We start from the raw sequence: 72,089 nt of genomic DNA on the forward strand, positions 1-72,089 counted from the left end.
AACGGGGATCGATTCAAGACCGGCTAGAATGGAAGCCTGTTTTACACAACCACGCTATCCACATAGCTACTGGTGCTGTTGCGTAATTGCGTGATAATATTACACTTCATTATAAAATGAAGTTGGAAAGTGTTTTCTAAGAGTAAAAAGTAGAGCATAAAGGACATCTACGGTCTGGGCTGTGTATTTAGCAAACTATGCGAAAACCATATGCTTCCATTTCAATGAGTCTTCTGTTTCGCGCGCTTTTTGTCTCATATTGGCTCTACCACATATATTACACAAATGATATACGTAAAACCATATGCTTCCATTTCAATGAGTCTTCTGTTTCGCGCGCTTTTTGTCTCATATTGGCTCTACCACATATATTACACAAATGATATACACGTATTGGGGAGTAGCGCATTTTCTGTTATTTTCAGTCTCATTTAATGTAATAAATAATGTGTTAAATAAGTTTGGGTGTTGCATAACTATTCGTGCAGTTGACCACAGATACACTAAACAAGACGAGTAAGTTCTAAATGATGACATGTTTACTCCTCACTGAATTATAAAGGGTGTGTCACATCAAATTGCATCACGGAAAAAACGCTGTAGAAATTTAATTTTTAGGAATTATATCTTCAGCTTTCGCTTATAATCAGATAAGAGTGCATAGATCACGTTGGCCATGCTTCACTGTAAATTTTTCGTAAATTTGGAAAAATGTCGTCGAACGAAAAAGAGCGTCGTGAATTAATCCTGCGCACTCATTTCGAGAATCCGGAGTTGTCACATCGGGACATCGGTAAGATGCTGGGAATCGTCCAATCCACGGTCAGCAGAGTACTAAAACGATACTTCGAGAACCTAACCCTCGACCGGAAGGTGAAGAACGGCAAAAATGGATGCTCCGTCAGTGAAAAAGATCACAAGCGCGTAGTTAAGCAGTTTAGACGTGATCCGAGAAGTTCGGTCCGGGATGTCGCCAATAAGCTGAATTTGTCAAGTTCATTCGTCCAGCGGACCAAGCAGCGGGTGGGCCTGCGTACATACAAGGTTCAGAAGGCTCCTAACCGCGACGAAAGGCAAAACATGGTGGGGAAGACGCGAGCCCGGAAGCTGTACACCGAAATGCTGACGAAGCCACATTGCCTGGTAATGGACGACGAAACCTACGTCAAAGCGGACTTTCGTCAGCTGCCGGGCCTGTTGTTCTTCTCCGCAGAGGACAAATTCAGCGTTCCGGAGGAGATTCGCAAGCAGAAACTATCCAAGTTTGCCAAAAAGTACATGGTGTGGCAAGCGATCTGCTCATGCGGAAAGCGGAGCGCCCCCTTCGTGATGACCGGCACGGTAAACGGGCAGGTTTACCTTAAGGAGTGCCTACAGAAGCGCTTACTACCACTATTGAAGCAGCACGAGGGCCCGACCATCTTCTGGCCGGATCTCGCTTCGTGCTACTATTTAAAGGACGTGTTGGAGTGGTACGAAGCCAACGGGGTCACCTTCGTGCCAAAGGAAATGACCCAACGCGCCGGAGTTTCGCCCAATAGAGAAATATTGGGCGATTATGAAGCAAGCCCTCCGGAAGAACCCAAAAGTTGTCAAATCGGAGGCGGACTTTTCTTTCTTTCTTTGTTTTTAAGAGGCTTTAAACTTTGCAGTTCATTCGCCTCTATGGCGGACTTCAAGAGAAAATGGATTTCTGTTCAAGAAAAAACTACAACCTGACGTTGTACAGAACCTTATGGACGGGGTAAAGAGGAAGGTGTGAGCATACGAGCTTGGGCTCGACGTATGAATAAAAAGAAAATGCCAAAAGTTGTTTAATAGTATTTATTTTACTGTCTAAAATTTTCAAAAGGATCGGTCTACTGGGCGAATTTCTACAGCGTTTTTTCCATAATGCAATTTGATGTGACACACCCTTTAGTCTCGCTTTGACACGGTGAACCCCATGTCGGTCCCTAGGGACCAGGGCTCTGCATAGTCATAGTCAACTGAAGATAGTCAGCTGACTATCTGACTGACTATATCCATATTCAGTTAGTAATGACTTTTGGCTTCTTCACGCAGTTTATCCACCAAAACGACTAAACAGTAGAGATGTGCCATCCGCTCATGAGCTGTTCATTCGAATCGCTTCATCATAGTGAGCGGATTCGGATCGGCTCGCAATCAAAAAAACGCAGCTCATCAGCTCATTACGGAGCTGGAGCTGATGAGCTATTGAGCTGTTGAGCTGATGAGCTGCTGAGCTGATGAGCTGTTGAGCTGTTGAGCTGATGAACTATTGAGCTGTTGAGCTGATGAGCTGCTGAGCTGATGAGCTGTTGAGCTGTTGAGCTGATGAGCTGTTGAGCTGTTGAGCTGAAGAGCTGTTGAGCTGTTGAGCTGTTGAGCTGTTGAGCTGTTGAGCTGCTGAGCTGTTGAGCTGTTGAGCTGCATAGCTGTGGAGCGCAAAAGCTGCAGAGAGTGTGAATTGCGAGACGCGAAAGGATTTTTCGTCTCCCGCGCTTCATGGTATGACGTCAGTTTGTTTTCGTGTATCCCTCTTCGTACTTTAGCTTTAGCAGAGATGCCAGATAGGAAAAAAAGTTTTTGTTTTGAAGATATTCAATCGTTCGTTACTTCATTGATTTTTTCTAATATGGCCAAACAAAATAATACACATTATTATATGCTTGTAAATAAATTTAATATATTACATTGTTATTTAAACATTACTGTGGAAACACATACATTTATTTCAACGTGCTGAATCAAAACAATTCAGAAAACCACCCGGCATAAATGTTGATGATTGATACTGGTCCTTTTGTTACCTTTGTGATCGCGAATAATTATTTCTCGTTGCACCTATTAGTGGATTTATTTTTATATCCTCGGATGCAAAAAAAAATCTCGATGGTTTTTTTTTCAAAAAACGTTGTCTCGGCCAATATTCCTGGAGGCATTCTATTTGGCTACTGCTGGTTTTTCTGTTGTTTAAGTTCAGCATATCCTAAGCATCTTCTATGTTGGATTTAAGCATTCAGTATTTGTTGTATATTATATTATTAGAATTCATATCAGTTTTAGTTTTTGTACAATTACGAATTAAATTCGTTTATATTTTGCTTTCCGTCTATTAAAAAAATGCACACTATGCAATGTCCCATGGTGATTACGTTTCATATGCAATTGTGTGTACAACTGCAAAATTCAACTGAGCTGAAGAGCTGTTCCAAATGAGCAGCTCACTTGTATGAGCTGAACGGCTCTGAGCCGCTCACCATGATGAGCTGATTTGCCCATCTCTACTAAACAGTCAGTCGCTATCTCCCTCTACTGACTCGACTATATCATTTCATTTTTCCCAGTCAAATTGTCCTCATTGCATTTTGAAGTGACTTCCCCCGAAACGAATTCGTTCCTCTCTTTCTCTATCCCACGACGTGTGCATGCATCGATGTTCGAGTTCAACGTAATACGCTACAGGTGAGCTAGATTCTTTTGTGTCGTACACGAAAATTACTCACGTATAAAATAGCGTGCAGTGTGTGTGCTCTATTTTGCACGCTATTTACTAATACTAACGCGAGGACCTTTATAGCATACTTAATAAATGTCTAAGTTCGTTGGTTTGAATTCACGATGGGTAGGCAATGAACCGTCCATTGATGGGGTAACTTCTTTTTTGCATCAGAAATCATATTTTCTTAAAAATAAGATTACGCACGCGGGTATAAAATTAGTGTCAGGGGAAAATAGAAGTGTGGATTGAAGTCTGTTGAATGAAGAAGCAGATTTGTATTCATTAGTCGAGTCAGTTAAAATAACCACTGACTGGACTAGTTCACCAGTCATCCTCGCTAGTCAACGCTAGTCAATTCATTTTCTAGTCAAGTCACTTTTTGTTGGCGGAGACTGCCGAAGCAGTTCCAGTCGAAGCGAAGCTAAGGAGAGTAGAGTCGGTCTTCATTTTTCACCTTCGAAGATTTCGGACCCTGCTAGGGACTAACGTTAAGCTTTTCGTTACAAACACGTTGATCACAGAGACTGACAGTTATAAAATAAACAATGAAAAAAACCTGGTTTGTTTTCGGATGCATTAGGATATGTGAATACTTTCTAGTCGAATTTCTGATTAATCTGACCGGGAAAAAACCGGGGCTCAAAGTGTTGCACGATATACGATAAAATACAATTACAAACATGAAACCCCATTATCAAATCGAAAATTTACGAGAAGAACAAGCATTGTTTCAAGAGTATTAGTTAGTAATCGAATCAGAATCACGCGGGTGAGATGCGTGAGTTTTTTCGCCCTCGGCTATTTTGGATGTGTTTAATTATCGTGTAAATAAAAACGAGAGTCAATCAAACAATGGTTCTTTTGCAACAATATATTAGATGTGATCAAGTAAATTGGTATAAATACCGTGAGCAGCGCTGTTTTTGCTTAAAACCAACAACAGTGAAATATATCGCCTCCAAAGCTGGGTGAGATATAAATTTTACGAACTCCTTCAAAATGCATAAAATTGATGCTCGATGGATGTACATATAACTTGGGTGTGGGTTGGAGCATCTCAAAGAAGGATGCAAATAAGACATATCAGAGCCAGACTTGAGCTATTCAGAGTAAATTTTACGACGCGATAAGCGAAATTTCATGCCTCAGTTCAAGTTATCCTGATGTTTACAGAAAAAAATTCCAATTTACAGTTGTTTTTTTTTTCATCCATCCATTGAGTATGAATTGAAAAATCAATAAATCCATTTTCGAAAAAATCTTTGCAATGGAGCTCTCGCTTTCCGAGCAACACAAATGAAAAAGAGTAAACTTCAATGCAAACCTACAAATAAATGCTGAAGCCGACTTACTACTATTATAACCCATGTTCACTTTAAATACACTTGCCGTAGACTTACAACCAAACTAGAAACACCAGCTTCAGCTCTTTTTCGTGTTATTTTCGGACTAAGTTCTGCCTAAAGTGACCCAACTTTTCTCCCCTTCGCATTCAAGATGTGCCATGTTTGAATAATGGGTATATTCCGATTTTGCCCTAGAAAATATTAAAGGTCTCGTTCCATCCTATTATGGGCAGATAGGGGACTCATGTGAGCACTCTCATATCGTTTCTCATCGCCTAAATAATTCCAGTTTCTATTTGCATAGAATGTTCGTAACTTATCGTATCTGTTAACCAAATAGATGATTTCGAATTTTATTAACAGTTTTCTGCTGGATGCTCTCTCCCATCAAATAACTGTCCATGCGTGAACATGTTATTAGCTAAGTAATGAAACTGTTGCTGACCCTCCGGGTCTTCTGTTACAGATGTAATCCCATTTATAGCCCACATCGCTGATATGATTCGTTTTCTCCGAATGCAATCAGTGGAATTATAACTTTGAACAAATTTTTCCCTTCTTGAACCTGTCAAACTCTTTCGGCGGTGAATTGCTTTTGTCTGAACCAACGTCGCGGAGGATTTCTTTTCTTTTTCTTTTTTCGTATCATTTATCCGCGAAGTAAGCAAAAATCGGAAAAGTTTATTTTAAAAATCTACACCAAATTCGATTTGTTCGCTCGTTATTCATAAGCGGAATCTAATAATGTTGATTTATGATAGGCGAATGCCATCTTTCTTCTCGAGTGCTCTCCTCCTTTTCGGTTGCTTTCACGGGTGCTCCTCAATGATGCCACTTTTGTAGTGACGTCCTGTGCTGCGGAAATGCTCGGAAAATGCGATAGGGTAAAGCTGACTTCATGCTCATATGGGGAAAAGTTTCTCACACGACCATACTGAAAATTAAAATTGGTAATTTTGTTCGCAAAACATTAGACCCACATTTTTTTATTTTTTCATTAAGGTGTCCAATTCCATTTTTGGGTGGTCCGAAAAAACATTTTTTCCCTATTTTTTTCAAAAATTACTCTTTTCAAAAATTAATAACTTTTGAACTAGTGCATCGAATCAGATAATCGACATACCAAATTGAAGCTAATGAGCTAGTCTTAGTCTGTGAGAGGTTCTCAATAGGGTTGAAGTCCAGGCTACGAGCTGGCCAGTCCAAAAGCTGATTTTTATCTCTCGGAAAACCATGACATCTTGCTGGCGTGAATGGCCACATCATCTTGCGGGAAGATGAAGAGTTGTCCATGACGTCTTCGGTATACGGTATCAGTACACTGTCCAGCAGCTCCAGATAGGTTTTCCAATTCATTCTTGTCGAAATTGTTGCTATAGGCGTCTTTCCTCTACTTGAAAAAAGTCCTGCTTTATTCCCGAGACTTCCAGTCTCCCCAAGCTGTATAATGCGATTTCGGTTCCGCTTTGAATTCTTGGAGCTGCCTTTGTTTCTGTTTCGTATGCCAAATTCGGGACCTTTCTCAAGAAAATTTATTACCACTGTTTCTCGTTTGTTGATCGCTATCGCCCGAGTGCTTAAGCCGATATCCTTCAATTCACGGATTAACCCTTTGCGGGCGGAATTAATTTCACTTGGAAGAGATTCTCTTATCTTTCCACGCTAATAATATTTTGATTATACTGATTGCCATTACCTTATATTCATAGAAACTTCGCATACATCCGTGAAAAAGTTCACTAGACGTTAAAATTCGTTCAGGAAATAGTAAACTATTACATCGTTAACTAAAGTATTTAGTATGATTCCTTGCTGTGGTGGCTGAGAGCAGACAAACGACCGCAAAGGGTTAATCTCTGCTCAGTTCCGTCCAAGAACATTACTTTCGACATCGTGGTTGAAAATTGTATTCCAGTCGGATATGTCGAATAATGTTTTGAATTGGGCTGCTAATCCATTTTGTATTCCATATTCAAATGCGTTTATTCAATATTTGCTATCAACGATTTCAACAGTGTATTAACCGTTTTATCCGTAGAATTTTTGCAATTTCATTAATTTTGACATTAACTTTCTGATACTAAATGATATTGATCCTACTGCCATTCAAGCTACAAAGATTTAATGAAAAAACCTCTGTTGAATTTGTTTTTTTTTAAATACGTTTGGCCCAGATCAATAGATTGAATCGTTTGTCGGATGAAAAACCTGAATTCACGATGCTACATGCAGAACTGACTGATTTCTATTTGATCATTCCCACTTATATCCAACGCTAATAAATTTGAAGATCATTTAAAAAGCGGCATGAATTTGGTTGAAATGGCAGCAGAACAACTGACGGCGAAAGGAAGACTGTTGTTGTGTGGATAGTGTATGTAATTTTACCCTTACATCCAACGTATTTCGCCTGCAATGTGCAGTCTTTCCCTTTAAACACACTGAGAGAAATAATTAGTAAATATAACGAATTTTTTGGTAAATACTACCAATCAATAGTCATTTTCGACCGTACTAATAAACACATATGTCAAGCAGAACCATGATTCGGAAGCCCAATATCGGCTACATTTTCTCGCCGAAAATGCACGTATCAGAATTATATCCTTATTAAACCTCCGTATTGCCTTATGGGAACAATGAAAATGGTTAATACGCGCTTTTCTCACCAATGTTCAGATATGACAATATCCAAGCTTACTAATGTTATCGAGTAAAATATACTAATCTCTGGTAGGGATGCGGGTTTGTTGACAATATGTACAAAAAATTTGTACATTCTACTAATTTTGCATTACCAAATGTATTTAGTAGTTTTCGACCGAGGATTTTTCTAAGGGCACACCGTGTCAATGCGACACAGCCCTGCGCTTATATTTCGCCCTCTTTTAGGTTTAGTACAACCCTGCATTATCCAACCCAATCACGCAGCACGAACACTCGTCCTCTTTCGTGTCTGGGCATCGGTGAAGGTAAGACGTGTGCTCTGTATTTGAAGTGTAAAGCATTTCCGAAATGGCTGGTCTCATGGTGGCTACACATTGGCGATCCTGCCAGGAGGCTGATTTTTCCAGCCAAAAGAACAATTTGGAAATATTATTTCTGCAGCTTAGAGACCGGTCATTCCAGAGATCCAGTGCGTGTTAGAAATAAGTAAGTGATATCAGCTAAAATGAAGGAATAAAGACGGAAAGGAGATGGAAAACACGGTTTTTTTCTCATTCAGTGAAAAGTAATCGAGAAGATTTATTTCAATTGTAGTAAAGTTAGTTCGGTTTTTTTATTCGTACGTTATGATTTAAAAGCCCGGCAGTAAAAAACTAGTGGGAAAACGACAACTTGGTAGCGGATCGAGACGACCGCACATTGAATGTTGGCAGCGGATCGAGACGACCGCGATGGTTTTTTTTTTTATCCCATTTATTTATTCAAGGCTCATTAGCATTTTACATGTAACAGAGCCGAATTTTAATCGTGTACATGTCACATTGTTATCATATCTATAATTAGCACATTACACAGTTGTAATTCGCCAGTATTCCTTCTATACCATTACATATGGTACATTCACACAGTAGCCATTTAGGCGTAAGAATATTCTTTCTGTTCTTCCATTATCAAGTTGGACCACCGGACAGCGGAGACAGTTGATTGATCATTGTTGAGTTATTTATAGAACAGCAGCCCGATGTGTCTTGCAGAGCAGAGCAGTTGTATGGATGAATCGATCTTAATTTCGACCGTGGATCGATCTCCATCGCTGATGATTGTTGCGTGGACGTAGCTATTCTGTAACAACACAAAGATGGTCAATGAGGGCCCTGAGTTTTGAACTCACGATCGATCGCTTACTAAGCGAACGCGCAACCAATGTGGCTACGGAGAACCCCAGACCGCGATGGTTAAAACGGAGGAAACGGAAGCGGATCAAGACGACCGCGTTGCTTGGAACGGAGGAAACGGAAGCGGATCGAGACGACCGCGAAGGTTAGAACAAATTAACTGATAGCGGATCGGGACGACCGCGTTTGGTAGATGTAGTAGTTAAACACAATAGATGGAGTAAAAAAATGAACGAGTGCTAACGATTCACCGTTAAATGCATTTTACCTGAACTGATTATATGTGCCGTCGGTTTTCTGAGTGATTCGGGAGAGTTTGATGATATGCCATCGGCTAACGAGTCTGGTAGCAATAATCTGGAGGAAATGCAAAACAATATAAATCGATGTGAGAGCAACGGCGTAAATCTGGTCACGGATAAGAGTTCACGGGGGGCGAGAATTCAACAACCGATGAACCATGAGACAACCGAATCTGTCGATAATGATGGTTAGTATTCAAGCGCAGTACATCCGTCGATGCCAAGTCAGAATCAGTATCTCTACTAACGTATGAAGCGATTGGGAGAAACACTAAAGCAGCAATAGAGAGGCATGAATGTCGGTCACGTGGATTCGCATGAGGATTACCGGAGCTGGAATACCGCCAACTTCAGCGCGAGTGCATTGATGTGTACAGAAAATATTCGGCCATTCCCTGGCAACGTCTTTTTGACGCAAGACTGCGTCTTTTATTTATGTACTGTCTAAGTTCAAAGTTTCGAATACGAAAGCGTTACGTTGGAGGTGCAAGGGTTTAAACGGTCTGTCGGCTAAACGAAGTGCTATGATAATCACTTTATTCGAACGATAAAAGTATCGATGATGCATACAAAAGGTGTCTCCGGCTATGTTTTCGATAGAGGAAATTACGAAATGTTTTATTTGGGGTAGATGGAATATTTCATTATTTCAAAGAAGCCACTTTGTTTGATAAGAGCAACACTGCCAATCTTGAATATTCACGAAAGCTTTGAGAAGATTCGTGCGGAGGCTCATGTGAGTTCCGTACATCGTTGGTTTTCATACCATAGGGTGCAGAGAGTTTGTGTACAATCGATTTGAATGTAAATGGTTGTTGATTTTATACGTTGCCAAAAATATATAATTGTGATGGCATGGAACAAATGATTGTACAAATATAAAATCGTATTTGGTGTCAGTCATTTAAACCTGCTCGACTCGGTGAATCAGAAATAAAAAAAACAGACGCAAAGGCTCGAGAAGACGCAAGGTGGGCAACTCACCATTTCCCAAGACGCTATCTCTACAGAACATTTGAAAAACTACAGAACCGACCAGGACATTGCTCTACAGCCACCCCAGGTAGATATTCCAAATCCTAACGTTGTTGAACGTCCAATACGAGCCAAGAGAACATCTTAATAAAATTACATAACAATTGTTGAAGATGAAGCAATTTGAAATCTAATAAGAAACAATTGGATATTTAATTATGTATTTGACAGCAACTCAACTATTTATCCCTGAGTTTTCGATTTTTTTTCGGAAGAGGGGTGATGTGTGGATAGTGTATGTAATTTTCCCTTTACATCCAACGTATTTCGCCTGCAATGTGCAGTCTTTCCCTTTAAACACACCGTGTCAATGCGACACAGCCCTGCGCTCATATTTCGCCCTCTTTTAGATTTAGTACAACCCTGCATTATCCAACCCAATCACGCAGCACTAATACTCGTCCTCTTTCGTGTCTGGGCATTTACCGATTGATCTGAAATTTCGAATGCAAACCCAAAATGGCCGCTGTGACAAAATAGCAAATTACCTTTTAAACGGTTTCATTCAACTTGACCTATTTGTATGTATGTTTGTATGTCTGTAGGGTTGTCTGACATTAATAAAATGTTTACCCCGTTTCTTTTGGCTAATTGATCTGAAGTTTGAAACACACCTTTATCTCTGCTGTCATTATAATACTGCGTATTGCATATAGTACTGAGTTATTGCATTATCCCTCGGCCATCGGAACTCTGTGGCTCAAAGATCGAAGCTAGAAGCTACGAAGCAGAAAATACGAGCAAAAATGGAAGGCAAGAACCTTCGACAGATAACTCTTTGTCGAAGAACTTGTAGACAAGTAGGCGAAAGAACCGAAGAACAAACTGTGCCCTACTTACTGGTGAAACTGAACACTCAACGGCCTCCATTCTAGCGATTTTACCGCCAGAAGGCGTGTACAGAGATCTAGAACTGCTGGAGTCAGAAAAGAGCATATGGTGACCATTCATGCGGCAAAAGTCGCTTTTTTTAAGAGCTGTGACGTGAAAGACGTGAACAAAAGAACCCGAAACGCTACATCTTAAGTGCAGTAACGTGATGGCTGAAAAGAACAAAAAAGCGCCAGGTCCCGATGATATCAATCAACATAGTTTTGAAAGCAGCGATCCAAGCGTTCCCAGATATGGTTGGAACGGTGTGGCAGAAATGTTTGGACCAAGGCTACTTCTCTGATAAATGGAAGATCCAAAAGTTAGTGTAACTGTCGAAATCAGGAAAGCCGTCGGGAGATCCGTACATACCTATATATTTGCTTAATACACTCGGAAATTAATATCCATGGTGAGATCGGAGAAGATCAATGTAAAGCTGCTAAAATGGGCCATCCGTTTGACGACATGTCAACACTAAAGAAACCCATGACGAGATGACGGGTCATCGAATGCAGAGGGCGAAACTAAAAATAGCCCATCACAAAACGATAGAGCTGATAGTGAATAAGGAGTGTATCGAAAAGTAGTCTTAAACATTTAACACGTTATTACACACAAACGGGTGAACTTTTTTTGTCGTGTAATCAGAGCACGCTTTGTTCACATGTCAAAAATCGAAATACAAGTCATTTAGTCGCGGTCATAAAGTTGTTTCCGAAATGTCGCGGATTGATTTGAAAACTAAAAAGAAAATGCCACAAAATAGCAAAAAAAAATCAAAGTTGGTCCAGAAGGTGTTAAACGAATCGTCGCAAAGTTCGGTAATGAGTGTTCTTTCGATGATTTCAGCGGAAGTGGACGAAAACCCGGACCAAGTAATCCCGAATTGGACCGAAAAGTTGTAAATTATATTCAGAAGATCCGCATCTATTCGTGAAGTTCAAAAGCAGTGTTAGGATGATTCAGCGGATTAAACAGAGACATGGTCTAAAGACCTATAAAAAGCAAAAAGTGGCCAGACAAACACCGGAGCAGCACGATCGCGCTAACACTCGAGTTCGAATGCTATATGAGCGTATTTTGAACAATCCCAACCAGTGCATTCTCACGGATGACGAAACATACGTCAAAGAAGATTCCAGAATGCTGCCGGGACCTCAATTTTATACCAAATCGACTGTTGCGATGGAAAAATTCGGCCAAAACGCTCGTTTGGCTCGTTTGGAAAGAACTTTATTTCGATGTTTGAAAGTTTAAGACTACTTTTCGATACACTCCTTATCGGCAAAGTGTTGCAACGGGCAAAAATCTCTGTCGGAAGAAATCGTACATGGACGTTAAAATTGACAATTGACTTAACGTTTTTGGCATAGGATGGCGCCAGTATCGTTAGCAGGTTGCAGAAGACGTCTTTTGGCTAGTGTATCGTCGTCGATGATAATGTGTGAAGGCCCAGTCTGGGTCACTGCTCTGGAAACTCATCGCAATCGAAAGAATTTGGATAGTCCATTCCGACTCATGGTACTGCGAAACATGTGTGCCTATAGAACTATATCATCAGAAGCAGTACGTTCGTTATCGCAAGCATCTTCATCGGCAGAATCCTCACGATAGATAGCGAGTGCTACAAACCGAAAACAGAAAATTGTCGAAGTAATACGAAGCACACTGAGAGCCGTTGACCGTTTAAGAGTTGAACGATGTAATTTTTCAATCATACCCAAAATCACCATACAACAGATAGCCTAACGGAATCCTACGTTAACGGTTAACGGTCGTGTCTCGGACACAACCATCCTGTGACTTTTTCTATTATAGAGCCTTGAAATTCGCCTTAAATTCTAGCTTCGTTCGGTCCTAGCCTTGAAAAAGACCAATCAATCAATGGACCCTCCATTGGGATTGAATCCAAGATCGTTCGCCTGGTGAGCGGACGCGTATCTTCAGTGACGTTCCAGTCGCGGCGCCTGGTTTGTAATCCGTTTTCCGGAATCACATCGCGGTTTGCACAAATGTATGTGATATTAGTTGATCCCATTTTAACGCTATTTTAAGGGATTAACTATTGATCCTAAGTCAAACAATCTTATTTGCTGAAGAAGATTTTGAGACGGTTTACAGAAAGAATAAACTATGGTCGAAATCATATCACCAAATACGACATAAGCAAATTACGGAAAGTTTGTCTGAAGGCCAGATCGAGTCGTGTCAGATTGTGTTCGATTTACCCCAGCAAAATCTTCAACATGTTTGTCCCGCTCGCCCCAAAAGTGTTAAAGGCCACACAGATTTACATGGCATCCCAGACGCAGCAAGAAGGAATTTCAGCTATGAGCAGAACACACACGTAAACAAATAATCATAAAAATGCCTTTTTCCACTCTATTTATATAATTTTCCACATGTGTGCAATTTTTCTTCTGCCAGCCATATCTGGCCTTCCCGTGCCGTGTTCAAATCGACAATCTAGAGCAGCGTTTCGCGACGACGACGACTGAATGGGATGGGGAGCAGCATGGTGGGTTGCGATTTCGGCTCTCTAAAAGTGAGTCAAATTGGCTCTTAAGTAATGGCCCTGAGAATGGATCGTTTAACGTCAGGTTGGCAGTTTAGATTTGAAGAACGGTTCGCAGCTCGTTGTGCGAGGGCGAAAGCGCGCGTTGTTCCTAACACGATTAGCAGCTGACTGAGGGTGGAAAACGCCACACCTAACGAATGACAATGTCCTAGCTATGTCGGCCCTACGGGTCCTTCTTTGGCTTGCAACATTCACGTTTTTATTGAACACTCACCGAACCTGTTGGAAATGTCAGCTGCCGCTTTAAAATGGGGTTTTCGCAGCGCTGTTAGCTGGTGAATCGATGCTCTGATTGGCAGAGGAGTGGAAAAAGAGACTCTGAACGGAGAACAGCGAAAACAAATATGAAGTGGAGAAAGTGTTTATTTTTCCTGTAAAAATCAACGATTATTGCAATATACTCGGCTGATGGAGTTTTCCTTTCGTTAAGAGCTTTATGGAAGTCAATCAAATTTCATGCTCCAAAGCAGATTGACACTTGATTTGATTGCAGGTGTTTATCCGGTACAACGAAAAAATTATGGCATTTGAGGATGCCCGATGGCATACAAGTGTTATTCGTTTTGGAGGAACTAGTTTCAACGAATATGAAGTGCTATCATCTCTTATTGTATGAGGTTAATGAATCGTTATTACCAGTAAAACAACTTGACTTGACTAGGTAACTAGCGTTATAAAAAAAATATTCCAAATGGTACACATTTTCACAGACTCTTTATTTCCAAATCCTCACAACGGGCGCTTACTGCTTTCGCATAATGCTTTCAATGCTGAAATTACTCGACTTTAAGCCACTTGCTCTCAACCGAAGGCAATCTGGCGACATCATGCTGGCACCGGGAGGGTTCCCTAGCTCTTCCGCTAACTGGCTGTGTTGTGGTTCCCCTTGCGGTGAGCTGTTTACATTTCCACACTCACCATTCTCTTCCGGGGGATAGCACTGGGACAATCTACCGTAAGCTTCATCTTCCAAACAGTCGCCTGTAGCGCTTGCAAAGTTTTTAAATTTCACCGCATTCAGTTCGCCTAGGACTGCATCCAGCGAAGGGAAATTCGATTGAAATTTATCTAAATAATTATCGGCAGCGCTCGCAAACTGAGAGCCATCGACCGCGGGTGTCTTCCTTGTCGTGAATCCTGCGGTGTCGATGGCGAGGAAGCTCGTTAGACTGCTGTTATCGGTTGCTTCATCAAAATCTCGTTTCATGTTTTCATTTGTGGAAATTGGTCCACCTGAAGCTGATTGTTGCTCATGATACTTGAGTTGATAGTGGTGCTGCTGCTGATGCTGCTGCGTGGGTGGTGAGGAGCATGTCGAGTTCGATGAGTCGCACGGCGATGAGGAAGGCATCAGAAGCACACCAGGTAATGAAGAGCTCGACAGCGAAAATGCCGTTTGGCCGGCGAGTGCCCCCGGGTAACCGCTCGGTAAACTTCCCTCCAATTTGTGGCCGCCTATCAGATGATGAAAATCGTCCGCAGATGTTGTTGTTTTAATGAATTCCGCAGCAGCGGCCGCCGCTGCAACTGACGAAGAGGAAAATGCCATCGCGAATGGTGATGCCTGTGGATGTGAGAAAACGAAATGTGATGTGAGAAAATTGGACCAGCGTCCTACTTAGATATCAATCTAAAATTGAGGAAAAATTCTTTGCCGTTGTGGGAAGGAATGTGTCGGGCAAAAAGGAAGTAAATATGAGTAAACTATGTTCCATGATTCGACCCATATTTTATCATGCGCACCTGGAAATGGCCATTCAGGATCATTTTAGCGTTCCGCTGGCGACGCGTCCTCCGTCGGCGATAATTGCCCTGCTCAAACATATCGTTTGCCGAAGGGTCCAGCATCCAGTAGCTGCCCTTGCCACCGCCACCAGGGAGGCTTCCATCGTGCGAGTCTACCTCGTCGGCCGAAAGGCCCGTTTTGGCACTGGTGGTTGACGATTTATCACGAGGTACCTTGATGAAGCAATCGTTCAAGGACAGATTGTGCCGAATTGAGTTCTGCCAGCCTTGTTTGTTCTCCCGATAATAAGGGAAGCTGTGGATGAAAAAATACAGTTAGGGGAGAATGATGAAAACAGCACTCAACTTCTAAAATACTCTATAATACCATACTGTAACTGTGTAACTGTGTATAATCTATGACATTTCGGCTTTAAACTGTGTACTATGAAGCAACCCCATCTCCGATACATATTGACCTTTGCGGAATACTCTCCACATCATGCTGGCTCCCACAAAAGACATTTTTCATTTTCCTAAGACCAAATCCAATTGAGATTATTTTTATCTCATATCAAAAATAGTCTTTAGCAAAACTAGTCATATATATATATATATATATATATATATATATATATATATATATATATATATATATATATATATATATAAATTGAGTGATATCTGTCTGTCTTTCTGTCTTTCTGTCTGTCTGATTCTTATGGACTCGGACTGCCATACGAATGAATCACAAATTTCTGCATTACTCGAGAATTAATCAAGCAAATGAAACCACACTAGGCAAACACGATGTTTATAATTCAAGAACATCATGTACAAACATATCACCCGATGTCGCAGTATTCATTGCTTTCGTTTCGTTTCTTTTCATACACGGAGAGAAATTATTCATCCCAAAAAATTTCTTCGTAGAATACTTTTTAACAGCAACGAACTTGAAATTTAGTTCGCATTACAAAAGTTGCACGAACTAAGAGACTATGAGTTCATGCACATTTTGCAAGTCTGATTAAATAATCCTTGGTTTCGTGCAAAGGAAACATTCTCTGAATAGAAAGAAGCTTTCTATGAGAATCTTTTTGCGTGCATGTTGTCAATCGAAGTCTGGGGAACCGACTGCACAGCGGGCGACGTCGTACAAATGCTGACAAAAAAAAAATACCCAAAAATTAGTTTTAGATGCAACCTTCAGCGGAACACAGCAGAACCAGCAGAGAAATTTCAGCGGCTAAAACACACCATTAATTTTTCGATGTTATCACAAACTGAATGAAGGAAAAAACTAAAAGCTACACTTACACTACAATATGTGTGCATGCAATTGCATCATCCTTTTTTCTCCTCTTCTTCGCTCGTTTTATAGCTCGGGTCGCGTTTGTCGCGAACAAGCAGTATTGGCCATTTGTATTCAAAGATCCAGCCAAAATTGTTGCTCCCGTGGTCGAGTGGTTAGCGTCACGCCTAACATGTCACTGCTGAATAATTCTGGTACTTTATATTCGATTAAAATTATATTGTAATCAAAATATTGTAATCAAAATTTGTTGTGGGTAACTAAACATCTCCGCCACGCTCCATTCAATTTTAGTACTTGTTCAAATAGCTAATAATAGCGAATGTTACATGAATTCAATATATAAATTGATGCGTGCACTAAATAATGATATCAATTGTGAAAAACTCTGATATCAATCGACGTTGGTTTTGTTCAGAACAGATAAAGAGGTTTATTTTATTTGCCCAATATTTTAGACGAAGCACCCATTGTCATGATAGGAAAGCATTTTTTCTATATCAACATACGAACAACACCACGCGTTGAGTAGTGGTGGTGTGGTGTCCGATTCGCTTCTTCTACTCTACGCACTGCCGGTGCTTGGGGTGAAAATGCAAGAGAAACTGTACACCATGTTCGAACATCATGTGAAACATTAGGATTAAACATGGTATGTCCAAACATACTACGAATACAAACATGGCACATTTTCAAACATAGGTACGAAAAATTCATGTTTGTGTTCAAACACAAAACTGCGAACAGCAGCGTGGACATGTTTATCCCGGACGCAATGTTTTTTGTGAAACATGAAAGACTGGTGGTTAGACACTCCACCCTTCTCTCTAAGGGGGGGCTGCCATACAAATTAAACACAAATTTTTGCATTACTCGAGAATTAATCAAGCATATGAAACTAAATTTAGCATGTGGAGGTTTTAGGGTGCAATAAATGATTCTATGGTGGTTAGGTATTCCTCCCCCTTCTTTTAGGGGGGGGGGTCTGCCATACGAATGAATCACAAATTTCTGCATTAATCGAGAATTAATCAAGCAAATGAAACCACACTGGGCATAAGGAGGTTTTAGGGTATAGTAAATGTTTCTATGGTGGTTAGACACTCCACCCCCCTCTCTAAGGGGAGGCTGCCATACAAATGAAACACAAATTTATGCCTTACTCGAGAATTAATCAAGCAAATGAAACCAAATTAGGCATATGGAGGTTTTAGGGTATAATAAATGTTTCTATGGTGGTTGAATACTCCTCCCCCTCTCTAAGGGGGAGCTGCCACACATACGAAACATACATTTCTGCATTACTCGAGAATTAATCTGCTGTAACACCAATCGATGTGAATTCGCTAATGAGTTTGTCAAGAGCGATCGCTTTCACCACCAGCGGGAGAAGCTTGATTTGGTTGCTGCCTGGGTAACGGCGTTTACGTTTTCGACCGACGCGCCGAAATCGCCTACTTCGCTGTTGTTCGATGCTGTGTCACACTCGCGAAGGCTCGGTTCAGTGCGATCGCTTTTCACTGCACCAACATCGCGTGCATCATTAGATGACGCATGCCTCGAAATGTTATTGCCCCTGGAAATGCGTTCGTTTTTTGCAGGACTCGAGCCTGCCTTCCTCTTCTTCTTGCTCATCAGGATCTTTTCGTGACGAGTGATACAAAATGAATTCATTACAGCAAATGAAAAAAATAATAGAGACAGCCTGATTGTGTTCTACTTTTTCGACTCGGGCAAATATTCATGTAGCGAAGATTATGCTTTGTATTTGGTCGGTGTAGTTTATTATAAACTCTTGAAACCGAGCTAAACTATCACTGAGAAACGACGGAAAACGACCACAAAACGAGCAAAAGCACGATAAAGTGATTCTGCGGCATGATAACACTCTACCTCACATTTCTAAAACCCGTTAAAACCTACTGGGATGGGGGTCTTCGTAGTCACATTGGTTGCGCGTTCGATTAGTAAGCGATCGATCGTGAATTCAAAACTCAGGGCCTCATTACCCGTATTTGTGTTGTTATAGAATAACTACGTCCACGCTACAATCATCAGCGATGGAGATCGATCCACGGTTGAATGGTTGAATGGAGATTCATCCATACAACTGCTCTGTTCTGCAAGAAACATCGGGCTTTTGTTCTATTAATAGCACAACAATGATCATTTCAACTGTCTCCGCTGTCCGGTGGTCTATCTGAACAATGGAATAACAGAAGGAATACTCTTACGCCTAAATGGCTACTGTGTAATGTATCATATGTAATGGTATAGAAGGAATACTAAAATGGCAACTGTGTAATATGATATTTATAGATACGACAAAACATGTGACATGTACACGATTTAAAGCTGGCTCTGTTACAGGTATATTGCTAATGAGCCTGAAATAAATAAACAAATGGGATAGAAAACCTACTGGAATACACTCAAACGGGAACTCTTAATCCACCAGCCTTTCCCTCAGATATTACATCGTCTAATTACTACTTGTTCCGTTCGATGACACGTGGTTTAACTGGTCAGCATTTGCACTCACAGAAAGGCATTGAAAATGGATTGATTCCTAGATAGTCAATAAACGAAAACTTTTACCGTAACGGTATTCCGGCTCTGCCAGAAAGATGGAAAAAGTTGTAGCTAGGGGCAAGGGGCAATATTTTATATTCTATTGTGACCATTTTTTTCACAATAACGTTGTATTTCTTTGCACCCTTGCACCCGTTTCAAAGCAAACCATAAATCGACGCATATCTGCAAATTAGTATTGGAGAAATTATCAAAGTTCTGAGCAGCCAATTCGTGCACCTTTGATCGGAACAACAGAAAATTGTAATAATGAGACTCACTAAAACTTAAAACAAGTTATAAAACAAAGTTTTTCTTTCAATATTATTCTCAAACGCATCAATTGCAGTTAAGAGCGATCTTCAGTGATGCATTTTGCTAAGCTCACAATAAAATGCACGTCACTCGAACCCAACAAATACTTAATACAGCGAGAAATGTATAAATTGGCGCAGGCAATGTTGGCCAGGAATATCCGATCGAATCGATCAAAGATCTGAACTAAATGTATTGTCTGGACATCAGAAATGAATGCACAGTCGTCAACACGACCGCCAAGGCGGAACCAAGGCAGCCCCAAGCCGCTGAGGTGATGCGGCCGCAGACTCGCCGTCGGAAGCGGTGGTCTCTCGCAAGCAAACCTGTGTTCAAACGATTGCCTGGTTCGTTTGAAACATAGGAGACGATCTCTCAGTTAGGTCCGAAAGAGTGTTAGCGTTGGACGGCATACGTTTGCCTGGTGCATTTAGTTTCCTTGGTTATTTTCAGCTTTGAAATATATTATTCTTATTTCAAAGCAAAAATTACCCGGGAAAAGTACGCTATCCAACGCTCGCAAACACTCGGTCGGATCTAATTAACACTTTGACGTCCGCACGTTTCGTAAAAAAAAATATCCGCTTGTCGACGGCAGCGGTAATTCGAATTCTTGGCTTGTCACCGCCCGTTCTTGACATTATTGGGAAATTATAAATTGTTGAGTTTTATTAATCTCATCGTTAGTTTTCATAAGTTCCCAGCCCTGTTCCCCTACTTTCATGAAATTTCGAAGATATACATACGTAAATATTACGAACTTGTCCTTATTCCCCCCCACCACATGTCCATGCGGGTAATCATCGAAAAAATGTTCTGCTTTTCGGTCAGTTTTAATTTTAGTAAAAACATTGAAAAACATTCGGCTGATAATTCGAAGAACAGTATATTGGAATGCAAGAAACTGCATTTAAGTTTGGAGAAACATGAGTTTCGAAAGATATAATTGAAGTTCTTCTTGATATGCCTGTATTTCCCCACCTCACCTACTTATAGAAACATAAGCTTAGGCCGCCTATGTTCCTTATCCTCGTTAGATGGGAACTTCACCCTTGGTACATTAATCTCGAAATAAGTTTCATTACGAAAAATTTATTTATAATAAAAATTGCGCTGCGGTGGCGTTAATACGTGAGAATCAAAAAAAAAATCATGTTATACAATTGCAATTGTGCAAATTGCCGCTTCCGCCTTGGGTGCTAATGTTTCTACTTTTTTGCGGCGGGGGTGCAAATCAAATCTTCCGCCCCGAGTTCCAAAGCTTCACTCGACGCCACTGCCTCTACCGATAGTTCACGACCAAAAATGAATTCAAAGTCTAGCTCATCGCGGCTCGCATATATACGAGTCTGTTCGCATGGTTCGACTCGCGAGCGAAGCGAGGGAATGAGCAGATTTAGGGTAGACTAGTCATGGATTAGACGACATTCTGGATTAGACCAAACCAATTTTACTCACAGTTTGTATGCGCCTTAATTGCTGATTATGCAACACAAGGATAACCTCCCACCAAAATATTCTTTGAAACTTAAGCGACAATAGATATAATAGAAAGGATAATCTGAAGATATCAAACTGTTCAATATTCAACGATTCACTTTATTCGACTTCATTTGAAAACATAAAATGGAACACTTTATCACAGGGCCGGGCAGGGCATGGTAACAAAAGTCCCTAGGGGAGCCGCGGGTAAGACGGACAGTGGGGGTATAATGGACAGGTGGTTAATTTGTATAGTTGCATTATTGTTGTGACTGTTTTCTTTTAGCAGATCCTCACGAAAACTCTAGCGTTAGTTCGGATCAGCTTTAGCTGTAAATATTTTATTTATAATAAGGTTTTGAATTCAACAATTACAAATTACTTACAATTAACAGTTTTTCTCCGTACAAATTCTTAGGTAACGCAGTTTCAATTTTAGGTTAGGTTTACAATCTAGGAATAATTTTTTTAATTAGGTAGGTAGGGTCTTCTAATAATTCAAATTTACTCACGGCTGTAAATATATGTAAATAGTTTTAGATTTTACCAACCGATTTTAAATAGTTTTAACTAGAATAATAAAGTTTCACTTTAGTAGTTCAAACAATTGTCTTCCAACACGAGATGTCTTTTTTAATAATATGCCTCGTCACTCGATGACATTTCGCAGATGAGAGAGACTTGCCTCACTAGCCGAATGTTGCGGAGATTCCCACAGTTGTTCTACAGTGGTCGCCGAGGGGTACTCGACGTCACATTCCCCCGCTCGTAAACCATCTGTTTCCGGTTTACCTTCACTTACGACGTCGATGAGCGCCAACTTCACAACCGGCCTTCTGATGACACCCTTCGATGTCTGCACCCAGGCTTGTCGGACCCTTCCATCCTTCCCTCGTACAACTTTATCGACCTTCCCTCTTATCCATTGGTTCCGTATAGTGCCTTCAACAATCAACACCAAATCTCCTTCGGCGATATTTTTCACTTCATCAAACCATTTGGATCTCCTGGAAATTACCGGCAGATACTCTTTTATCCAGCGCCTCCATATCCCGTCTGACAAGTGCTGTGCTAGCTTCCATCCACTTCTCAAAGTCGCTCTAGGATCAACAGGCATCGCTGATAGCTGCTTCACTCCACTAGAGCTTCCTAAAAGGAAGTGATTAGGGGTCAAAGCTTCTTGGTTGGCTGACTCTAGTGGAATGTAGGTCAACGGTCGCGTGTTGACCATGGCTTCTGCTTCCACAATGACCGTTTCTAAAACCTCGTCGTCTGGTCTTCGTTGTGCGTCCAGAATGGTCCCAAGAGCTGCCTTCACCGACTTCACCATCCGTTCCCACGCGCCACCCATGTGCGGAGCACTCGGTGGGATGAATGACCAACGAGTCTCAGAGTTCGTGAAAACCGTAGCCAAACGTTCATTGCGTTCTTTGATCTCATTTTCCAACAAATTGTTCGCTCCGTGGAAATTCGTCGCGTTATCACTGAAGATTTCCGCTGGTGATCCTCTCCGTGAAACAAACCTTCTCACTGCCATCACACAGCTTTGCGTCGATAAGCTATGGACAACCTCCAAGTGGACAGCGCGGATAGTTAGGCATGTGAATAGCGCTATCCACCGCTTTGCGTTACTACGACCCACTTTTGCGAGGACTGGCCCGAAATAGTCCAACCCTACGTATGTAAAAGGCCGTACATAAGGAGTCAACCTAATCTTCGGCAGCGGTGCCATGGGTGGAGCGCGTGGATGAGCATTATAGACCTTGCACCACATACAATTCCTAGATACCTCAGCAACGATAGATCGTAAGTTCGGGATTTCGTAGAGTTGTCGCAGCTCGTTTACCACGGTCTCTCGATTTGAGTGACGAAAACGACGATGAAACGCGTCTACAAGGATGAATGTTATGCGGTGTTGACGCGGAAGAATTACTGGGTATTTAGTTCCATATGATATCCACTCGGCATTTCCTAAACGGCTACGTTTGCGCAGGACGCCGTCCTCGTCCATGAACGGCCACAGCTTGAAAATTGGGCTCGACTTCGCTATGGATCCATGCAGCTTCTCAGGATCTCCTTTCGTGTCTTTAAGCACGGTGATCTCCGATATGAAAAACACTTCTTGAGCCTGCCGCCACAGAGTTATTTCCGCCTTCTTCAACTCCTCTTTGGTTAGACGTCCCTCTTCCGGCGTTTCGTCACGTTTGTGGCGATGGTAATTACAGAAAAAGCGGTGAACGTAGGCCACCGTTCTGTGAAGTCTTTCCCAACGACTGAACCTTGAAACGTCGACCAATGGGAGTTTAATCGATTGATGCACGTTGCAGACCATTTCCATTTCTTCTTCGGTAGGCTCGATAATTTCGTTGTTGCCTGGCCATAACTCTTCGGAAAGCAGCAGAAAATCTGGCCCCTGGAACCAACGACTGTCAGAGCTAATATTTGGCCCTGATCCCCACTTCGTAGCGTCGTCTGAAACGTTCAGTCTGGATGGAACCTTCCTCCACTCGCCAACGTCGGTCGTCGACAATATTTCACCTATCCTGAATCCCACAAACTGGTGATACCGGCGTTGATCCGATCGGATCCAGGCCAAGACAGTGGCTGAATCCGTCCACAGAAAACGCTTCGTCACTGGTATAGCGTGCATGGATATGATACTATTGAGAAATCGAGATCCCAAAACGGCTGCCTGGAGCTCAAGTCGTGGAATCGTTAACATTTTCAACGGTGATACCTTTGACTTTGCCGCTACAAGGGTGATGGCAGGACCATTTGGAGTGTCGACCCGAAAATACACGGCACAAGCGTATGCAGATTTGCTTGCGTCAACGAAAGCGTGTACTTGCAGCGATGAATAGCTTTCTACAACGGCGTCAGAAAAATAACACCGCGGAATGCGAAGAGTGTTGAGCTTAGGTATGAGTTCAACCCACTTTCTCCACTGCATCCACAGTTTATCGTTGATTCGATCATCCCATCCAATACCAGTTGCCCATATATCCTGCATAAGGATCCTGCCATGGATCAAAAAGTAAGCAATAAGCCCCATTGGGTCAAAGAAACTCATCACTGTCCGCAAAATTTCTCGCTTCGTTGGAATGTGCGACTCCTCCAAGACGTATTAGAGGTTCTCTGGTAGATTTACGGTGTAAGTGAAACTGTCGTTGCTGGTTATCCACTTCATTCCTAGCACGGACTCGATTCGTTCTCCCTTTTCGGTCCGAATATCCTTATCCGCATCCGCGGACTCAGCTCCTATTAATGCTGCAATTCTCGTATCGTTCGAGAGGAAATTTCGAATTTCGAATCCACCTTCCAAGTGAATCCTTTTCACCTCACATCCTATCTTCACTGCTTCTTCCACCGAACCGAAACTATCGAGATAGTCGTCCACGTAGTGGTGATGAACTATAGCTGCTACTGCGCGAGGACATTCTGCTTCGAACTCCTTGGCATTCAAATTTTTAATATATTGAGCGCAGCTCGGGGAGCATGTAGCCCCGAAGATGGCTACGTTCATGACGTACACGATTGGATCTTGATCCGGGTGATCTCTAAACAAGAACCTCTGACACTGACGATCTTGTTCCCGTATGAAGAATCGGTGGAACATCTCCTTGATGTCACCGGTCAACGCAAATCGATATAGGCGAAACTTGCTCACAACCGTTGGTAGGGATGTCAAGTAATCAGGACCTTTTAGTAAAGTGGAGTTGAGGGAAACGCCATCGACCGTAGCAGCTGCATCCCAAATCATCCTCAGCTTTTTGGGCTTCTTCGGATTGATGACGATCCCTAGAGGCAGTTACCAGCATTGGTCAGGACTTGTTGTTGACAATTCATGTTGTGTCGCCTTATGCGCATATCCTTTTTCTTCGTATTCACGAATTAGCTGGCGAACCCGTTCGTGAATGTCAGGATCTTTACTGAGCCGCTTCTTGAGAGAACGCAGCCGCTTGTAGGCCATACCATAACTGTTAGGAAATCGCACTTCATCCCAACGCCAGAGCAAGCCAGTTTCGAATCCACCTTCGATTCTCCGAGTGGTTGACTCCAAAAGCAATCGCGCCCGCTTGTCTTCTTCGGACTCTAGCAGAGTAGAGGGCGATGTTACTCCGGTATTGTCCAGCGTAATGTAGTCGCGTACAAGTTGGTTCAATTCTTGCTCTGGATCGGTCCATCCTCCAACGTGAAACCCACAAATAGTCATCGATAAAGGTTTTGTGGAGATTCCATAAACACTCCACCCAATACGGCTCTTGGCGGCGATGGGATCCTCCCATCCGCCTTCTCGGATTTTTAATGGAACAGTGAGCTTCAGGTTGTCAAGACCGATCAAGAGTTTAGGTGATACTTCTTCAAAATTTTGCAGGGGTAATCCACGTAGGTGCGGATACCAGCCAGATAGCTCCTGGTAATTCATCGTTTGCGAGGGTAATAGCAGTCCACCAACAGTACGCGCATCTACCAGCTTGAATCGCTTCGACATCCCGACTCCGGAAATTTCAGTGTTGACTCTGTATGATTTCGGTTCACTCCGCTTAATATTTCCAGTCCACTGTAAGCTCAGTGGCTCGGAAGTTCCATTTAATCCAAGCTGTTTGGCAACCGCATCCTCAAGCAGCGTAATTTGCGAGCCTTCGTCGACAAACGCGTAGATGTCTACCTGACAGTTGTTCCCATAGAGCGTGACTGGAATGATCCTGAATAGTGGTCCAGTCCTTGGATCCTTAAGATGGCTTGACGAAATAGCTGCTTGCACTGCGTTTGGTGCGTGCAAGAGGGTATGATGTTTTTGCCGACAATCGTTGATAGCGCATTCTTTCGCTGTCTTACACGGCCATTTGCCATGTTGATTCAGACATGATCTACACATACCATTCTGGTTCACAACTTTCATTCTCTCATCGATGTTCATCGCTTTGAACCTGCAACAATCTACTACCCGATGTCCTTCCACTTTACAGACCGCACAAGGTTTCTTGGAATTCCGCAGTCCTGAAGCGCCGCTGTTCGATTCCTTCTTCACGTATGACGTCTCCGAATGCATCTGTACCAAAACACGTTCCTTGGTTTTCTGCCTCTGCGTTTTATTTTGCTTCATCGTGGGAAAATCATCCGCTACATCATATGCTAGTTCCACTAGAGTCGCCATAAACTCACCAAACGAACCGAGGTCAACGTTGTGTAAGCTACTTTTATATGCCGACCATTTTAGCCGATAGTCGACCGGCAACTTGCCCACTAAGTCGTATAACAACGACGGATTCGATAAATGATTATGCTGTCCTGAGTTTTTAATATGCTCCACCAAGTTGTCGACCACCAGTCCGAATTCAATTATGCTGTCGAGATCGTTGACCCTCGGAGGAGGTAATTTCTTAATACGCTCCGTCATTGCTCGTATAAGCGTTTCAGGATGCCCGTACCGCATTTCAAGTGTTCGAATAACATGTGGGACGCTAGCCGGACACAGTAATCTGCTACGTACTGCTTCGAGGGCTAGGCCTTTTAAGCAGCGTTGCAGCCGAATGAGATTCTCGTCCAACGAGAAACCGCAAGTGGAGGTCGAACGCTCAAAGTTACTGATCCATATCGGCCATTCCTCCGGATTACCTGCAAATATGGGTAAATCCTTCCCCATCACCTGTCTGGCTGCCAACTGTCTACTCGTTGGGCCATCATAGTTGGTACGATGCTGATTCACTGTCGGGTTATTTGTACAATTAACGTCAATCTGTCCCTGAACTGATCCCGCTACGCTCTCTTGCGGTCCGACTACGTCGCAAAACACATCTTGCGGATTTGGATTTCCCATCGTATTTCTCTGTTCTGTTTGTCTGGAATTACTATGGTTACCACTACTTTCCGGATTACGATTGTCTTCGGTGTGAACATTCGTTTCGTGCACTGCATTATTACTGGCGAGAGAACGCGAAGCACCTCTTAAGGAGGGGTTCCTGCCCGCAGGAATGACATTAACATTCACTGGAGGGAGAGTAACGGTATTCTTGGACATCACTTGGTTATTAGTGATTGGATTTGGGAATACTACTGGAACTGGGTCGATTGCTAACGTGGAACCTTGATTCGTTCCCTCTATCTGCTGATTCGACTTTTCTAGCCAGTCTACAACTTTCTCCCTAGAATCAGTTTCACTAACTCCTACACTTGCCCTGCTACTACCGTACTCAGATGCCTGTCTAATAAGCTTTGCTTTCTCTTCAGCCGATTGCTTCCGAATGGCCATCTGTTTTCGACGAAACTCTACTTCACATGCCACTTTCTTCTCCATTAGAACCTTGGCATCCGCTATTTTCTTTGCTTCGTACGCCAACTCCATCTCTCGCAACTCCGTTTCCTGCTTCAGCTGTAGATCTTTCATCTGTTTTTCGACCGCCAGTTCTTCTTCCTGAACACGCTGTTGCTCGTTCAACACCTTTAGCTCCTGCTCCAGACGAGCTCTTGCACTGGAAGTGATGCTTGGTTCACCAGCATTGACCTTCGACTTCCGAGTGACTTTACTGCCGGTCGTAGACTTCGCTGTCAGCTTCTTCACCCGGAGAGTAAGTGTCTCAGTTGGTATTATTGGTGCCTTCGATTTGACACTTTTTAATTCCGGAACTTTTGGTTTAGCACCTTTCGATTCCGGGGCCTTATTTCCCGTGTCAGATGAAACATTTTCTGCTCCTTGCTTGGCGCGGAGTTCGCAGGAAGGACAATTCCATTTCCGATCTTTAACGCGCTCATCTACCTTCACACAAGAATAGTGATGCCACGAATCACAACTGTCGCATGCTACCATGTCGTCGTGAGTGTCGGGTTTGGAGCATGACGCACAATTCCTCTGTGCCATGCCTTGTACCTGCGATTCGTTCCCGCCTTCTGCCATTATCCGGAAAAGCGTTGTTAATTCTAAAGAATGTTGTGACTGTTTTCTTTTAGCAGATCCTCACGAAAACTCTAGCGTTAGTTCGGATCAGCTTTAGCTGTAAATATTTTATTTATAATAAGGTTTTGAATTCAACAATTACAAATTACTTACAATTAACAGTTTTTCTCCGTACAAATTCTTAGGTAACGCAGTTTCAATTTTAGGTTAGGTTTACAATCTAGGAATATTTTTTTTAATTAGGTAGATAGGGTCTTCTAATAATTCAAATTTACTCACGGCTGTAAATATATGTAAATAGTTTTAGATTTTACCAACCGATTTTAAATAGTTTTAACTAGAATAATAAATTTTCACTTTAGTAGTTCAAACAATTGTCTTCCAACACGAGATGTCTTTTTTAATAATATGCCTCGTCACTCGATGACATTTCGCAGATGAGAGAGACTTGCCTCACTAGCCGAATGTTGCGGAGATTCCCACAGTTGTTCTACAGTGGTCGCCGAGGGGTACTCGACGTCACATATTATGAATTTCAAATATCTGTTGATGGGAAACCCTTCTACATGCTATTCTATAATATTTAAACCATCCTATGATAATGAATACTGATCAAACGTGGAATAGAGAAACAAAAACCGAAAATCGAACATGGTTCCGCGTGTGGATGTTATTTTTGCGGCTTCGATATTAAGCATTTTTAGTGGTTTAATTGCAAAATTGAATTCGCTGATGGTTATATTTCGGTTTGTGAGTTGACAGAGAAGCGATATTAGGTATGTACAGAAAAGTAAATTCATTCGTAAGTGGTAAATTTAAATTATTGAAATAATTGCACTGGGGGGGAGGAGGGGGTTGAATGGACAGTCACTTCCATAATCACATCCAATGCATGATGGAAAGTGAAGGGAAGAATATTAAACTCTTTTTATATTGCTATCTCTTTTTGTTCTATTTCAGTTACTGGACGCACAAACACTGAGAGAGAGTGAAATTATTCCTCTCGCGAGCGATAAACCTCTACGCTTCGTATATTATGAACCTGTCCATATCCCTTCCACTACATGTCCATTATACCCCCCACCGATAAAAATGTTCTACTTTTTGCTTGTTTTATTTGCAGTAAAAAACATGGAAAAACACATTTTCAAAAAAAAACATTTGGCCAGGTATTTCGAAAACCAGTATATTGAACTGTAAGAAACTGCTTTTAAATTTTTGAAAACATGAGTTACAATTGAAGTTTTCCTTAACATGTCCGTCTTACCCCTATCTCGCCTACATGTAATATCTCTCTCTCTCTCTCTCTTTCTCTCTTTCTCGTACATACTCTCGCTTTCTCTCCTAATTGATACTTATACCCTGTACGGAAAACGTTACTCGCGAGTAAAACGTTTGTTACATTCATTCGTACACATGAATGAAAAATAATGGGTAAACTCGAAGAAATGAGGAATATAATTGTGTATAAGAGTGCCAATGAAAATAATCATCTTGAATTTTCGAAAGAAGCTTCCTGCTAAATGTTGATTCCCGTAAAAAAAACCCCTTAGGCAAAAATTCCAGCTCAAACGGACTTTATTTACTAGTGTCGCAAAGACGTCAAAGTTGATGTTTTTTCGACTACATGAAATCGGGGTTTTAAAAAAAAAAGTTGATTCAAATTATATGAAACGTCGAGATCTACTGTCACCTCGAAAATTTTTTTATCAAAAATCGACTCTCTGGGACTTTGCGGAATACGAGGCAGAACGTATGGTTTAGGGCAGGGATTCTCAAACTAGTTTGGGGCATAGCCCCCTTTTCCAGAATGAAGTGATCCCTTAGACCCCTGTAGCCAGTTTTTTTTCTATTCATACAAACTACTTACCAATTTAAAAACTTTGGTAAAGTGAGTAAAATTCAGTAACTATCACTTCTGGTTCTCAGATTTCCGTGAAAGGTGTAGTTTTGTTCCTTATCGAAAAATATTAAACCGTATTAAACCGTAAACCTATCATATTAAAGATAATTGAATGCAAAAAATTTTGGAAGTTTTTGGGAAAATATTGCACTTGCATATTGGATTTTATTTTCGTAATTATTGATTGTAATTGTTCTTATAGTTTACATGGCTTCGGACTAGAGAGCGCTACATATTTTTATATATTTTTTTTCTTGAAAACTTGAAAGCTGGAGCCGCTGGCAGCTGTTTATAAACAATACTGACAGCAATTCCAATATGGCTGAAAGTGCATTTCATATGATTGTTCCACCTGGTATATATATAGGCGCCGTGGGGAGGACAGGAGAAAATTCGTAAACAAAATTCGCTGCTAAGGTTGGGAATACCGGAGCTCTAAGACTGCGATGCAAAAATAAATTGTGATGTCGGAACATGAGCCGGAGCAGCCCACCTTCGACTACTACAATGATGAAGTATCACTTGGCTACGATTGTCCAAGTTTCCTTTCTATCAAGAAGCGGCTGGATCAATGAGAGTTCTATAAAGCAACAAAATCAAGAAGCCCGTCAAAGCGGAGTCGCCTCACTATAAAGTCAAAGGAGACTAGAGAAACATCTTCTGCTTTCATGACAACCAGTCATCAGGGTTACCATATCTACAGAATAATCTGTATTTATACAGATTTTTTGAAACCAAGAATCTGTCTTGATGTCAATAATGTATTTTCCTATCTCACATTTTATTCATATAGCGTTTGAATCAGTCTGAAAGAGAGTCATTCTGACATTCATATGTATCGTGATGCCCTGCTTTCTCATGTACGATCTGAAGCGGAAGGATGCAACAATCTATGTCATCTACTAGCGTTATAATAAATAAGTAACACTGTTTTTTCTTTTCTTTCTAAAACACAGTGAATTTTAATTTCAAAAGTGCGCTTATATTATATTTTTCTCTGAAAAGTCTTGTTTTAAAAATTGAATACACATAGGTTTACGTTTTCGGAAACATTTAGTGAGTACGAATAAAAAAAAATTGATATCGGTCACGGAAATTATCCAATCCAAATTTCATGAGGGATTCGTGATATACAACAATCGTACCTTCTAACAATATATTGCAATATAAATTAATAAATTTCCAAGAGTTTTATGTTAGAGTGCTTTGAAAATAGAATTTAAAAAAACTGTCTAGTCCGTGTTAGGAAAACGCATTGCGGTCTTTGCGTTTATAGTTATTTTAAGGCCCATAGCACCCAAAGCGAACAATTAAGATTAACTCAATTCAGCAAATATTGGAGCTCAAGTCATTGAAAATAATGATGAGTATCATTAGCACTCATAATGGGTCTAATTTCAATTGTATAGCAGCAATCAAATTTTCTACTAGTTCTGTACCTATAGTTTTTAAAACATTTTGTCAGCTAAAACGTTGAAATTTTCGAAGTCTGTCGGATCAATTTAACGAGACTGCTAAACCTTTTTTTCTCCAACTTTCCTTGTCTACTAGTTAAAGAGAATGAGAATTTCGAAATCGACATTTATATTGATCTCCAAAGTGAAACATAGCATCATAAACTTGTTGCATAGCACACCCGGTTCAGTGCCAACTCTGCGGGAGCTCAACTGATACGTCCTAAATGTGTCAATATAGTCAAATGCTTCTCGAATCGTTTCCAGCAATTTTTTGATCGGAATCAATGACGAAAACCAGTAACATCCCTTCGCATTCCAGATGAAACAGCAGGATTTGTCTGTCATAAAATGCTGACGAGTTTTTTGTATCCATCCATCATTGGATGCACCATGTGAAATATTGTGGATTGCACCTAAATTTCCCGATATTCCCAGATTTTCCCTGACATTTTATGAATTCCCTGATATTCCCGGTTTTTAAAGTTTTTCCAGGTAGTCGACACCCTGTAAAAAGGTTCAACTACAACCAGAAAATTTTGGAAATTTTCAAAAGCATCTGATGAAGCCACAAGACGTCGGTTTTGAAGCTGTAGAAACAGAAGTTACTGAGCTGGTAGTGTTACATAAAAAAGAGAAAAATATAAATCTTAATAAAAACATATCCAATTAATTTATTTAGAATGATGAAATTCTATCAGAACCTGTCCGTATCCTAGGGCTCATAGCAACTTTATGACCATTTTTAAAGCGTTGTGAGTTCTCTTATTTTTGAATCGCTGTCTTATTATGTTATTGTAATTGTTATAACAAAGCTACTTACACAGCGCAATGTAAAAAGCATGCCTTAGTAACAGTGTAAACTTTCATCACACTTCGATGAAGCATTGCATTTTCACTAAAGTTCTGGCTCCACGTGGATATCATCGATATCGTCAATTTCGTCGAATTCATAATAACTATGCCAATCAATGATACTAAACCAAAGATTATGTTTCAAAATTGGACTTTTAAATTGCCCATACAGATTTAATTGCAGATTTTCTAGGAAAAAACTAAGATTAAAAGATTTTTTGAGACCAAAAACACAGATTTTATTATGGGAACCCTGCCAGTCATGGGAGCAGTTAAATCAATGTTCGTTCGATATCAATACCCAATTGGGAGCAAAATTCATTTTAGGTTGTTGGACGAAACACCTAATATTCTTTGCGTTCTAAAGTATTATTTTGTATATCACAAAATTGACTTTATATAATATCAGGCTGCGCAGTTATTGTTCTCTCATCACCACTGACTTTTTAAACACGCGTTTTTTTCGCTTACGAAAATATCCGTTTTCTCAAAGTGTCCTAATATTAACAAGTGAGACATTTTATTAATTTTATTAGTGAAATATTTTTTCCTCCATCACATTAGTGTATTGTAATTTAGACAATCTCGTCACGGAGTTTAATAAATGCAACTAATCGAAATGCGTTCAGAGCTATTGACATGAAAACAAATAAAAACCGTTATTAAGCGTTGATTTACATTATACGATGATAGACTTTAAACTCCTATTGAAAATTTAGCGAACCTAGCTCTAACGGATTTAGCACACAAATAGTCAATCTGTAGAAAAATAATGCGAACTCAATCGGTAACTCAAGATGAGCTATAATGTTTTCAATTCCAGTTCCAAACGCTCGCTCTCTCGACTGAAGCTTTCGCCTTCACCACCATCATCATCATCATCATCGCCACAATCATCAGGATTGCAGTGCTCACATTTCGCATTGTTATATGTATTATGCACTTTACTATTCTATTCACGCCATCCTACCCCACAGCCACAGATAACACTCTCAATTGAGACGAAGATTATTTTTCTAAGCGATGTGTTCAATGCGCACCAAATGGGAAAACTATCGCCGTTTTTATACCTAGTTCTTCAAAGTGAAAGAAGTGGACTCTGCACACCGTGCAAAGCAACACACACCCTATAGTCATGTGGTTTTCAACAGTGGAAAATTGGGGGAAAAAAAGTATTAAGAAACAGCAAGAGCTGTCGGAGAGAAGGTTGTACGATCATAGCAGCGAAACTAACTCCATTCGAAAGTACTATTTTTCGACCCTTCAGACAAGATGAGAAATCAGAGAAAATAAGAGCACCAAGATACCGAGCCGGAATTGGCAATAATCGTTTTTCAGGCTCTTGTCAAATGGAGACTGCTTCCTGGATATGTGCCAACTTCTCAACAAGTTTCCTTCCTGATTGTGCCAGCCGACCGAGACTGGACTGGTTGGGGAACGTAAGGTAAGGAAACAACTTGCGCACGTTTTGTAGTGAAATTATATGTTATCGTAACATTTTGTTATGTATAATTTTTCCGAGGTACCTCAGTAGTGACGAATGTTGATTCGATATTTCGAAGCATTTCATTTCTTAGTATTCAATTTCTGTACCGTTGCTTCTATCACGAATTTAATTCGCGTTCCCACTTCACTGGATAATGGAGTAAGTCGAGAAAACACTCGTTTACAATCAGTTCTATTTACGAATGTTTAAAATAATGAAGGTTGTGTGGAGCAGTTCTTTTTCAAAACTACATTCACTTAAATTAATCTTTTGTGCATGCTTGACAATAACTTCCCTTTAAATTATAAAAGCATTGGAACCAGTCTAGAATACTTACCAACAAAAAACAACTTAACCTCTAACATAAAATAATAGAAGAGGGCACCATTTACTTGTTTTTTTCAGAAACTTCCTAATACAGTATATTCTCTAAATGTTCTCTGCGTCTATTTATTTATGTTCACAATATTGAAAAATTCTCCTTTTTCCTTATATTCGCTTCTGGGTACATTCCAATGAAAATATTTTCAGTATTTTTGTCTTATTGTACAGGGTCTTTCAGATTAAACGCTTACGCAAAAAAAAAGTCGAATAGCTCCTTATTAATAATTATTTTCGCTCCGTCGATGGTAACACTGCATTCCCCACTTCGGGAGGATAATATTCGGCTACTAGTGCAAAAGCAAAATTCACTGCTTTTACAACTATCGCAAATTGTTCTGGTTGAAGGTCTCTTGTCTCAAAGCCAGCCACTTATTCCCGTTGAAGAATCATTTTTTGAAAATTACCAAATCTTCTTTCAGATTCAGATTCGGTTATTTCGAGATTTAATTAGTTTTATTGAAAAAATATCCATTCCTTCGAACTTTGTCTTTCTAAGTTCTATTTCTGGTTTGCAGTTTAGATAAAGTTTAGACAGCTTTTATCATGGTCCATAAATAAGTCAGACTTCGAAATTTATTTTCAAATTTCATAATTTATACAGTGTCCTCAAATGCGGACTTGGATCTTTGGTAGCTATGTTAGATTACTTTTCCATACGTTTATGCTCAATGATTGTACTAGGATTAGGCGATCTATATAAAAAGATCGAATCGATTTTCTAAACGGCGTATAGATCGATTCACTGATTGAATCGGTACAAGAGAATCGATCTTTAAAAATCGAAAGCATTAAAGCATTAAAAGCAGTCCCAAAGCACATCCCAAATGAAGGCCACAAAAAAATTAGATCTCCGAAAAAAGTGTTTTCCAGAGCATTTATCTTGTACCATCCCTGGATTCATGAAATTTAATAAATTAATTAAAAACGCATCAAGAGAAACTCAACAATAACCCTCAGTAGCTGTCGCTAATTCTGATCATGTCGGAATTTGTACTGGATTAAATTGAAGAATGATCAAACTGACTTTGTTAGCAAGCCAAATGAAGTGTTTCAAAGCGGTCAAACGTTGCCATTATGTTTATGAAATTTGTCAAACGATATTTGGTGATATTAAAGCCGATGTATACTGAAGAACAAATTCACATATAGTTTGTCTGAGATAAAAAAAAATCGAAAAAATCGATCTTCTAAACATCGATTCAAGATCGCACAATCCTAGACCAAACATACACAGCAGCTCAATCTAGATTCACTATCACGAATTTGACATCCTCGAAAGCGATACAAACGTTGATGTTTATAAAATTTGTCAGATGGTGACATTAAAATCAACGTACACTAAAAAAAATCACAGGAGGATTGTGTCCGAGGCACGACCGCATAATTGACGTAGAATTCCGTTAGGCTATCTCTTGACTTTGGATAACATCGTTAAACTCTTTGATAATGATTTGGTGGCCTCCTGAAAAGGGCCGTTTTGTTTGGTTGTTGGGTATTGTTCGTTCACTCCACCAGTGTTTACCGAGTGATGATGACAGAAGGATGATAAACAGTCGTTGGATGGTGCGTATCAGATAAAAGATAGCGAAGTGGAACGAGATATGATGGAAACCGCCCTCTGTGATCCTAGACGAGATGCTTCCTGTGTTATGTATGGATGAAATAAAGAAAAAAAAACTCACCAATGTAATATAACATAATTACCAATACCGAACACAATTATCATTTTTTCTCATCAGTAAAAACATGTTACTTCAATATAGAGAAAACATATTAGAAATGGAAAAGGTAATTTTTACTTTCCGAGTGTTTATTCAACCCAATGCGAATTTTAATTGGACTAACAACACCTAATACGATATGTGGAGCCATCACTTTTTCTAATATTTCTTAACTTTTCCAATTTTTCTCGCTTTCCTTGGGGGAAAATGAAAACAACAAAACAGACAGCTTAAACCAAACGACCCGTTCTCGAGCGGGAACACACCTTGGTTTTTATTTATGAAAATTGAAATAAATTGAATTTGAATTTTTAACACAACTGCTACCATATACAATTTTACACTTACACTTGTGCTAATTTTTTTACAATACACGATCGGTCATCGATATGAATTTTCACGAAACAACCAACATTGAAGTTCCAAATTTAAATTTTATTTGAATCAATCTTATCACTCACTTTACTTGCAATATAAAAATGCCCCCAACTTTCATATATTTGCAACGCCGATTTCCCCCCCCGCAGCTTGGTTTTGATGTCTCTGTTAGGGTAGGGGAACACTTGGTTTTGATGTCTCTGTTAGGATAGGGGTTGAGATTTTTCAATTGTTCGATAGTTAGTTTTATGACATATATTATTCTCTTCAATATAAAAAATTGTTATGGAGTGCCGAAATCGATTGATACAAAAATTTCATCAATCCATCATGGAATGATTGAGCAATAAGCGTTTGAAATTGGACAATTTTCACGACGTGCTCGATTTTCGATTTTCAATTTGTACCCCAATATGTTTCCGAAAGACGTAATCCTATGTCAAAAATTGTGAGATCGAACAAATTGAAAGAAAAAGATCGATTTTTACGATTTTTTCGGGTACAAGGAATCGATCCGAGAAATCGGAAATCGAAATTTTAAAAATCTAACTTCTGAAAAACGATCCTAGATCGCCCGATCCTAGATTATACGCACAAACACGATTCAATTCAAGGTCATCAAACCCCGAAACTACCCAATTTGTGAACGTAATAAAGCCATGACATAATTACAACTTTTTTCTATAAAAGATTAATAAATCTTAAACGTAGTATGGTTGTCAAACGAGCTATATTGTAAAATAAACAAATCACAATTTGGATGACATCCATGTTTGATAGTACGGTTCATTATTCTCATTTGCTCATTTATGTTTCCTTGTGACGAAAACAAATGAAAAGCAACTGCGTTCATATTGAACTCATATGATAAGCAGAGTTTCAAAAGTAAACAAGTTTGGAAATAAGCAACACTGACCAATGGTCCAGGGAACGAATTTAGGTGGAAATTTATATATAGGGCTCGACAGCTATTCTATAGACAAAAACTGTCTTCGACAAAAATGTTTCATGTGATGGAGCGCTCATTTTTATGTTTTTTAAAATAGCGTGGCCGAAATAATGCCCTAGTTATTTTAACCAACTTTTTAAAACAAATATTTATTTTATCTTTTAATATAATCGACTTAACGCTTTCTTTTGAATTGCATATGAGTCACGATGGAAATTAAAAAAACAGGTTCACAGATAATTAAAAAATATCTTTGCAACTGTCGATTGACCGCAAATCGACAGAAAACTTTTAGCCCCACACAGTATTTCAAGTTTCTGAAAGCCGAACCTCATTTTAATATCAAGACAGCACTGAACTTAACCCTTTATAAGGCCGTGGAAACTATGCAAGGAATCGACTCAAACTTCAGAGAACATAATCCTCACATGAGGAAGAACACATACAGTCTATAGCAAAATTGAGTTTACAAATGCTACTTGACGATACTTTCCATTTATTTGGTATAAAATATTTTGAATACATTGTTTCTTTTGATGCATATTCATAACTCACCCATTTGACTAGCTTTACATGCAATAAAATTCCGAGAAATGCTTTCTGCTAATTGTTTATTCCAAAAAATTAAAAATATTCTCTATTCTAGGCATCGCAAAATTGAGTGTACACATTAAATTTCTCCGAACAAATTAGTCTTGTCAGTAAATTTCTTTGCGAATTAGCGTACTTTTTTTCATCAGTGATTGGTGACAACACTTAACCATTGCTTGGGCAGTGTCGGTTTTTGTTTTTTATTTATGTTTGATTTTTTTTTATCAAAATGATAAGTTAGAGAAGAGAAATAGATATTGTTACACGTACAGTTCTGAAACAAGGTCTTTTATACGAATGAACCGGAAACCAATATCTTTGAATCGAGTGGAAAACAGATGGCTTGGAGGAAACCAGGATCGGTGCTTCAGATTCAGCATTTGATTATAACAGTAAAACACGGCGGCTAGAAAAATGATGCATTGTGCATTGGCGGCTTCTGGTAAAATGTAAAATGGATCGATTTTACGATGAATATTTGTCGGCGCTATTAAATCGCGGTTTTTTTAACATAAAAATGACTACAAATTAATATCGTACACTTTTAGAAATCCTAAAAAAAATTAGAGTATTGCCAGATACCTTTAGATGTCTTTGGTCAAGCAAAGTATTGAAATAATATTCCAAGTGCGGCAAAAAAAATACACTCGAAAAATTAGAGGAACAGAGTGCGGAGTCGGAAATTTTAAGTGATTTTTGACATGCTGTATCTTCGTGAAAAATCAACGCATATCGATGAGATGCACATCATTTTGAAGCTACTTTCAGGTATTAAATAGAATATTTTACGTACATATTTTTATCTTGGTGTCTGTAGGCGCAACAATAACGGGAAGAAACGAAAAATCGATGTTTTTTCAAGAATATTCTGGACTAACACAATTTTTTGCCAACCAACTCAACAGCAAGTCCAATTAACCTTATCAACCAGCTTATATTTGGTTCTAAGAACGTTCCTGTAGGACCTTTCCACACAGAGATATTTCAGTTTGGATGAAATATTACCCCTTCATCTTTGATGATGAATAATTCAATAAACAACCATAGCACCGCAAATCGAAAGGCAGTTTTGAAAACTCCCATAAATTCTGCAAAAGTATAATTTGTTACTTTGACAAAAAAAATATTCAAAAAGCATTTAATCGCAAATCGTACAGTACAAGATCCTACGCGACTCTCAGACGAAATAAGTGCTAACTTCTTAACCTACAAGTAAATAATTTTAGAGAAAATGCTATTGTGAAGTTCTCGTTGTTTGAGAAAGCACATGTATTCATCCTTTTTTAGCTGGCTGTATTTTCCTTTTCCTTTATTGTGAAACTAGCTGACCCGGCAAACTTCGTCCCGCCCAAAATTTGTTTTTTGTTATCAATACCTTCAAACATTCACGTTTTCTTACTAAGCGCAAGTTCATGAGTCCAATCGCAGAACTGTTCATTGATTGATCTTCTAATCGACCCCGTTGAATTTATCTTTTACTAAAAAATTCCTAGTACTTCTACCAAAACTCATCATTATAATATCAGATTATTTTCAGATACAGACCCCTCCCTCTTCTCCCCTTTATAGAGGGGGGAGGAGTGTCTATTAACCATAGAAAAGTTTTGTGCCTCCTAAAATCGTAACATGCCAAATTTGGCTCCATTTGCTTGATTATTTTTAGAGTTATGCAGAAATTTGTTTTTCATTTGTATGACAGCCCACCCTAAGAGAGGGAGAAGTATCTAACCACCATAGAATCATTTATTGCACCCTAAAACCTTCACATGCCAAATTTGGTCTCGTTTGTTTGATTAATTCTCGAATAATGCTGAAATTTGTGTTTCATTTGTATGGCAGCCCCCCCTTAGAGAGGGGGGTGGAGTGTCTAACCACCGTGAAAACATTTATTGCGCCCTAAAACTTCCATGTACCTGATTTGGTTTCGTTTGCTGCATTAATCATCGAGTAATGCAGAATTGGGTTTCATTTGTATGGCAGAACCACCCCTCACCACCCCCCCCCCCTTAGAGAGGGGGGATGAGTATCTAACCACCGTGAAAACATTTATAGCACCCTAAAACCTTCAAGAGCCAAATATGGTTTCATTTGCTTGATTAATTCTCGAATAATACAGAAATTTGTGTTTCATTTGTGTGGCAGCCCACCCTAAGAGAGGGAGAAGTATCTAACCACCATAGAATCATTTATTGCACCCTAAAACCTTCACATGCCAAATTTGGTCTCGTTTGCTTGATTAATTCTCGAATAATGCTGAAATTTGTGTTTCATTTGTATGGCAGCCCCCCCCCCCCCTTAGAGAGGGGGGTGGAGTATCTAACCACCGTGAAAACATTTATAGCACCCTAAAACCTTCAAGAGCCAAATATGGTTTCATTTGCTTGATTAATTCTCGAATAATACAGAAATTTGTGTTTCATTTGTGTGGCAGCCCCCCCCCCTTAGAGAGGGGGGCGGAGTGTCTAACCAACATAGAAACATTTATTGCACCCTAAAACCTTCACATGCCAAATTTCGTTTCATTTGCGTGATTAATTCTCGAGTAATGCAGAAATTTGTGTTTCATTTGTATGGCAGCCCCCCCTAAGAGAAGGGGGAGGAGTAATTAACCACCGTGAAAACATTTATTGCACCCTAAAACCTTCACGTGCCAAATATGATTTCGTTTGCTTGATTGATTCTCGAGTAATGCAGAAATTTGTGTTTCATTTGTATGGCAGCCCCCCCTTAGAGAGGGTGGTGGAGTGTCTAACCACCATAGAAACATTTATTGCACCCTCAAACCTCCACATAATAAATTTCGTTCCATTTGCGTGATTAATTCTCGAGTAATGCAGAAATTTGTGTTTCATTTGTATGGCAGAGAGACGGGGGAGAGGTCTCAGACTATCACGAAAACCTTCCCCGGCTCCAAAACCCCCTATATACAAATTTTCATGTCGATCGGTTCAGTAATTCCCGAGTCCATAAAAATTAGATATACAGACAGACAGACAGATACACAGAAATCCATTTTTATATATAATATAATCCATTTTATTAGATGATAGATGAAGTATTTTTTATCATCAATTATTTTAAATACCAAAACAACTCCATCTTCAGCAGCATATTTCATTTGTCATTTACTGCTTGTTGATTTCACAATAGACAGTTTCACAATTTTTCTTCTTCAGTGTTTTTGTGGTTGTCCTCTGATGTGCACTATACAGTGTCAGACAAAACATTAAGACCAAGCTCTAGCAAAAAAGAATCCAAAACTTTGAGGAAGAATGATCCAATACAGTGCTTCAATCCATTGATAATAATTTATTTGCATTGTTAGAAGACATTTATAACATCCTCAGTTAAAACAATAGTCACTCATTAAAAATACGCTTTGAGCAAAACGTCCAAGGCAGGCAGCAGCCAACGCGAAATCGCAAAGTACTTGGTACCAAAATATTCGTGTTTTATGCCCACCACGACCGCAAAAATCCCGAAACGACTGGCGCCCAAGGAAAACGACCGCGAAGGATGACTCTGCTATGAAGCATGCCCCCAAGAAAGATTCCTCCAAGGTTCCCGGACAGTTCAGCGGCGGCTGATGGAGCAGGGGTTAGGCGGTAAAAGGCCCCCGGAAGGTCTCGATGCTGACGCCGAAACATCTGAAGGCGCGGCTGAAGATCGCGAAAGACCATTTCGATTGGGTCGGTCCGGAGAAGGAAAATCAGTGGCGAAATATACTGTAGTCGGATAAGACGAAGGTAAGGTAAACCTCATCGGTTCAGACAGAGAAACTTGGGTCCATCGCCCGATAGACTGCGCTTACATGCCACAGTATACCACGAAGACGTTCAAACATGAAGGAGGAGACATTATGGTGTGCGGGTGCTTCTTCTGGTACGGGGTTGGCCCCCTGTACTGGATGGATAAGATCATGGATCAGTACCTCTACGCCCAAATCCTAAGGGATGTTATGTTGCCACACGCCGAGTGGGTGGGAGATGCCCCTGAAATGGCAGTTCATACAGGATAACGATCCGAAGCACACTGCCAAGGCTGTGTGGCCTCTTAGAGAGGGGGGATGAGTATCTAACCACCGTGAAAACATTTATAGCACCCTAAAACCTTCACATGCCAAATTTGGTCTCGTTTGCTTGATTAATTCTCGAATAATGCTGAAATTTGTGTTTCATTTGTATGGCAGCCCCCCCCCCCCCTTAGAGAGGGGGGTGGAGTATCTAACCACCGTGAAAACATTTATAGCACCCTAAAACCTTCAAGAGCCAAATATGGTTTCATTTGCTTGATTAATTCTCGAATAATACAGAAATTTGTGTTTCATTTGTGTGGCAGCCCCCCCCCCCCTTAGAGAGGGGGGCGGAGTGTCTAACCAACATAGAAACATTTATTGCACCCTAAAACCTTCACATGCCAAATTTCGTTTCATTTGCGTGATTAATTCTCGAGTAATGCAGAAATTTGTGTTTCATTTGTATGGCAGCCCCCCCTAAGAGAAGGGGGAGGAGTAATTAACCACCGTGAAAACATTTATTGCACCCTAAAACCTTCACGTGCCAAATATGGTTTCGTTTGCTTGATTGATTCTCGAGTAATGCAGAAATTTGTGTTTCATTTGTATGGCAGCCCCCCCTTAGAGAGGGTGGTGGAGTGTCTAACCACCATAGAAACATTTATTGCACCCTCAAACCTCCACATGATAAATTTCGTTCCATTTGCGTGATTAATTCTCGAGTAATGCAGAAATTTGTGTTTCATTTGTATGGCAGAGAGACGGGGGAGAGGTCTCAGACTATCACGAAAACCTTCCCCGGCTCCAAAACCCCCTATATACAAATTTTCATGTCGATCGGTTCAGTAATTTCCGAGTCCATAAAAATTAGATATACAGACAGACAGACAGATACACAGAAATCCATTTTTATATATAATATAATCCATTTTATTAGATGATAGATGAAGTATTTTTTATCATCAATTATTTTAAATACCAAAACAACTCCATCTTCAGCAGCATATTTCATTTGTCATTTACTGCTTGTTGATTTCACAATAGACAGTTTCACAATTTTTCTTCTTCAGTGTTTTTGTGATTGTCCTCTGATGTGCACTATACAGTGTCAGACAAAACATTAAGACCAAGCTCTAGCAAAAAAGAATCCAAAACTTTGAGGAAGAATGATCCAATACAGTGCTTCAATCCATTGATAATAATTTATTTGCATTGTTAGAAGACATTTATAACATCCTCAGTTAAAACAATAGTCACTCATTAAAAATACGCTTTGAGCAAAACGTCCAAGGCAGGCAGCAGCCAACGCGAAATCGCAAAGTACTTGGTACCAAAATATTCGTGTTTTATGCCCACCACGACCGCAAAAATCCCGAAACGACTGGCGCCCAAGGAAAACGACCGCGAAGGATGACTCTGCTATGAAGCATGCCCCCAAGAAAGATTCCTCCAAGGTTCCCGGACAGTTCAGCGGCGGCTGATGGAGCAGGGGTTAGGCGGTAAAAGGCCCCCGGAAGGTCTCGATGCTGACGCCGAAACATCTGAAGGCGCGGCTGAAGATCGCGAAAGACCATTTCGATTGGGTCGGTCCGGAGAAGGAAAATCAGTGGCGAAATATACTGTAGTCGGATAAGACGAAGGTAAGGTAAACCTCATCGGTTCAGACAGAGAAACTTGGGTCCATCGCCCGATAGACTGCGCTTACATGCCACAGTATACCACGAAGACGTTCAAACATGAAGGAGGAGACATTATGGTGTGCGGGTGCTTCTTCTGGTACGGGGTTGGCCCCCTGTACTGGATGGATAAGATCATGGATCAGTACCTCTACGCCCAAATCCTAAGGGATGTTATGTTGCCACACGCCGAGTGGGTGGGAGATGCCCCTGAAATGGCAGTTCATACAGGATAACGATCCGAAGCACACTGCCAAGGCTGTCATAAAGTGGTTCGAGGATAACAAAGTCAACGTCATGGAGTGGACAGCGCAGCCACCGGATCTGAACCATATAAAGCTTGTTTGTATGCCATCTCGGTCACCACGTGCCGGAAGCTGGTGGACTCCATGAAGATCCGAGTGCGTGAAGTGATGCGTAACAAAGGTTACACGACCAAGCTTTTCACGGTATGAATTTTCTTGTTTTTATTTTTTTACCATGAATTTTATAACCGGTCTTAATTTTTGTCGCGTAGTTCTAGTTGTTAAATATGCTTGAAACGCACTTTTTAATGAATGATTATTCGTTTGACTACAGATGATATAAATTTCTTCGAAAAATGCAAATAAATTATTATAAATGGATTGAAGCACTGGATTTGATTATTTTTTTCTCAAAGTAGCTAGTAGTGCTAGTAGCTGAATTCACAATGAGCAGCTACTGACCCGGTGAACTCGCAAATGGTTGACTCGCCTTGTCCGTTCACACAATGTGAGCTGCTGACAAGAAACTAGATACTACGGCACGGGTTTACCAGAGATGCCAGGCGATTTTCAAATGTCCATCAAATAGTCAGAAACAGCAATCAGGTCCGAATTTGTCAGATGATTGATCCGAAATCGACTTCTTGATTGGCAGTTTTCGTCTTAGGTTTTCAGTTGAATTTATTATTACACAATTTTATCGCGAAACACGCACTGGCCGTGTTTAAAAATACTTTGTGCTGAATTTCTTTGAACTGAAGGTACTATCCGAAAAAAGCAGAAAGAAAAAAGGATTCGGCCCAGGAATTGGATGCAAAGAAAAAGAGCAACAAATACAATATTGAAGGGACTCTACGATGATGATCCCCGAGAGTACAGAGCAGTGTTGAGAATAACACCTGAAAAAGTGAAAAAACTGGATTTAATTGCTCTACAAATACAACGCCAAGATACACTCATGAGGGTTGCTATACCTACAAGAGTGAAAATAGAAATTATATGCCTTTCTTCTGGAATATCGTTTAGATTATTGTCGATATTTTTTAGAATCTCGAAAGCATCCATAGCTAAAATAATTCCAAAAGTGTGTGATGCTACAAATGGCAGTCTAAAAAATTTTTCAAAATTTGATTTACTTCGTCTTGACAGCAGCTTCGTGTACCAATTTGTGAAATGAAATTAATATAAGATTTGCAGGAGGAATAAAAACGCGTCAAAAACTAAAATAATGAATGAAAATCTACTTTTTTAAATCGAATATGTATTCTGTTTCTTAGAACAATACTTTTTTTGCAAGTTGTGAGTGCATTTTGAATGAAAATTGTGCCCGATAATGATTTTATATTTAGATTCCCAAGAAAACTATCTCAAAAAGAAAACGTGCCCCGCCAGCGTGCAAAACAAAATAACAACGATTTCGTTTAGGAACTATGAGGGTTTTATTTGTTTTTCCAATAATTTTCAAGTTTATAAATATCTTCGCATATTTTCAGATATCTTAAAAATAGAAACATTTCTTTACATTCCTGATTCGAACGCTAAATTCTGTTTTTGACGTTTTGAGGGATGCAAGTGCGGGGAAAATTCAAAAAAACTTTGAAGTAGCTCGCACGCCGAATCACACATGACACTAAATGACATGATGTGTTCACACGGTGTGAGTAGCTGCACTGCAGTAACTGACTAGACCGACTCGTATGCTTACTCGCGCCGTCTGAACCCGGCTTTAGACAAAGTTGTTGCTCATGATATGAACTCATGACGCTCGTTTTTATGTTGACAAAAATAGGGTGACCAAAATTGTCGATGAAATAAAAAATCTAACTTTCTTATCTTTATAGATACAGGTAAACATAGTTCGACAATGTCGTAGCTCCAATTATTTGAGATATCTTTGTAGAACAAAGTTTTTCTCTATCTCTTGAAATAACCGATAGAACGCCTTTTTTCTAAGTTACGTTGGGGTGACCATGGAAAAAACTGTTTTTTTGCTCTAACTTTTGCATTTCAAATTTTACATGCAAACTGTCTTCGAAAGACTTTTAGATAAGCAGAACTTGTCAATATCTTAACTCCACTCAAAGTTATTGATATTTCTTCCCAAAAAAACACGCTCTTTTCATTTGTTTGTCTTTCTTTCTGGGGCAAACATAAACAATGTTTGTTGACGGAATTTCAAAGAACAGATTCCACTTCATATAATATGCGACTTTCAAGAATATGTTATTTTTTTGTGTTCGAGTAAATAAAAATTGAAATCATGAGTTTTTGGATGAAAATCCATCAATAACTTTGAGCAGGATTTAGATATTGACATGTTCTGCATCGCAAAATATTGGTATTGATAAGCTCTAAAAGTCGTACGAACACCATTTTGATGTAGAATTTTAAAAGTTAGAGTAAAAAACACGTTTTTCATAGTTACCCTAATGCAACTCAGATAGAAAGCGCTAAAAACAACTTTGTGGGTGATATTTATTGTTTAGACCAAAACTGTCTTAGACAGTTGTTACATATGATAGAGCGCTCATTTTTATGTTATCAAAAATAGGGTGACCAAAATTTTCGATGAAATGAAAAATCTAACTTTCTTATTTTTTTGTAGATAAAGATAGACATAATTCAAAAATGTTGTAGCCCCAGTTATTTTAAACAACTTTGTAGAACAAAGCTTTTTTCTATCTTTTAAAATAATCGATTTAGCGCTTTTATCTAAGTTGCATTAGGGTGATCATGAAAAAACGTGTTTTTTCTGCTTTAACTTTTATATCTCAAATTCTACATCAAAACTGTCTTCGTACGACCATCGATATCAACATTTTGCAATGCAGAACTTGTCTATATCTTAATCCTACTCAAAATTATTGATGGTTTTTTACCCAGAAACTCATGATTTAAATTTTAATTTACTCAAACACGAAAAATAATATAGTTTTGAAAATCACACATCGTATGGAGTGAAATATGCTCTTTCAAATGCCGCCAATAAACATTGTTTAAGTTTGCCCCAGAAAGAATGACAAACAATTGAAGAGAGCGTATTTTTTGGGAAGCAATATCAATAACTTTGAGTGAAGATGATATATCGACAAGTTCTGCATCGAAAAATGTTTGTATAAAGACAGACAGTTTGTCAGTTTGCATGTAGAATTTGAAATATAAATGTTAGAGCGAAAAAATAGTTTTTTTCATGGTGACCCTAACGTAACATAGAAAAAAGGCGCTATATCGATTATTTTAATAGATAGAGAGAAACTTTGTTCTACAAAGATGACTCAAATAACTGGGACTACAACACTGTCGAACCATTTTTACCTTTATCTCTATAGATAAGAAAGTTTTATTTTTTATTTCATCGAAAATTTTGGTTACCCTATTTTTGATAACATAAAAATGAGCGCTCTATCATATGCAACAACTTTGTCTAAGATAGTTTTTGTCTAGAGAATAACTGTCGAGCTCTAAATGCTAATTCCCACTTAAATGTATCTCCTGGACCATTGTGCATTGTAGACTCGAATACTTCGACGTTTATTTCAACTGTAACTGAATTCATTTTTTTCATTTAAAACTATGTAAAATGAAAGTATTTTAACTGAAACGGAAACCTTGCTTGCCTCAACTATCAAAAAAGTCTCTTCCTCAGCTTACGCTGTGATTCCTTCATACTCCGTAGCAGTCTTCCATGTTTCACAAAAAACACTGCGTCCGGAATAAACATGTCCACGCTGCTGTTCCCAGTTTCGTGTTTGAGTACAAACATGATTTTTTCGTACCTATGTTAGAAAATGTGACATGTCTGTATTCGTGGTATGTTTGGACATACGATGTTTAATCCCAATGTTTCACATGACGTTCGAACAGGGTGTACAGTTTCTCTTGCATTTCACCCCAAGCACCGGCAGTGCGTAGAGTAGAAGAAGCGAATCGGACACCACACCACCACCACTCAACGCGTGGTGTGTTGGTATATTGACATGGAAAAAATGCTTTCCTTTCATGACAATGGGTGCTTCATCGAAAATATTGGGCAAATAAAATAAACCTCTTTTTCTGTTCTGAACAAAATAAACATCGATTGATATGAGAGTTTTTCACATTTGATATCATTATTTAGTGCACGCATCAATTTATATATTGAATTCATATAACATTCGCTATTATTAGCTATTTGAACAAGTACTAAAATTGAATTATTCAGCAGTGACATGTTAGGCGTGACGCTAACCACTCGACCACGGGAGCAACAATACATACACACACTCTTTACAGATACACGGGCCGAAGGTTGTGCAGTTCACTGATGATTCAACAAGAGCCAAAGGTTGTACAGCTCATGACAACTCTACACGAGCTGATGATTGCGCCGGCTAGTGATCATTCTATCCTGGATTCCTCGAGTCGAAAAAGACGCACCACGCTAGATATGGGGTGCAGACTAGGGGGTCGTTGCTGATTAACGGTCAGCTGCATCCCAATAGGAAGTATCCCATGTCGGACACACGTACAGAGCACTGAAGACTGCAACATCCCAATTATGAGAACACTTGTAATACTAACCTCGAGCCAACCACGAGTAATCGGTTACATATTACTAACATAGTTGTAAGCAAACATTGTCAAAATATTGAACTCCCGGCCCCGTTAGGCTGACGCCATATGAGCCATAATAAAAATATATATTTTGGTGCATGAACTTATAGCCTCTTAGTTCGTGCAATTTTTGAAATGCGAACTGAATTTCAAATTCGTTTCTGTGAAAAAGTATTCTGCGAAGAAATGTTTTGGGATGGATAATTTCTTTCCGTGTATGAAAAGAAACGAAACGAAAGCAATGAATACTGCGACATCGGGTGATATGTTTGTACATGATGTTCTTGAATTATAAACATCGTGTTTGTTTTCACATGTCTATGTTTGTGTATCATTGTTCGTGTTGGGGATAGACACTCAACACTAGCGAGAATAATGTTCGAATTCAAACAAAAACATGGAATTTTCACATCGCGTGGACATGTGTAAGTGTTTTTGTAAGTGTAGTTGTGTAGTGAATTTTCTGTACATCCTTATCTTCTTCAAAGAATTTTACCGTTTCGTCAGTGTCCGCGAATGACGTTGATATCAATTTATATCAATACTTCGCTCATTACAAAGAAATGCGAATCATCGGTTCATGGCTTCATGGCTTCTAAAATGAAAGTTTGCGTCGCGGAATTCTTTTTTTAATGATTTTAAAGAATTGTAGCTTCGTAGGTAGCAAGCTTCAGATAATTTCAGACATTCACTTCAAATGAACTGGTATTTTCCTTTTGAAAAAATCACTTATAACTAATATACACGTTGAAGGAAATGAACTTGATCAATCATTACCGGGTCAACAAAACAAAATGTTATTAGTAACCACAAGTCACTCAAACTTTTAAAATTACACTAAGTCACATGAAGAATTAATAACAATAATTTGTAACACAAAAAAAATGCACTCACTTATCCATAATGTACTTGTAAATTCCACTGAGCGTCAAGCGCTGGTTGGGTGCACTGCTGATAGCCATCGCGATCAGCGCGATGTAAGAAAACGGTGGCTTTTCTGGTCGATGGGCCGCCTTCAGAAATGAAAACGGCAATGACCATTGGTTTAGTCCAAAGTACGGCATACCAAATCCTGCGCCACCAGCCTCCAAAGGAAAATACCGTCCATTCGGAGCAAACATCGCCAGTTCCTGGTTTATGCTATGGATTTGATCCAAAGCGGCGGCATATGACGAATACGGCAACATTTTCCAACTACACCAAATACTGACTCGATCACGCGTGCGTAAATGAGGTTTTCGTTTCTTGAGTCGCGAGCACAATTTATTCTCCACAAACCGTCACCGATGAAAATCAATTACCAACTGAGAAAATGATCTTCCGAATGAGCCCCGAAACTGAGGAAAACCCGGCTGTGATCTATTTGTTTAACCGACGCAAAAACAGAAACACCATCCATCCCATCCCAAATCGCTCGTGCTTCTCTCGACCACCACAATAAACATACGCAGTTGCAATGCTCATTTTATTTATGTTTTACACTACATTGAGAGCAATAAAAACAAAAACGCCGAAAAGTCGGAAAACCGACTATATACGCCTTTCCTTTTTCCCGCCTCTCTGTCTTCCGCCGCGGCGATGGATCCGGAGAAAACTGCCTGTTTGAAAACATTCTGCCACTTTACGACTTTTCTCCGTAATTCGATTTATCCTTCTTTGTGACTGTTGCGCGAGGGATCTTTCGAAGGAATACATTGTTGTTGGACATGTTTGATGATCGTGGCTTGAGTGCTTATTTGTATATATCATGTTATAAGGTTTTCTGAAAATCATATGTGAATATTCGGTGGCCCCATGGCCGAGTAGTTAGCGCCACACATAGAATGACTGGGACAGTTGTGAATATAATTGAATACAAAAGGGTGCTGCAGGTATGAATAAGTATCACATTCACGGCAGGAACACCGATCAATCAAATAGTGAATTCTCAACAACACTTCCAGGTGAATCGATGCCAAACAACTTTCTTCTAACATTCACCAAAACTTTTATATTTTACGACTTCTCCCGAAGACACCGACACAACGATCGTCGATTCAAACCCGCTCACGTTTCGATTCCTTCATGTGTTTTCAGCAGTGCGAGAGACGCGCATCACTACACTAGCTCCGCCCATTTGTTTATTTTGAAATAAACTTCATAGAGCGAAGAGTTGAAAAGCGCCGCAAAAAGAAAAATCGTTTTTCCCCAATGGCGGCTAGCCGCTGTGCGATCACGCGTGGCCACGGCCGTCCTCTTTCATCTGAGAGCACGCTTGTGTGTGCGGGGCGACGACATCAGCCAGCATCCCCGACGACGTTGTCGTTTACATTTCAATTCATGCACATCTGCGAAAATCAAATGGGCGTGACGCCATAGAAGAAGATGCGCTACGAACGCTGCTTGATCTTGGGCCGCTTCAAAGGGATGGCGATCATTTGCTAGTTTAGACACAAGTTTTGCGTTGTTCCGTTTTACGCTTCAAACGATTTTTATAATAATAAATATTCAGGGTGTTATGTCACAATTAATTAGTTGTGAAGTATAGCAAATTCCAAGTCGATTTTAATCCACAAAATAATGATTCCATCTTAAAACACTGCATATTATCAACGATGCTGACATCTGCCAAAAGTATCAAATCAGGTTGAATATAATGTCGTTACTCCAAAACCAGCAAAAACCAGTAATTAGTATTGAATTATTTCCAAAAGTCATTCAGATGAAATTCAGAGGAATTTAGCCTACTGGATGTAAGACTCGTTGAGTAACAAAAGCTGGGTAACGATCAGCAAATTATTGACTACTATTTTAAATGTGATCATGGTTCCAAAACTAATTTCCTTATATCCCATCCTTTTCCTGAAAACACCTTTTACACTCGAGTCGACCGCGAGTAATCGGTTTTCCACATTACTAACCATAGATTTAAGAAAATTGTTTATATATATAGTTTTAAAAATATATTTAAGAATACGGCTCCTTTAATCTTATATAACTGATCCTGTAAAAATAAACGAATTTATAAAAAAATGGTTCCAAAACCAAAACATGTCAAGATAGATCTCACTGTTGGAATAATCCTTCACCGATCGCGAACTGAAACCAAATGTCTAAAATTTCCGAAATGATTCAACTCAAAAATGGCAAATCAACATAAAAATCCAATATAATCAGCATAAAACAAGATTTCTATGCCAAATAACACACCTTGAATGTATTCTGAGTAGCAAGCTCTAGAATACGCGTGACAACAGTGCAAGTCGGAGAAAATTTCTTTGACGAAAAATTCACCCGACCAGAACGGGAATCGAACCCGAACCTCCGGCATGATAATGTGTGACGCTAACCACTCGGCGACGGGAGCACCAAATTAATGCCATCATCCAAATTAAAATGTTTAAAATTCACTACTTTTTGTGAGCCTAACTCATATCAGTTCATTATTCAGTGTATTCTGCGAGAAGGTAGGTGGTTTTGTTCCTTATTGATGCTAAAAAGTCTTATTTTGAAATTTCGAGTTCATTCGGGGTGGAATCGACACTTTCAGTCAGGGTATAACCGACACTGACTGTATGCTTCCGTGCGAGATGTGTCTTATGTTTAATTACCTTTAATATTTATGTTTTATAGATGCCTCGTGTTTAAATATGTTCGTAAAACGAAACGGCAGAGCTGGACCGAATAACAATTGAGGAATGCCAAAAGAGTTATTGATGGTGGAATGTCTAAGAAGAAGGCTGCAAGGGATTATGGTATTCCTCGGTCTACACTCATTGGACACATCTCCGGCAAATGCTCCTCTAAGCTTGGATCGAAAACCTGCGTGTTTAACCCGAACCAGGAGCAAGAGCTGGTCCGTCATCTGCTTGACCTTGAGAGTAACTTCTACGGAATTAGCATGACAGATGTTCGTCGTTTGGCATTTGAATTGGCCGAAAAACAAAAAAATTCCACATCGGTTCAATAAGAAGAGGAAGGCTGCCGGCTGGGACTGGATAAAAGGTTTTCTAGACCGAAATCCGAAACTTACGTTCCGTAAACCCGAGGCTACATCAGCAGCAAGAGCCAGGCTTCAACAAGCCTACGATCAACAGTTTTTTTGACTTGTTGTAGTCTATTTTAGAAGCCAAACAATTTCAAGCCTCTCGTATATACAATGTTGATGAGACATCGGTATCAACGGTGGGTGCATTTTATAAAATAGTATGGTTTTTAAACATTCATACCGCTTTTAGGTACCCAACAAAAGAACTAAAATTGCAGCAACGAAAGGCAAAAAGCAGGTGGGCAGTATCAGCTCTGCAGAAAATGGAGATGTAACGACGGCAGTTATGTGCATGTTCGCTGCTGGTCACCATATCTCACTGTTCTTGATTTTTCCCAGAAAAAAACTACACGCATCTATGAAAAACGGAGCTCCTTTTGGGACCGGATTCGCGTGTAACCCATCAGGGTATATGACTGGTTCGATCACTTTTTGCAGAATGTCCATCTAACGGCAGAAGATCCAGTATTGCTGATCCTGGACGAGCATTCCTCGTACACAAAAAATTGGCTGTGACAGAAAAGGCCAACGCCAATCACGTAACTATTTTAGTGCTACCACCTCACTGTAGCAACAAGCTTCAGCCACTCGACGTACATGACCCCTTTTAAGACCTATTACGTCAACGCTACTGATGTATTTTTGCAATACAATCCAGGACGAGTTATTGGGCTTTATGAAGTAGCTCAACTGATAGGCACTGCATTTGTCAAAGCAGCTTGTGGCCATGTAATCGCGAGGTGTTTGACGAGGAATCTTTTGCGCCAGATCAACCTTTATTTCCGGCTGAACCATCAACATCGCTACTAGAGATCACCACTCCTGTGAGACCATCTCAGCATAATCACGAAACTGTTGAAGGTCAGCCTGGACATACAATGCCAAAATCTGTTGATTTTTTATTTATTTATTTATTTAAATCTGATTCATCTGACATCTGTGATCTTAATGAATAAATATATAATAATATAATACAATTATTTCTACAATCGACGAACTAGTTAATCTTTTTTTAAAACGGCTGGATGTCTCGCCGAAATCAAATAGATCCTCCGCCAATGTGAAAGTTCGAATCATCGACGACAGCGGTTCGTTGTATCCGAATAAAGTACGATGAAATCTGTTCTGTAGCAAAGATCGCTGTCGGAGAGGCAATGATTGAGGTGTAATAAGCGTTGAAGTTCAATTTCTGATTCAGCACTACTCCAAGGTCAGTAACTTTTTCAACTCTTTCAAGTAACGCACCGTCCATGCAGTAATCAAACTGTAACGGACTTTTGGAACGATGGAACGTCATGACGGAGCACTTCGGTACGCTGATAATCAGTTTGTTTAGATGGCACCAGTCAACAAACACATTCAGCAAATGTTGCAAGCGTTGGCAATCTTCAGCTGAACGAATCATGCAGAATATTTTCAAATCATCAGCACAAATTAATTTGCAGTTCAACCCTAATTTCGCAGCAATGTCATTAAAAAATAATATGAACAACAAAGGGCCTAAGTTGCTTCCTTGAGGGATTCCAGAAGAATTGCAGAAGCACGAGGAAACGCAGCCATGAATTTTAACGCGCAGTTTTCTTTCCGTCAGGTATGATCTCATCCACGACACGAGTTTTGCAGATGATCCGAGACGTGACAGTTTAGCCAAAAGTATGTTGTGGTCGATCCTATCGAAAGCCTCCTTCAGATCGGTATAGATGACATCGACTTGAGCCTTGCCCTCCATAGCAGTAATGCAGGTGTTGGTGAAGTTCAACAGATTCGTGGTGACCGACCTGCCGGGCATGAAGACGTGCTGATCGGTAGAGATGTAACTCTTGGATTGTGAAAGAATAACTTCACTGACAATGATCTCAAATAGCTTGGACGCAGCCGACAAACTTGTTATTCCACGATAGTTCCTGACGTTTCGCTTATCACTGTTTTTGAAGACAGGAAACATGAAAGACTCTTTCCAAATTTATGGAAATACTCCATCAGGAAATACTCGGCTAGATCAGCAGCGCAGCGGCAGAACAATACCGATGGTATGCCGTCAGGACCCGGCGAAAGCGAACTTTTTAATTTTTTTGCAGCGGAGATCACCATGGCAGGAGTGACCACGAACGTCGTCAAACTTATGAGCTTAACTGGCTGGTATATGGCCAAACACGGATGTAAAGAACTTGGCGAAAAGCTCACAGCATTCAGTATGACTATTCGCTTCGACGTCGTCATAGAGCACGTTGCTTAGGAGGGTTGAGTTTTTCCTCTTACTGTTGACGAATTTCCAAAAGTTTCTCGGATTTTGTCGCAGATTGGTTTGCATTCTCAAGACGTGGGCCTTGTACAAAGTTGAATTCAGCTTACGTTACGCATTACTTGCATGTTGAAATCTGAGTTTTCTGTCAGACGATTGTAGAACACGATGTTTCCGCTGACAGGCGTTTTTTTCGCGTTTCAGCTGTCGGAGTAAAGCCGTACTCCAAGAAGGCGAAACTGGACGTCTTCTGTGGGGTACATTCTACCGCAACCAACGTTGAATGGTGAAACAGAAATCGGAGGCCATTTCATTAACATTTTGACAGGCATTCAGGTATGTCCAGTCAAGAGTGGGGAGGTAATAACCAAGTGCATCGTAGTCGATTTTTCCAAAAATGATGTTTCAGCTCACAACAATTCGAATCTTGATTCGTCCTTCGAGATGCCACCAACAGAGATTATTCCTTTGCCGAAAATGATTCAGCCAAAGAATACGCGAAAACGCCGTTTAGAAAAAGCTGCAGAAATCACCTCACCAGAATACAAACAAAGTTTGACTACTGCAAAAGCGGCGAAAAAAACTAAGGCTATTATGTTAAACCATAAACGAGCTTCTAAAAAGAAACCGAAAATTAGGAAAGCATCTGTAATCTCGGAAGACTTTCTCTGTGATTTGTGTGGACTATGTTTCTCGGACTCCGGCGATGGTCGAGGATGGTGGATTTGCCAGAAATGTGCGATGTGTTATCACGTTCTTTGCTACGATATGAATGATTCAGATTGTCATCTTTGCTCTCAACTTGCTTTACTTTTAAACTTGTAATGTAATAGCTCTATCCAATGCAAATACATGAATTAGTTTGTTTTGTTTCTTTTGTAAAATGATAAATACTAAAACACTTTTTCATGTGATTAGACACAATCAGAGATCATCCATTCAGTGTGTCTCACCCCATGTAGAGGATAAGCAATAAAAAGCTACAAAAAGCAACTTATTCTGGTACTTTTCGTATTTTCGGCAAAGCATATTTTTCCCGTCTAAAGCAGCCAAAAACATCGTAGGCGTGTATGGTTCAAGATGTAGGTAAAGGGATGAAAAGGTGGGGGTGGGTGATGTTGAATTATCCTTAAATAAACGACACAATAGCGTGATTAAATATATATTATATTGAAGGTTTTGCATGATATTTATGAGGTGTCGGTTTCACCCTAATAGGGTGTCGATATTTCCCGTACTACCATTTATTTCAACCAAAACCACACATTTTTGTATTCTATCAAAATTTGAATTTTACTCAATAAATGATCGACAGAAATCTGTAGAATGATTTATGAAGAGTTAAAGAGAGATTTTTTCTCGATTTGAAGTCAAGTAAACATGGGAAGTCTTGGAAATATTGGAAAATCCTTAGGGTGTCGGTTTTATCCTGATTTCCCCTAAAATAAATACAGTGTGCCATAAATCACTCAACAGCGACATACTGAGTGTGTTAACGGAGTGACGAAGTTTTAAGTTCTTTAACGGCCTTGTTCGCAAATCAACCCCTTCTCCATTGAATTATTCAAGTAGATCCTTTTGAGGTTCGTTTGAGGTTCGCTCAAGAAATTTCCATCGGTCGCTGCTGGAGGATGATGGGAGGGTTGGTGGTTTTCGGTACAACTTTTATCTTAGGTCGGTCCATCCGCTCCAGTGAGCTCTTGACGTAATGGACCGAGGCCAAGTCCGGGCATAAGACCACATCCTCCTTCGCGTGATACTTCTTGATGATGAGGGTACTTTCGGCAGGCTCTTCGTAATGTATATCTTCCCGTTCGGAGAAAGGAAAAGCCCCGCAAACCCCGAAGGTAAGAGAAGTGGCTTGGACATTTGCTTCTTGCTGATTGCAAGGGAGATACATTTGACGTCATCGCTTATCTTCTTGGTGGAAGACGTAAGGTAGCCGTAGATCTCGTCATCCATTATGATCACGACGTCGTGCTTCGCCGGAAAGATGTTTTTCATTAACACCTTCAGTCGCTTCTTCTGGGTGATTGCCTACTGCTGCAGCCAGCCTCGACTGACGCTTCCGAGTAGAAATGTCCGTTATGGCCAGGTACCGTTTGGCAGGTTGCTCATGACACCTAGTGCGCGGCGAATTTAGACATTTTTTTTTACCCGACTGTACCCCAGTATAGACAGTCTTTCATCATGGGTTCCAGTAGCGCCGACTTCGGGAGGCCAACGAATTTTTTAAGTGAAGATTAACAAGTTGTCTTATTGAAAACAGCTGACAATAAAATTCTTCCATCCAATCCGTTAATTGTGCGTTCGTTGCAGTTTCTTGCTAGGATTTAACAGACGTGGCATTTTCAGCCGAACTGTTAAGTATTTTTATTTATTTATTTATTTTGGCTTAACGTCGTTACAACATGGTCTGATTCACAATTTTTCTCCAATTAACTCAATTCGTGGCTATTTCCCTCCAATTCCGCGGGCACCCCGTGCTCACCATGTCATGCTCCACTTGGTCTAACTACCTTGCTCGTTGTGGTCCTCGTCGTCTCGTACCAGTCGAATTCCCGATGAACACCATTTTTGTAGGATAGTTGTCCGACATTCTTGCAACATGTCCTGCCCAGCGCATCCTTCCAGCTTTGATCACTTTCTGGATACTGGGTTCGCCGGTGAGTCGCGTGAGCTCGTGGTTCATCCTTCGCCTCCATACGCCGTCCTCCTGTACACTGCCGAAGATGGTTCTTAACACCCGCCGTTCAAAGACTCCGAGTGCTCGCAGGCCCTCTTCGAGTATTGTCCACGTCTCGTGCCCGTAGAGAACAACCGGTCTTATGAGCGCTTTGTACAGGGAACATTTCGCACGACTGCTAAGTCTGTTTGACCTTAAGTGTTTTTGGAGACTATAGTAGGTACGACTCCCATTGATGATACGTCTCAGGATCTCGCGGTTGGTATCATTGTCAGACGTTACCATGGAGCCAAGGTAGACAAATTGGTCCACTACCTCGAACTCATTGCCGTCGATCATTACACTACTACCTAATCGGGTCCTGTCGTACTCGGATCCGAAAGCCAGCATGTATTTGGTTTTAGACGCATTGATTTTCAGTCCGATTCTCTCTGTTTCGTGCTTAAGTCTGGTGTAATGTTCAGCTACCGTCTCAAATGTTCTGCCGACAATGTCTACGTCATCAGCGAAGCAGATGAATTGACTGGATCTATTGAAAATCGCACAACGCAAGTTAAACGCCGCTCGTCTCATAACATCCTCTAGCGCGATGTTGAACAGTAGGCAAGAGAAATCATCACCTTGTCGAAGACCCCTGCGGGACTCAAATGGATCAGATAATCCACCCGAAATTCGAACACAGCAAGGTATTCCATCCATCGTAGCCTTAATCAGTCTGGTTAGCTTCACGGGGAAGCCTTTTTCGACCATGATTATCCATAGCTCTTTTCGTGTTATTGAATCGTATGCGGCTTTAAAGTCGATGAATAGATGGTGCGTGGGGACTCTGTACTCACGGCATTTTTGTAGAATCTGCCACAAGGTGAAGATTTGGTCAGTAGTAGACCGACCTTCGATGAAGCCGGCCTGATAACCTCCCACGAATCTGTTTGTCAGTGGCGATAGACGACGATTTGGGAAAGCACTTTGTAGGCGGCATTCAGGACGGTGATTGCACGAAAGTTTTCACAGTCTAGTTTGTCCCCTTTCTTGAAGATAGAGCAAATAACCCCATCTTTCCACTCCTGCGGTAGTTGTTCTGTTTCCCAAATTCTGACAATCAGCCGATGCAGATAACTAACCAATTTTTCCGGGCCCATCTTGATAAGTTCCGCTCCGATGCCATCTTTGCCAGTTGATTTGTTGTTCTTGTTCATTATTTACTGCACCAACGTAATCGCTTCTATCGTCATTTTGGTCCTCTGCCTGTACGCCATTCAGGTGTTCATCGAAGTGCTGCCTCCACCTTTCGGTCACATCACGTTCGTTCGTCAGTATACTCCCATCCTTATTCCGACACATTTCTGCTCGCGGCACGAAGCCTTTTCGGGATGCATTGAGTTTCTGGTAGAACTTTCGCGTCTCATGAGAACGGTGCAACTGTACGAGTTCTTCACACTCATCCTCTTCCTGGCGGCGCTTCTTTTCCCGTAAGAGTCTGGTTTACTGTCTCCACTTCTGTCTATATCGTTCCACGTTCTGATGGGTAGCTTGACGCAGCATGAGTTCCACTTGTCCTAGGATGTTCTCCGCTACGCTGTTTATGGCAGTTTTAATAATGCTCCAACAGTCCTCAAGAGGAGCTTCGTTAATTTTTTCCTCTTCCGGCAGCGCAGCTTCAAGCGAATGTGCGTAGTTTTCGGCGACATCTGCTTGTTTCAGTCGCGTAAGATTGTACCGTCGCGGGCATCGGTACCGAATGTTGTTCACAACGGAGAATTTTCGGCGCATCTTAACCATCACTAGGTAGTGGTCCGAGTCGATGTTAGCGCCTCGATATATTCTGAACTCAGTTATGTCCGAGAAATGTCAGCCGTCTATCAGAACATGGTCGATCTGAGATTCTGTTTGATTTGGTGACCTCCAGGTGTATTGGTGGAGGAATTTGTGTTGGAAGAAGGTACTGCGTACGGCCATATTCTTAGGGGTGGCGAAATCGATGAGTCTTAGGCCGTTTTCATTTGTTAACTGGTGTGCACTGTACATACCAATTACAGGTTTGAACTCCTGCTCTTTACCGATCTGGGCATTGAAATCCCCGATGATGATCTTGATGTCATGTTTTGGGCAGCGTTCCTATTCGCGTCCCAGCTGCGCGTAGAATTCGTCTTTGTCATCATCGGGACTTGCAAAGTGAGGGCTGTGCACGTTAATGATGCTGATGTTGAAGAATCAGCCCTTAATCCTCAATCTGCACATTCTTGGGTTGATTGGCCACCAACCAATCACTCGCTTCTGCATATTGCCCAACACGATGAAAGCTGTACCTAGCTCGTGAGTGTTGCCGCACCTCTGGTAGATGGTATGACCATCGCGAAATGTTCGTACTGTAGATCCTCTCCAACACACTTCCTGCAGCGCTACGAAGTCAAACTGGCGGTTTTTCAATAGTTCGGAAAGCACACGAGTGCTTCCGATAAAATTGAGAGATCGACAATTCCACGTCCCGAGTTTCCAATCGTTAGTCCGTTTTCGTCGCCTGGGTCTGTGTTGATTAGTCCGGTTCAAATCTTCTTGTGTATCGTTCGTTGCTTGGTGTTTTTTAGTGGTGCGGCTTGCAAGGCCTGCGACCAACCCCTCTATCTCGCAGGAGGATCATCGTGATACTGCTGCTTTACGTCCCGACCACCAGGACTGGGCAAAGACGCTTATAGCGGCGTCAATTCGATGCCCAAATGCTCATCCCACCACACCCTAGACAGTTCCCCTTTACCAGTGCAAGCCAGAAAAACGATCTATGACGATAGAATTTCTGACCCGAACGGGAATCGAACCCGAAGCTCCCATCTTGGCAAGCGCAACGCTTACTACTAGGCCATGGGAACCACTGTTAAGTATTTGAATACTTTGAATAATATTTGCACAACTCGATTGGAGTTGAGTCGAACGGACTACAAAATAGAAAATTGTTTTCCGTTCGGGTATTTTTTTACATTTTTACATTTGCCACAACCAATAAATGGTTTATTTTTTATATTTTTGTCGGCGATTCAGTTGCTTCCATTTGAAAGATGAAAAAATTAATACAGAATATAGCTAGGAAATATCTAAATTAGTTGATGTAAATAACATTTTGGAAGTGAAAAACATAAAAGTAAATGGTTTTTAAGGTGTTGTTACGGAAGCGGTTTTCGTTTCGGACTCATTTATAGCGAACTCGTATTTTTTGTTTGAGTATATGCTTCAAGCTGTAATTCAATCGTTTTAGTTCATTTTTGGGGGATGTGGGGGCATAGTGGTCACCCTAAGGAATATACCCATTTCCAGCGTCCACATACCGCTACAGTTCCCGTTTTTCTTAGAATATTATAGTTCAACTCATTGTTGTTCAAGATAGCATACGGCTTTTACTATAAAAATTCAAAATAGTACATTTTTCATCATTAGAAAAAAGATGAAAAATCGATCTTTTTTTTTTGCTTGGTGGTGAAGTGGTCACCTAGTGGGCGGAAAGTGGTCACCCGCACATATCATGCTAAATGTGATAGATTTATGCGTTTTTTTCGTCCAAATTTGTTCAAATCGTCTTCGAAATAGTAGGTACATGTATGAAATATGAGTTGGATGGAAAACTCCCTTTCTTGGATCTAATGATCATACGAAAAAATGAAAATACCCTGAAAACTCAAATGAAAACTCAAGGTTTAATGATATTTTGAGCTCTTGAAATCATAATACAGTTTGATGATTTTCAATGGATGAAAACTGTATTGTGTCTTATGTTCATTATTGAAGTGATCAAATGGACTAAACAGCAATCTTAATTTCAGTCTTCGGGAGTGTTGTTTTTATAAGTGAAATCTACCTTGATTGCAGACTATTTTTTCGATTATGTACAGACTGACACTGTGAGCCTTAATAATATAATCATTGTATCGATGAAATAATCTAAATGTATTTGTTTCTATGAAGGGGAATGTGTTAAAATAGCACGCAAAAATATTAGGTTGTGGAGAAGAAATCCATTATTTTCTGTCGATAAAAACCCAAAAAAAAATCGCAGCTGATCGGCATGTAAGTAGTCGTAGCATCGTCAAGATCAGGGATTCTCAAAGTGATCGAGCTCTTAGGGTCGATATCAGTTTTCCTGGGGTCGACATAAATTCATAAGTTACGTGAACCAACTCGTCATAAGAATGACTAATATTTCAGTGGAAAGTATTATTGCTGAAAGTTATATAAATAATTATTAATTAAACTCGATATTTTCTGAATTTTATGTCTCTCACTTGACCAACTACAAAGTTCTTGGGGTTTATGGTATCACTTCATTCTGGAAAAAGGGTCTCGTGCCCAAAATAGTATGAGAGTCCCTCGTCAAGATGCTAAAGATCGACCATAAAACAGTTTTAAATCATTAACACAAACCTGGGTTCAAAAAGAAACTCGTGGTTATTACCAACAGCATGATGGATCGAGTTTCCATCTGCAAAGCTTTGGTCGAACCAAATGAAATCGACCCATTTCTTACACGGATAGTGAATGGGGATGAGAAATGGGTCCGATGTCCAAACCAGGACGGCCAGGAATAATTTATTATGAGTTGCTTCCTTATGGCCAAAAAATTTTTAAATTCAGATCTCTTACTGTCAACAACTGGACCGTTTGAATATAGCGATTGACCAGAAACCGCAAGAATTGGCCAACAGAAGAGGTGAAGTTGTGATCCATCAAAACAACGTAAGGCCACACACGTCTGTAGTGACTCGCCAGAATCTCCGGGAGCATGGTTGTGAAGTTTTAATGCATCCACAATATAGTCCAGACCTGATACTAAGCGATTAAAGGGTGTGTCACATCAAATTGCATCACGGAAAAAACGCTGTAGAAATTCGCCCAGTAGACCGATCCTTTTGAAAATTTTAGACAGTAAAATAGAAACTATTAAACAACTTTTGGCATTTTCTTTTTATTCATACTTCGAGCCCAAGCCCGTATGCTCGCACCTTCCTCTTTACCTCGTCCATAAGGTTCTGTACAACGCCAGGTTGTAGTTTTTTTTGAACAGAAATCCATTTTCTCTTGAAGTTCGCCTCCGATTTGACAACTTTTGGGTTCTTCCGGAGGGCCTGCTTCATAATCGCCCAATATTTCTCTATTGGGCGAAGCTCCGGCGCGTTGGGCGGGTTCATTTCCTTTGGCACGAAGGTGACCCCGTTGGCTTCGTACCACTCCAACACGTCCTTTGAATAGTGGCACGAAGCGAGATCCGGCCAGAAGATGGCCGGGGCCCTCGTGCTGCTTCAATAGTGGTAGTAAGCGCTTCTGTAGGCACTCCTTAAGGTAAACCTGCCCGTTTACCGTGCCGGTCATCACGAAGGGGGCGCTCCGCTTTCCGCAAGAGCAGATCGCTTGCCACACCATGTACTTTTTGGCAAACTTGGATAGTTTCTGCTTGCGAATCTCCTCCGGAACGCTGAATTTGTCCTCTGCGGAGAAGAACAACAGGCCCGGCAGCTGACGAAAGCCCGCTTTGACGTAGGTTTCGTCGTCCATTACTAGGCAATGCGGCTTCGTCAGCATTTCGGTGTACAGCTTCCGGGCTCGCGTCTTCCCCTCCATGTTTTGCCTTTCGTCGCGGTTAGGAGCCTTCTGAACCTTGTATGTACGCAGGCCCTCCCGCTGCTTGGTCCACTGGACGAATGAACTTGACAAATTCAGCTTATTGGCGACATCCTGGACCGAACTTCTCGGATCACGTCTAAACTGCTTAACTATGCGCTTGTGATCTTTTTCACTGACGGAGCATCCATATTTGCCGTTCTTCACCTTCCGGTCGATGGTTAGGTTCTCGAAGTATCGTTTTAGTACTCTGCTGACCGTGGATTGGACGATTCCCAGCATCTTACCGATGTCCCGATGTGACAACTCCGGATTCTCGAAATGAGTGCACAGGATTAATTCACGACGCTCTTTTTCGTTCGACGACATTTTTCCAAATTTACGAAAAATTGACAGTGAAGCATGGCCAACGTGATCTATACACTCTTATCTGATTATAAGCGAAAGCTGAAGATATAATTCCTAAAAATTAAATTTCTACAGCGTTTTTTCCGTGATGCAATTTGATGTGACACACCCTTTAGAATAATTATAAGGTGGAGATGTGAGGGGGTCAACACTTTTGGCTGGTTCGACTTCCATTTTTGGAAGAATGTCGGGAGTGAGAATTAAACTCGTGATCTTTAGTCTGAGAGGAGCCCTTCTGGTTATTTGAAACAAAAAAAATATGGAACAAATTCTGAATCAGTAAAGTTGCTGCTATCGTATGACCCTCGAACAACTCAAAAAAAATAGCAAAATGGCGACATTTTAAGAAAAAATAACTTTTTGCACTTTTTTATGACAATTTTGATTTTTTTAAAAAGTTAAATTCATAAATTATTATTTTTCCATCAGTACATGCGTTATAGAGATTATAAAGATTCATTCACATCAAATATGGAATAAATCGGTTCAGTAGAACCAGTTGGTGCTCCCTTGGCCGAGTGGTTAGCGTCATAACTAACATGCCGGGTGTTCGGGTTCGATTCCCGTTCTGGTCGGGGGAATTTTTCGTCAAAAAAATTTCCTCCGACTTGCACTGTGATCACGCGTATTCTAGAGCTTGCCACTCAGAATGCATTCAAGGCGTGTTATTTGGCATAGAAATCTCAACTAAGTACTAATAAAAAATGACGCAAGTAATACTACGTTGAGACGGCGAAGTTCCTCTAGGAACGTTAGTGCCATTGAAGAAGAAGAAGAAGAACCAGTGACGTTGACTCGGGAGTGCGGGGGGTGCGGGGGGTGCGGACTATCCCCGGGTACACGATTTTAGGAGTGCAGAAACACCCATACATTTACAAATACTTCACCATAAACAGATATTAAAAAGGGATGGGGTGCAACCAGGCACTTCCGTCCCGGGTGCGAAAGCTCCACTCGACTCCACTGAGTAGAACTTGAGATATCGTGTTCGCCAGTTCGAATAAACTAGTTTCGAAAAAAAACTTCAGAAATAGGAAGAAAAACAAAGTTGGTTGGTCGTCGTTTTGGCGTCAAATGGATCATAAAAAGCACCTATTATCACAGTGTTAAAATATTTGTATATATGGAACAAGCTTCTCATTCCCTCAGACTGAAATTGTACCGACAAAATTCCAACGACGCAAATGAAGCAAGAGCGGCTGGATTGTAAGGCTGTTCCACACAACCACGCTATCCACATAACCACTGATGCTGTCATGCCAATGCACGAGAATAGTACACCAAATAAAATTGAATCTTCTTTTACTCTGAAAAAACACGGAAATATTTTCTGCAAAGTTGCAAAGTTGTTCAAATGAACAATGTCCTCACACCTACTGTAATCTGAGATGATACTGCCAGCTCCTAGGACGAGTTGGTATGGAATTCGTCTCAACTACTACTAATATCCTACATTGAGACCGCAAAAGGTCTCTAGGAACACTAGTGCCATTCGAGAAGAAGGATTGTGTTGTGCAGGTGCAAAGTCCAAATCATCACCGTTAACTCAACAGCAACTCTCTGTTTTATCACCATTTTTCAGAATCAAGACATTTCTTGGCGAATGTCCAATCGTTGGTTTATTCTGTTGGCAATTTTGAAACCGCAATAGTTCTACATTGTACAACTAACTGTGCTACGAAACGTCGAGTCATTGGAGAATTTAAAAAAAAGCTTTGGCTGATTTTTTCGAGGCGGCTTTGGAAAATTTTCTTTCTGACGATCAAAACGAATAAACGTTCAGATGGAAGTCATAAACGTCATTCCCACACAATTGCATTGAATTGATCTAACTTATGAATGGCTCAAAATCTTCACTTTCAAAATAATGAAAAGGTGTCAAATTTAATTGAATTCGAAAAATGTGCCATTCATTCACCAATGGAAATTGGAGAGTCTGTTGTCGATCGCGATTGTACGAGAAAGAACAGTGTCGAGGGAAACTCAATACAACAGTTTTGAGCAGGACGAATGTCACCGGTCCGCTAGCTTAACCCTCTACAGCCCAAGCCCGCCTTTAGCCCGGCTTCGCGGATTCTCTTTTCAAATTATTCTGACATTATGTTCAATGTTTACCCCCACTAGAACGTCTTTAGAATATTTTCAACTATCACACATACACATTGTTTTCTTGCTGGCAGCTTTCTGCTAGTAATATTTTATGTTGAAAGTCGGAAATTCGAGAATAAGTGGAGTAGGTTTTTTTAGATAAATAAAAAACTTGGGCGGTAGAGGGTTAATACATCTTAAAGTATATTTAATTGATGTAATTATCTTGTTTACAAGCTCTGCGATCTGATAATGTTCCAAATGATGCCATACTTTATGGTAAAGGGTGTGTCACATCAAATTGCATCACGGAAAAAACGCTGTAGAAATTTAATTTTTAGGAGTTATATCTTCAGCTTTCGCTTATAATCAGATAAGAGTGTATAGATCACGTTGGCCATGCTTCACTGTCAATTTTTCGTAAATTTGGAAAAATGTCATCGAACGAAAAAGAGCGTCGTGAATTAATCCTGTGCACTCATTTCGAGAATCCGGAGTTGTCACATCGGGACATCGGTAAGATGCTGGGAATCGTCCAATCCACGGTCAGCAGAGTACTAAAACGATACATCGAGAACCTAACCATCGACCGGAAGGTGAAGAACGGCAAAAATGGATGCTCCGTCAGTGAAAAAGATCACAAGCGCATAGTTAAGCAGTTTAGACGTGATCCGAGAAGTTCGGTCCGGGATGTCGCCAATAAGCTGAATTTGTCAAGTTCATTCGTCCAGTGGACCAAGCAGCGGGAGGGCCTGCGTACATACAAGGTTCAGAAGGCTCCTAACCGCGACAAAAGGCAAAACATGGTGGGGAAGACGCGAGCCCGGAAGCTGTACACCGAAATGCTGACGAAGCCGCATTGCCTGGTAATGGACGACGAAACCTACGTCAAAGCGGACTTTCGTCAGCTGCCGCGCCTGTTGTTCTTCTCCGCAGAGGACAAATTCAGCGTTCCGGAGGAGATTCGCAAGCAGAAACTATCCAAGTTTGCCAAAAAGTACATGGTGTGGCAAGCGATCTGCTCTTGCGGAAAGCGGAGCGCCCCCTTCGTGATGACCGGCACGGTAAACGGGCAGGTTTACCTTAAGGAGTGCCTACAGAAGCGCTTACTACCAATATTGAAGCAGCACGAGGGCCCGATCATCTTCTGGCCGGATCTCGCTTCGTGCCACTATTCAAAGGACGTGTTGGAGTGGTACGAAGCCAACGGGGTCACCTTCGTGCCAAAGGAAATGAACCCGCCCAACGCGCCGGAGCTTCGCCCAATAGATAAATATTGGGCGATTATGAAGCAGGCCCTCCGGAAGAACCCAAAGGTTGTCAAATCGGAGGCGGACTTCAAGAGAAAATGGATTTCTGTTAAAAAAAGCTACAACCTGACGTTGTACAGAACCTTATGGACGGGGTAAAGAGGAAGGTGCGAGCATACGGGCTTGGGCTCGAAGTATGAATAAAAAGAAAATGCCAAAAGTTGTTTAATAGTTTTAATTTTACTGTCTAAAATTTTCAAAAGGATCGGTCTACTGGGCGAATTTCTACAGCGTTTTTTCCGTGATGCAATTTGATGTGACACACCCTTTAATCTTCCTGTCTACATTATTGATAACATTGAGGTATGAAAGTCTACATGTCATCAAAAATATCTGCTTAATCTTTCGTATCATTAACGCGTTCAATTGTCTCATTATCAATGTGAAAAATTACGTCTAGAGTTGAATGAAAAAATAAGCATGTATTTTGTTGCCACCATTCAACTTTAATTATTTAAAATTCAAACAAAAGAATGTAAATCTTGCACTGCGGTTCCTCCTATCTTCTCAGTTGCCAAGCAGGCAACAATATCGCGCGTCAACAGATTAACGCCACAAAATCGTAACACAAGTGATTACATATAAAATAAATACAAAATGCCATAAAACACTCAACTGCGACATACTGAATGTGTTAATGTTTGTCAGAAACACAATCGTAGAAAAAAAATCAGATCAAAAATAGACAATAGAGCTTTGACCAGTACACAATTTACACATTTCGAACAATAATTTTATTCAACAAGTGTTGTTATACGAGCGAGATTTGTGTTGTTTAGTGTCACTAAATAGTTTAGTCTCGTCGATTAATTATTTCCGACTTCCAACGATGATTATCAAGACAGCAGTGCATCAATCCCGCTTAGGGGATTGACATGTTGGTTGGGAAAATGGTGGTTCTGAAGCGTACCCGGTTTCTCATTAATTAAATTTGTCCTATACTTACCTACAGAAATGGCGGACTCGAACAGGAAGGTCGGACTCGATTATCCGGAGTATTGATTTTTTTTCACTCTGGATAATCGAATCCTCTGGATAATCGAATCCTCCGGATAATCGAGTCAAAACAATTTTTTTCTTTATTTGTTTTTTTGCATGTATATTTCGTTTTTTAAAAATAAAAGAGGAATTTGATTTTTGGTTCAAAAAAATTAATTTATCCAAATTCTCTCAGGAGGTGATAGACGATCATATTTGATGAAAAAAATCCTCCTACGCATATGTTCGAATTTCAACAATGACAGAGTTATAGAACTTATTTTTTTGTTTCGGACTCTGTTGCTTCAAACTGGCTCTACATCAAAAAGTACGCTACGGAAGACGATTTGCTTTCATTTAAAAGATGAGAAAATTTAGTATAAGATATAGTAGTGGAACAACTAAATTAGTGAACTTTAATAACATTTTGGAAGTGAAACACTTAAAAGTTAATAATTTTTAATGTGTTATTAATTTTATCCTGAAAATTTACATTAAACTAGATTGTTTCTATCAATTAAAATGAAGTTTCTTAACCGCTCCACAATTTGTTCTTTGACACACAACTTCTATCTTTCCTAATTTGGCTGCAATATTGATATAAGCAATTCCTGGTGAAAATTCAAGCAAAATCTTCAAAAATCACGATTTTTACTCCACTGTACATGTAATAGCCACTTAAACTTCACCTTAACGTTGAAAGGTTTTATTTCTTCATGAAATAAGCCATATTTGAAATATAAAAAAAAATATTTTTTTTGAAACTGAATATAATCGAGTCCAAAATTGTATATAATCGAATCACATATAATCGAGTCCGACCTGTACTGTATTCTATTAGTCAAATCATTTCATTTGATACCAATATTGAGGGGATTGCAAAAAACAGGAAGTGGGTTATATCTATGGTATAACCGCAAAGGTGACGTAGGACTATCGTTGATTTAGAGATCATTTGTATGAAGTTGAATCTGAATTCATTCTGAATGAATGAATATTTGAAGAACTTCGAAAACGAGAGCGTTACGTTGGAGGCACAAGGTTTTATGCATCCAATATTGGATACGGAAATATCCTACTGATGGGGAAGAATAATCTTCAGAAGCTATCCTGTTGATTGCGATTGATTGAAAAACCACAAAACCAAATGTATTTGGTCACAGTGTTACATGGATAGAAAACATTCAATTAAACTCTTTCACATGAATATATTTGGAAAATTCCCAAAGGAACTGGCAGATTATTTTCAGTAACGATTAGATGTTTCCACATTTTCCTCGATACTGGAAGCCCACCAGTGTTTAATGCCAACTCGATAACCACCTGTTAATAGCACTTGATTGAAACATATTTGGTCACAGTGTTACATGGATAGAAAACATTCAATTAAACTCTTTCACATGAATATATTTTGAAAATTCCCAGAGGAACTGGCAGATTATTTTCAGTAACGATTAGTTATTTCCACATTTTCCTCGATACTGGAAGCCCACCAGTGGTTAATGCCAACTCGATAACCACCTGTTAATAGCACTTGATTGAAACATATTTGGTCACAGTGTAACATGGATAGAAAACATTCAATTAAACTCTTTCACATGAATATATTTTGAAAATTCCCAAAGGAACTGGCAGATTATTTTCAGTAACGATTAGATATTTCCACATTTTCCTCGATACTGGAAGCCCACCAGTGGTTAATGCCAACTCGATAACCACCTGTTAATAGCACTTGATTGAAACATATTTGGTCACAGTGTAACATGGATAGAAAACATTCAATTAAACTCTTTCACATGAATATATTTTGAAAATTCCCAGAGGAACTGGCAGATTATTTTCAGTAACGATTAGATATTTCCACATTTTCCTCGATACTGGAAGCCCACCAGTGGTTAATGGCAACTCGATAACCACCTGTTAATAGCCGCGCGTGTATGTGTGTGTAGCGATGTCTTCCCAGGAAACCGTTTGTGGCATCACTCTCCTCCTGATAGATTCCCTTCTGGCCTAGGGTGCACAAACAGGCTCTTGGTGACACCGTTCATCCGCGCTTTCATGATAAATAAAGAGCTTCACCGCAACAGCGACAACATGCTCCAATCGCTGTTCAATTAGAACTGAGTGGATTTCCGAGCGCCGCTCGCTTATATACCGATTGGTGATTTCAATAGCCTGTTTTGAAAGCAATTTTAAGACTATTGAAACAAGTTTTTGGATCAAAAAGTAACAAGTATATAACGCGTAGACATTTTATCTTTCGAATGAAGTGTTTATCATACCATTTCGTTCAGTTGTTTAGGAGCTATTAACGCTCAAAATCTCGGTCTCCGGCGTAACGCTTTCGTTTTCGAAACTTTGATTTTACACCCCGGTATAGAAATGAAAGACGTAGTCCTACGTCAAAATACATAGTCGACCATTTTGTGGCGGCGACCTTTTCGAATTTATGTTGTTCATAGTGTAGTGTATTCTCCAAATCAAGCCATTCAGCCAATTTTTTGCAGCGGCCAAATTGAATTTTTCAAGATCATGGAATACAACACTTTATAATGACAATAGAATTAAATGTATGTTCCAAATTTCAGATCGATCATTCAACTGGAACGGGGTCAATTTTCTATTAATGTGGGACAACCCAACAAACATTCAAACATACATAGAAACAGGTGAAGCTGAATGAAACCATTCAAAAAGTAATTAGTTGTTTGGGGACTGCGGCCATCTTGAAATTGGATTTTTCATTATCTGCTATGTTCTACTAGTCGAGAACTTTCTTTTGATACAATTTTTGGGCATTTTTTATAAACAACGGTGTTCTACTAGGTTCTACTTTGATACCCATATTGATGGGGTTCTAAGAAAATAGGTAATCCGCCATTTTGTAGTGGCCGCCATCTTAGATTTGCATTTTTCATAAACAACTGTATTCTACTAGTCAAGCCCTTTCATTTGATACCCATATTGATGGGGTTTTGAAAAACATATATATGGCGCCATCTTGCGATGGCGGCCATTTTGGATTTGAATTTTTCATAAATAACTGTGTTCTACTAGTCATTTGATACCCATATTGATGGGGTTCTGAAAAAATATGAAATCCGCCATCTTGGATTTGAATTTTTCATAAATAAATATATTCTACTAGTCAAGCCCTTTCATTTGATACCCATATTGATGGAGTTCTGAGAAAATATGCAATCCGCCATTTTGTAGTGGCCGCCATCTTGGATTTGCATTTTTTTTTTAAACTATGTTCTACTAGTCAAGCCCTTTCGTTTGATACCCATATTGATGGGGTTCTGAGAAAATATGTAATCCGCCATTTTGTAGTGGCCGCCATCTTGGATTTTCATTTTTCATAAATAACTGCATTCTACTATGTCCTTTCTTTTGATACCCATGTTAGCTATTCAATATAGAATTATTATACAATTTATTCAAAATTTCCGAAAATCAAAAATAAAATACTCCGGATAATTGAATCCCGGATAATCGAGTCCGACCTGTATTTGTCTCTGGCCAAAATTTAATCATTTTCAATTCTTAATGCTAAGGTTACAAGCTTAACTTCTTCTCTCTACGAAACAAATATCATTCTGCTACAGACCTGCGCTTGTTGGAATAACTTTCAGTAGCATATGAATCATACGCTAAGTAACGGATGTTTCCAATTGCTCTTTCCCAGTGTTTGTTGTGGTTGATCTGAGGTGTTTATTTCTTCTGGAAACATGGTACAAAGGAACGGTTCTAGAGTAAAGTATCTCTTTCAAGATCAAACGGTTCCATTGATGGGTGTTTATTGACTGGTTTGCTGGTGCTACCGCACAAAAAGTAATAGCTTCCTACAAAAGTAGCCAAGTTATATGGAACATTATCATTATGAAATCAAAATGAATTTATTACAAAAGAACTTCGATAAATCCACATCTTCTAAATACTTGCACTAATGCACTATCTGTTCATCCGTTGTCTCAGTGGGGAAATTTATTTCCCAAAGCGATTTGCTGGATTTTCTCGCTTTGCGGTTCCCAGCTTTGCTCTATGTTGTTTCAAGCTTAACGCTGGTTCAGCGCCGTAATGCGACTGCACCAAGCAAGTGTTGTTGTTGCTGTTGTTGTATATTTTGCGGCAAGCTGTGAAAAGTCGTAAAATACAGCGCCCCTTGAGCGCATGATAGCAGGAAGCGAAAGGCTGGCTTGAGAATAGTGAGGAGAAAATCTTTAGATAAATAGAACCAGGATGTATGGATGAGTTTAACTCAATTTCTTTCCGTACTGTTCGCAATCGTGAAGAATATTCATCTTCACTTCAGAGTAAGGGCGAGAATATTTCTCACAACTAAAATTTCGTGTGAGCTTCTATCACCTGTTCCGAGTGATGCCAATATGATTTCCAATTCTTCAATTTGTGTTTCATCAAAGAAAAAAGGTGGAGTAAAATGAGTCTTAATTCTCAAAGAATGATTGGGAATCACATGAATATTGCCTTTTTCCTTAAAATAACACTAATAAGCTTAAACATCCGGCAACACTATATCCGTGTAAATCCGCAAATCTGAAGGAGACTAAAAAAAAGTACCAGGAGCATCAAAAGCCGATCTGATGCATCAGCACAACAAGCCAACTATGAAAAGGTTTTCTTAGCTTCTCCGTCTATATATCTTCACCAAGCGGTAGTTAGTTTATGGAACGGAATTTTATGATTGTTTTTCT

At 40.1% G+C, this 72,089-nt stretch overlaps 1 protein-coding gene across 1 annotated transcript; it reads right to left on the reverse strand.

Annotated features, from left to right (window-relative positions):
• Positions 1-14,223: 14,223 nt before the first annotated feature.
• Positions 14,224-49,221, reverse strand: LOC129766827 (fork head domain-containing protein L1-like). Its single transcript, XM_055767425.1, has 3 exons — positions 48,929-49,221; positions 15,225-15,522; positions 14,224-15,045 (listed from the first exon to the last, which is right to left on the reverse strand). The coding sequence occupies exons 1-3, from the start codon at positions 49,219-49,221 to the stop codon at positions 14,224-14,226; spliced, it is 1,413 nt and encodes a 470-aa protein (XP_055623400.1).
• Between the last annotated feature and the right edge of the window lie 22,868 nt (positions 49,222-72,089).

This window comes from Toxorhynchites rutilus, chromosome 2, assembly GCF_029784135.1.
Source record: "Toxorhynchites rutilus septentrionalis strain SRP chromosome 2, ASM2978413v1, whole genome shotgun sequence".
Classification (NCBI taxonomy): domain Eukaryota; kingdom Metazoa; phylum Arthropoda; class Insecta; order Diptera; family Culicidae; genus Toxorhynchites; species Toxorhynchites rutilus.

What these genes read in the sequence shown, in the direction of transcription:
- LOC129766827 (XM_055767425.1), bottom strand. Translation starts at nt 49,221, where the DNA reads ATGTTGCCGTATTCGTCATATGCCGCCGCTTTGGATCAAATCCATAGC. An exon ending in TACAAGTACATTATGGATAA is followed by an intron (nt 15,523 to 48,928) that starts GTGAGTGCATTT and finishes TTTCATCCACAG; the next exon opens with CTTCCCTTATTATCGGGAGA. An exon ending in TCCTGAATGGCCATTTCCAG is followed by an intron (nt 15,046 to 15,224) that starts GTGCGCATGATA and finishes TCACATCCACAG; the next exon opens with GCATCACCATTCGCGATGGC.